The sequence below is a fragment of the Papio anubis genome, chromosome 9, assembly GCF_008728515.1.
Source record: "Papio anubis isolate 15944 chromosome 9, Panubis1.0, whole genome shotgun sequence".
Lineage (NCBI taxonomy): Eukaryota > Metazoa > Chordata > Mammalia > Primates > Cercopithecidae > Papio > Papio anubis.
The window spans coordinates 26,355,568-26,416,515 of NC_044984.1; the positions used below are offsets into that span (position 1 = coordinate 26,355,568).

A 60,948-nucleotide genomic window follows, 5' to 3' on the forward strand; every position below is an offset into this window, starting at 1 on the left:
CACTTGAGCTTAATGCCACTTTTCTTTCTGTTTTCCCCCAACTGCATAAAAGCAAAACCAAATAAACAAACCTGAGAACTGAGCTAGAATCAATGCCTTTCTCGGCATTGTGTCAGGAGAAGAAAACTTAAACTGGGGCCAGCAGACCCTTAAGCTCCTTAAGCCAGGCTCTGGGACCCTTGGGATTACATTTTTAAAATCCTCTCTCCAGTTCCAAACAAAAGTAAACAAGGGAACCTTTTATAGTGTGGTTCAAGGTGAGGCAGTAAACAAATGAGCTTTAAGCAGAATAATCAGCTTAATATGTACTAGCTGGAGGTTAACATTTGCATTGAGAAAGGTCTTATGGTCTTTTTGATAATTCATTCGGAGTTCACTCTAACATCTTCTACCCTCATTCTCCAACCACATGATTCTCTCAACCTCTCAATCTCCCACTCCCACACGTAGTCTACCACTTGGCCAAATAATGAGAGACGAATGGAATTGTCAAACCGGAATCAAAGGGATAAAAGACGAAGGGACTTTGAAAGAGGAGAAAGAGAAGGCAAGCAGAGGGAAACTGTCCATCCACTGCAGACTCAAGTGTTTGTTGGCTCAAAAAGTTGAGGACTAAAGCCACCCTAGGTCTCAGCCACCCTGCAGGCTTTGTGTGGGTGAGAAAACTTGACCTGATTATACGGTCCTAAGTGTGCTAGACTGGCTAAACCAAAGACTGTTGTATAATAAATCATGCCACCCCTGCACCCGCTTCCATGATCACAGAGAACATAATGCTGGCGTTATTAGATAAGCTGCAAAAGTCATCAAGATGCTTCTTTGAACTACCACACCCAAACCAAATACTGGCTCTGATCTTTGGATAAATAACATTTGGATGAACAAACATTTCATACTTTCGTTATCTTTATCTGTGTAAGGGACAAAATCTGTCACCCGCTGTGTACTTCTGAAAAAATTATAGGAACAAGTTGACATACTCTCTCAATGATACAGAATTCTCTGCAAAAATTAAATTATAAAATTAATTGTGAGAAACACAGGAAACTGCTTATGGAGGGTTCAGAGTAAGAGACTGACAGAAGGGAGTAATGAGGCTTCTCCTCCATTTCCTTCTTGGAAACTTTTTCTACACAGAGAATATGTGGTTGAAAATCTATTGTGCCTTGGATTGAGTTAAAGATAACACCCAAGGATTTATACAGATTTAGCTCTCATCTGGTCCCTTGAAGTGGGGGTGGGGGGAGTTAAAATATCCACTATAAATCCATTGAATAATGCACTGATAACCCAAATTGTGTCCCACTCCCCTCTTGGCACATTGGACTTCTGTTTCTCTGACTGGGTATTTCCATTTGTCCTATAATACAATGACAAGCTCTTACAATGCCAGTTTTCCCCCACTGGAGAACCAAAAGGAGGGGCTGAGCCCATTTCTTGGGCTTTCATCCCTGGCTACATGGGTCCAGATCTCTAGCCAAGCCCTTCCTGTAGGACTGTTCAAAGACTCGAGCAGGCAGCCCTGCCTTTGCTGCCTCCCTTTATTCGTTCTCACCTCCGTCCATTCATCGGCCAGATTTAGCTCATGACCTCTACTCCAATCATAATGGTCTCCTCTTAAGTCAATCTTATCAAATGCTGTGAGGAATGAATTCTGTGGGCCACATGCAGGAACACAGCGTTCTTCCCGGCTCAGCTCTGCTCCTCTCTCAGGGGAGAGGTCTGTGGAGCCTCTGGCTGCTTGCCCTGTTCTGAGGGTCACACCTGGTCACTGAAACATATTCTCCTCAAGGCTGTTGACCTTCCTTTCTTGATTCAGGCCTTCCAATCTGTACCTTGGGAAGGAGGCAGGCACCCTATTTCTCTGGCCCTCCTCCCTCCCTGCCCACCCCTACCAACTAGGCTGGGCTGCCTGACAAGCACCACGTGACCTCGCCTGTTTCTTCTGATGCCCAGTTTCCACTGGACCTCTGTGTCCTCATTACAAATGAATTTTATCAACTAGCTGGGGCTGCTTCTCACCTAGTTCGTTAGAATCTAGCACTAGTAAGTCTAGCAGTGTTCCTTCAGTGCAAACGGTGTGATGAAGGTGAATGTAAGTTAACATTGATTTTACCCTCAGCGGCTCCTGGGAAGCCGTACTTCAGGACTGGTAAATCAGCACGAGGAGGATCGCAGCCCACAGTCCCCACAGAGGGAGTGGTGCTGCCAATCTTTATCTAAACCAGGAACAGAGAATCACTCAATTACCCAGGTGATGTTAGAAAGAATGCTCGTTGGTCAAGGACTGTTCCTGGAGTTTTTCTAAGTAACTATTCCTATAGCTATTTAGAAACTGACTTTCAAGAATATTTGCCTGTCTGATAAAATTAAGTGATAAAAATTCTATATTAAGGTAAAATGGGCTGAATCTTTTTAGGTGGTGTTTTCTTGGTCTTTTTGTGTGATTGGCTTCATACAGTGAGTACTGCAAAGGGGTGTCCAGGAACGAGGCTGTCCTCACAGGGAAAGGGTTGCTGCCCTGAATAATTCCTTGGGAGGAGTGAAAGAGAAATTTTAGAAACTTTACGAGACACTGGTTTATTCCAAAGAATTCTAGACTTTGATAAACTTTACAAATTGCCAAGCCGAGGCTCTCATTCACCTTTTCTCATGTAAATAATAGAACGATACAAATATATCTGTCATTTATTTTACTACTATAGATAGTTGTTTGCCATTTACTATTCGTTCTCTGTCCAAAATTTCAGATTGCAGTTGATTCTCGTTATACGTGGTAGTTCTGTTCTGTAGTCACTGTGAGCCCTGAATTAGCAAATGCAAACTGTTGCTCCCAGGGGAAATACAGGGTTAGGCTCTTTCTAGCCTCTAGTCACATTTTTTTCTTTTATAACGTTATCTTTTGGAGCCTCAGCCTGACATTCGGGGGAGAGGGAGACCCTGGGCTGGATAGCACTCCCCGTTGGGGTTATTACGGTCATCCATTTCTGTCTCTTCTTTCTCCCAACCTCCCCCTGCTGGTCCCTTCTCTAGTCATATTTTTTTTCAAATGATCAATACGTAGCCTTGTTTTATGTGTGTTTCTATTTAAAGACACTGTGCTCAATGTTTACTGTTGATGCATTAATATCCAGTTCACAGCCGACAGCACTATAACATATGCCTGAACAAGGTTTATCTAACACGTGTATTTTCTCCACAAAGCACCTCACAGCCTTCCTGGGCTTAGGAACACTGGGCAGTGCCTCAGCACTACACTTGGAGTCCACTTTAAATGAAAACATGCATTGTATGACTCAAACTTTTTGCCACTCTGCACATGTCTGCCTCAACAGCATGAAGCATATTTATTTGGGGGTTGCAAATAAATTGTACTTAGTAGGTGGATTAGCAAATATGCAATCTGTGAATAATAAGGATTAGTGAGGAATAATGAGAACTGGGCATATTCTTGGTTCCATGGCCACTCCTGTCCCAACTACCTTCATTCTTGGCTTCTCTTCTAGAATCCTCCTAGGCCTGTCTTCCTGAAGTGAAATCCATGATAGGAACCTGTTATTACCACTCTTCAAGTCACCTTCATCTACCCCTCTCTGCAGGGAATATCTGTGAACTGGCAGGAGTGGGATGCATTAAATTCAATCATATTTAAGAGATCATAGCTGATAGGACACTGTTCCAAGGATATTTACAATTTTGTAAGGGCCTGTTCTTTAATCATACTGAGGAATGAAGCTTTATCAGAAGGATTGCAGAGTCATAGGGTGGGTACTACGGAAAGTGGGGGTAAAGAAGGCTCACTTCTTTTTTTGTATAAATTGAGTTTGTATAAATTTTGTATGAATTGTACAAGTGCAACTTTGTTATATGCATACATTGTGTAATGGTCAAGCTTTTAGGGTATCCATTAACGAATAGCATACATTGTACCCATTAAATAATTTCTCATCATCCACTCCCCTCCCACTCCTTCACCCTCCTGAGTCTCCATGGTCTATCTTTCCACATTCTATCACATTTTTAATCCAGTCATCCACTGATGGACACTTAGGTTTATTCTGTATTTTTGCTATTGTGAATAGTGCTGTGATAGACATATGAGTCCGGGTATCTTTTTGTTTTTGTTGAAACAGAGTCTTGTTCCATTGCCCAGACTGGAGTGCAGTGGCATAATCATGGCTTACTGCAACCCTGACCTCTTGGGCTTAAGCATTCTTCCCATCTCAGTCTCCCAAGTAACTGAGACTATAGGTATGCACCACCACACTCAGCTAATGTTTTAGTTTTTGTAGAATAGGATCTGACTATGTTCCCCAGGCTGGTCTTGAACCGCTGTGCTCAAGCAGTCCTCCCACCTCAGATTCCCAAAGTGCTGGGATTACAGATAAGAGCCACTATGCCTAGCCAGGTATGTTTTTGATATATTGATTTTCTTTCCTTTGGGGAGATGTCCAGTAGTGGGTTTGCTGGATTGTATGGTGGTTCTCTTTTTAGAAGAAAGTTCATTTCTGATATCACATCACTAAGGAACCACCTACTATGGGAATTGGAGCTTTCTTCCTAGGCCCATGGTTGTAAAAATGTCCCATGAAGTCTATGGTTCTGGAGTTCTGTTTGATGCCAACAATCTCAGAGCATTAGAGCCCATGGCCCGCTCCTCCTGGGGTCTCACTGAGCATTTCAAGTTGCTGTCCCAATGGCCAAAGGGAGACATACCTGTAGATTGGCTGCAAGTTCTTAAGCAGGTAAAATTCTGGAGTCAAGCATCCATCATATCATACAAGATCCCTGGCCATGAGAGTACCTCCTCCAGGAATCGGCTGGATGGGAAGACATGTTCCGTGTCAGCCCTCCAAATGTGGTCCAGAGAATTCCTTGTGGCTTGGGTACGCTTCCTATTGTTCAAAGTTTTGTCATTATGAAAAGACCGTTCTAACCAGAGCCTGCTGAGATAAAAGCTGCTGCCCCATCCTGTGCTGGGGCATGTGAGTGCTATTTCAGTGGCTGTGTCCACAGCTCTGAAAATCTATACCTTGGATGAAAGCCCAGCTAGAGAATGGAACGTTCCCTTATATATATTCTCTGAAAAACTGTCACATATGCTCAGACATGAAAGAACAGAAAGGCTGATCCTGGCAGCTCCCCACGCTGCAGAATTTCAAAAATGCCTGCGGCCTCACCAGAATGAACTGACTGAACAAAAGGAAGTGGAACGAGTGAAAGGAGACAGAAGGCTGGCCGATACGGTTGCCTCTCCTCCCTCCATCCCCAGCCTCCCTCCCTCCAGATGTTTTTGCTGAGCTTCTGTCAGCCTTACTGGCTTACCCTTTAGTCCCTGCCCCAGGGAGCTGAATTCAAGCAAGTACAGCAAATGTTACACAAATCAAGAAAAAAGACTGCCTTTTCCTGTTAACTAACTTTAGTTTTAGTTTATTTTTAAAGCAACACATTGTTTTCCTAATTATAAGACTTGCCAAACTTATAGCAAAAGAAAAGAAAAGAAAAGAAAACTGCAGGTAAGCAACAAGAACAAGTGTCAAAAATCAAGTATAATCTCATCATCCAGATATAACCATTGTTGACATTTTTGTTTCTTTTAGCCTTTTTCTATAAATCTTTTCTTTGTGGGGGAGGGGGACAAGGTCTCACTCTGTCGCCCAGGCTGGAGTGTAGTGGCACAATCATGGCTCATTACAGCCTCAACCTCCCTGGCTCAAGTGATCCTCCCACCTCAGCTTCCCAAGTAGCTGGGTCCACAGTCATGTACCACCATGTCCAGCTTATTATTAAATTTTTTGTAGAGACGGGCTGCACTATATTGCCCAGCCTGCTCTCAAACTCCTGGGCTCAAGTGATTTTCCCATTTCATCCTCCCACAGTACTGAGATTACAGGTGTGAGCCACCATGCCTGGCCCTCTCTGTGAATCAGTATGAATAAATATGTTTCCAATGGGATTACGTCATGAATATTGTTTTGTATACTGCTTTTTCCCCTCACTTGGCAATATATTCCAATTATATCTTCAGAGCACCATTTTTTTTTTTTGAAAAGGACAATTCATTCAATTATTTATAGGATGATAATGGGCGATAGGGTTGGAGTTTTAAAATGTTTCCATGTGAACCTTTTGCAATTCTCTTTACCTGCCTTTTCTGTGGTATTAAACACATTGCTTAATTCCTATTGTCTATATTTTGGATTGGCAAATTTCTTTTTCTTTTTATTATTATACTTTAAGTTCTGGGATACATGTGCAAACATGCAGTTTTGTTACACAGGCATACATGTGCCACGGTGGTTTGCTGCACCCATCAACCCATCATCTACATTAGGTATTTCTTCTAATGCTATCCCTCCCCTAGCCCGCCAGCCCCCAAGAGGCCCCAGTGTGTGATGTTCCCCTCCCCGTGTCCATGTGTTCTCATTGTTCAACTCCACTTATGAGTGAGAACATGTGGTGTTTGGTTTTCTGTTCTTGTGTTAGTTTGCTGAGAATAATGGTTTCCAGTTTCATCCATGTCCCTGCAAAGGACATGAACTCATCCTTTTTATGGCTGCATAGTACTCCATGGCAGACCACCATTTTTAATAGCTGCATGGACTTCTATTATCATAATTCTTTTAATCAATTCCTATTGTTGAACTTTTACATTATTTCCAGGAATTAAGTTGAAAATACATAGAAAGTATTTAACATCCAGGAGGGCATGGACCCGCCACTCAGGATGACCAGGCTGTCAGACCAGAGCTGGGTTCTGGAGTCCCCAGACTGTTCCAGGCATTAACCTTGGTGTTTGAATGGCAGGGCCTAATTTCACAGGAGGATCCAGGAGGCAGGCATGTGGGGGCATTTTGGAGAAGCACTCCAAGCAGCATCTATGTATCATTCATAATGAAAGATTTTTAATATTTTAATAGTCCAATGGGCATATTGATACAAGCTTTCTGACTATCAAAATATTTAGTACTATTACAAATAGAATAGCTATGAATATCTTTATAGAGAGGTATCTTCACAAAGATCTGATTATCCCTAGAAGCACATTTTCTGGGTCAAAAGATAAGATACATTTATAGGGCTTTTAGTATAAAATCACAAATTGCTTTCAGAAGAACATAGTTTATAAGTTTACCAAGCTTATTATCTTTTTGATCAACTTTACCATTAAAACCTGTGCGCTGTGGAGTAGGTTTTATGCAACTCAGTTTCTCTTGCCCCACCAAATCTACTTGTAGGTATCTAGCCCCAAAAACAAAACAACAAAGTCTTGTATGTGCAAAAAGAAGCACCAACAAGGATATTCATTGTAGCCTTGTATGTAATAGGAGTAACAGCCCCCCAAAATTGAAAAGAAATAGCATATTCAGGAATAGGAGAAATCAATGGCTTATATACTTTAGGAAAATTTATGTTATGAAATGTTATGCAATAATTAAAAAGAATGAGGAAGATGTATAAGACTAACTTGGAACGTTCCATGACATATTAAGAAATAAAAAGTTTTAGGACAGAACATGCAGCATGATCACAGTAATGTTATATACAAAGAAGTATTGGAGGCCAGGTGCAGTGGCTCACACCTGTAATCCCAGCATTTTGGGAGGCCGAGGTGGGTGGATCCCAAACTCCTGAGGTTGGGAGTTTGAGACCAGGCTAGCCAACATGGCAAAAACCCATCTCTACTAAAAATATAAAATTAGCCAGGCACGGTGGTGCATGAGCCAAGATTGCGCCATTGCACTCCAGCCTGGGTAACAAGAGTGAAACTCCATCTCAAAAAAACAAAATAACAAAGAAGTATTGGATATATAAAATATATTATATGAATATAGCTCTGCATCAACACATGGATAAATGTCCTTGGGAAGAGTACACATCAAGATATCGATACCTCTGGGGTGAGAAGTGGAATTATAAGGCAAGTAAAGCGTTTCGTCATTTTTAAAGTCTGTATATTTTTATACTGTTTGAATTCTTATAATGCAAAACTGTTCTTAGTGTGCAACCCGGTCGGCGGAGGGGAAGGAATGGGGTCTTGCTATGTTGCCTAAGCTGGACTCAAACTCCTGGGCTCAAGCAATCCTCCCACCTCAGTCTCCTGAGTAGCTGGGACTATGGGTGTGCCCCACTCCACCTGACTACTAAGTGGTTTTTAATAATTATTTAAAGTATAAAGTAAAAGGATTAAAATCAGTTTCTTCCTTTTTGTTTTCTCTTCCTTTTTATTTTTCCTGAGAGAAGAATCATTTTTTGCCCCAAACTTTTAAGTGAAACTCCACTGAGGTATAAAACCTACTATAAGTGCCAGTCTAGAGCTGGGGTTCCCAACCCCCAGGCTGCGGACTGGTGCCCTGTTAGGTACCAGATAGGACCTATTAGGAACTGGGCCACACAGCAGGAGGTGAGCAGCAGGCAGGTGAGCATTGCTGCTGAGCTCAGCCTCCTGTCAGATCCGCAGAGGCGTTAGTCTCATAGCAGCACAAACCCTACTGTGAATTGCGCATGTGAGGGATCTAGGTTGTGCTCCTTATGAGAATCTAATTAATGCCTGATGATCTGAGTTAGAACAGTTTCATCCCAAAACCAGCTCTCCCACTGTCTGTGGAAAAATTGTCCTTCACAAAACTGGCCCCTGGTGCCAAAAATGTTGGGGACCGCTGGTCTAGAGGGCAGAGGTTGGTGACTCCGATCAGTTTCTCGTCCTGTTGGTGGCAGGCCTAACAACCCTCCCCTGACCTGGCTCCCCAGGCCACACAAATTACAAACCAGCTTTGAAAGCCTGAGATCTGTGCAATCCCCAGAGCCTCACATGTGATTTAACATTTTGCTGTCACTGTCTTGACATTCTTAATAATTTTTGAAGAAGAGACCCTACATGTTCACTTCTCATTGGGGCTCCCAAATTATGTAGCCAGCCATGGTAGATTAGACACTCTCTGAGTTCTCTTTGTCCCACTCACAAAGTCTTTTGCACATATTAACTCATTTAATTCTCAAAATAGTCTCACGTGCTCGTTGTCATTACATAGTCTCTTATGAGTTTTCACAGTATCAGAGCCACTCGCCACCCAACCCACGAATGGGGTCTTGGAAGTCCCAGCCTCTGCCTGAGAAGCATTCTGAGCAGCTGTCAGCATCTGGGTCTTGAAATCACAGCTTTGAATGACTGAAGGTTTCAGGCAACGTGTGGGCTCAAGTCTTTGCAGTCAAAAGCATTCAGTGCTAGGCACACCAATAGCACTTTCATTGCACAGTGTTTCTTTCAAAGCATCTTCCTGCTTTCTGTACAAAGTCACTGAGACTACAGGTGAAGTCAGAATCTACATAAGACATAATAATTTAAAACTTCGTAACAAGTGCTTCTGGTTAAAAATAAAATGTAATATCTTTTTGTTATCTCATCTTAGGGGAGGTAGGATGGTTGATGTTTTAGTTGAAAAAAGAATGTGAGAAAATCTGTATTCTCTCTCATTCTTTTTTGTTTTGCACCAGCATAAAGATTAAAATTTTCTTCTCATTCCTCACATATTTGCAGCTTCCTCAATGTCTCCGTTTTTCTCATCTGCTGTCAGCTATATTGTTAAATGTCTGAGAAAAAGTTTTGTAGGCAGAAAAGACTAATTGCATCTGCTTGTGCTTAAATTAATATGCAATTATTTAAATTACAAATTTAAAAACCTAGTGTTTAATCTAAATTTAGCTTAGACACATTTGTACTCTATTTGTAAATTTATTTTTATTAAAAATAAAGGAAGCATTACTTTCACACATTCTTTGATTAGTGAGTGTTCAATTAATGAATAAATTAAACAGATTAAATTCCCCAAACAATTAACCTCATTTACCAACTGGTTAATTAAACTTCCTGAAAGAGTTTAAATAAAATTTATACATTTCATAGATTTTCCTCTCAAACATTTCAAATGCCTGAAGGGACTTATAAGCATAGTAAAATTTTTCTAAGCACTTACGCAATTCTTATAAATGAAATAAATCAACTTATAAATAGGGCAAATAAAGGTTTTTTGAAAGTTCAAATAATGTCTACAAACAATTAAATTTAATATTATCTACATTAGATTTTTGTGAGTGATAGATACCCCTAATTAACATGGCTTAAATATAAGGTTTTATTCTTCTATATAAAACTTCCTGGCCTGGCACAGTGGCTCACCCCTCTAATCCCAGCACTTTGGGAGGCCAAGGTGGGCGGATCACCTGAGGTCAGGAGTTCGAGACCAGCCTGGCCAGCATGGTGAAACCCCGTCTCTACTAAAAGTACAAAAATTAGCTGGGCATGATGGTGTGCACCTGTAGTCCCAGCTACTTGGGAGGCTGAGGCAGGAGAATCACTTGAACTCGGGAGGCAGAGGTTGCAGTGAGCTGAGATTGCATCTGCACTCCAGCCTGGGTGACAGTGAGATTCTGTCTCAAAAAACAAACAAACAAACAAAAATCCTGATTTGAATGGTAGACTGGATAAAGAATATGTGATATTTATGTACCACAGACTACTACACAGCCATAACAAAGAACGAGACCATTCCTTTGCAGCAACTTGGATGGAGCTGAAAGAGTTGGAGCTGGAGGCCATTATCCTATGCAAACTAACATAGAAACAGACAACCAAATACCACATGTTCTCACTTACAAGTGAGAGCTAAACATTGAGTACATATGGATACAAACGGGAACAACAGACACTGGGAACGACTTCAGGGTGCAGTATGGGAAGAAGGTGGAGATCAAAAACTACCTATCAGGTACTATGCTTATTACCTGGGTGGCAGAATAGCCTGTACACACAACCTCTGTGACACACCATTTACCTAGAGAGCAAATCTGCACAGGTACCCCAGAACCAAACATAAAAGTTTAAATAAATAAATAAATAAATATTCATGATTTGGACAGGGACCATGATTCTTTCAGCTGTCTGCTCTCCTATCCCAGCGGGGTATCATTTAGGGTGTGGGCTTCCTCACTGCCCAAAATAGCTGCTGAAGCCATCACACTCACACCCTCACATCCCCACCAGTGAGGAGGAGAAGGGGGACAAAGGGCATGCCTCTCAGTTTAAGTTGCACATGACACTTCCACCTAACTCACATTGTCCAGAATTTAGTCACCTGGAAATGAAAAAGAGGCAGGAAAATGTGGTTTTTCTTCTCTGCAGGCACGTATTGAGCTAAAACCTCAGGAGTCTGTTACGACAGCAAAAGGGGAGAATACATATTGGCAAGTGAGTAGCATAAACTTATCACAAGTTTGCATCTGCCTTTAAATTAAATATCACAAATCTAAAATTAATTTTAACTATTTTAAAATTAGATCTAAATCATATGTAACGTGTATTACCACTTCCCAGCTGGGTGACTTTTCTGTGAGACCATCTTTATCTGTAAAATGGAGACAATGATACCAACCACATGAGACTATTTTGAGAATTAAATGAGTTAATATATACAAGGTGTTCAGGACAGTTATTGGTACTTAATAAATAGAGTTGACCCTTGCACAATGCCGGGGTTAGGGGCACCAACCCCACACACACAGTCAAAAATCCATGTATGACTTTTGACTCCCCGAAACTTAACTGCTAATAGCCTACTGTAGACCAGAAGCCTTATCAATTACATAATCAGTAAATTAACACAGATTTTGTATGGTATTTTTATTATATACCATATTTTTACAATAAAGTAAGCTAGTGAAAAGAAAATGTTATAAAGAAAATCATAAGGAAGAGAAAACATATTTGCTATGCATTCAGTGGAAGTGAATCATAAAGGTGATTCATGAAGGCCTTCATCCTTGTCATCGTCACGTTGAGTAAACTGAGGAGGATGAGAAGCCGGGGGTTGGTCGTGCTGTCTCAGGGGTGGCAGAGGCAGAAGAGGTAGAGGACGTGGAAGCGAAGACAGGAGAGGCAGGCACACTCGGGGTACATTTTATTTTCAAAAACCCTCATATAAGTGGACTCTCGCAGTTCAAACCCATGTTGTTCAAGGTTCGACTATTCTACAAAAGCCTTAGCTCTGTTACGCAAAGGAAAAGAAATGAGAGTCAGGGGCTTGTCTTGGAAAACCCACACCAGTGCCCAGAAACCACTGCTTCCTTTTCCAACAGCCCAGAAACCAGGTCCTGACATCAATTTCAAGCCAGGTTTTAGAAAGGAAGACACGGTTTCTGTGCAAGGGCATGATAGACCAAGTCAGTCCTGGCACAGAAATCCTCGCTAACTCCTTCCTGCCAATGGGCTTGTCTGCCTTCCTGTCTTTTTCCCTTTTCTTTCCTCCTTTCTGAAACCCAGGAACCACCCCCCCATGTTCATGTGCCTGATATAAAATGGTGTAGTATTTGCATATAACCTATGCACATCCTCCTATGTATACTTTAAATCAGTTCTAGATTACTTCTAATACCTAAGATAATGTAAATGCTCTGTAAATATTGTATGGTTTTTAAACTTTTATTATTTTATTGTCATATTGTTATTTTAGATTTTTTAAGATTTTTTTAGCTTTTAGGTTCAGGAATGCATGTGCATGTTTGTTATGCAGGTAAATTGCATGTCACAGGGTTTGGTGTACAGATTATTTCATCACTGAGGTAATAAGCATAGTACTCAATAGGTAGTTTTTCAATCCTCACCCTCCTCCAACCTCCACCTTCAAGTCGGCCCCAGTGTCTGTTCCTTCCTTTGTGTTCATGTGTACTCAATGTTTAGCTCCCACTTACAAGTAAGAGCATGCAGTATTTGGTTTTGTTTGTGTGTTAGTTCGCTTAGAATAATGTTTAAAATATTTTGGATCCCGCAGCTAAGGAGAGTTGGCTGTATAGATATGACGATGAATATTTATTTATATAACTGTGGCTTCCACCATTACCTTCTATTCTGTTTAATTGGTTAAAACATTCATTGAATTACAATTACTTTTATACAGTACAATTTGTCAGACAAACTTTCTTTTCATCAACTTCTATATAAATTTAAATCCCTTACCTTGGCATTTCAGAAAGCTCCCATTCCCTGGAAAGCTTTCTTCCCTGTTCTTCGTTAATCAGAACAATATTTGATTCAGGTCCCTTTTACTGCGTGAAACTCTTAGAAAGTATTAGAAAAGCCACGCTACCCTTCTGTAGGCATTGTTTCCATAATTCTTTCTCTACAATCCTGTAGCGCTTACGCATGCCATTACTTGCAATCAACGTGTACTAACTGCTGTTGTTATTTATCTTTATCTAAACTGAAGTTAAAGACTGTTTGGACATCCTTTTATTCCCTGCCTTACTTAGCACAAAGCCTTAGATTTGCAACTGAGGAATATTGGATAATAGAGATGAGGTTGCTATTACCACCACATAAGGGGGCTTCACAATGATATTTTTTCCTAGATATCTATGAAGTCCTGTAGGCACTGCCTGCCCTAATCTCGTTCATTCGACGTGCTAACAATTTCTATAGCTCTAGCTCCCACATCACTCTTGCTTAGAGTCTAACGGGAGAGTTTCAGCTTCCAAGAACTTCCTTTACTATCACAGGAAATGACACAGTTGCTCGCCCTCCCCCTTACTGCCTTTCTTTCTCTTTCTTTGAACTCAATTTCCTTAAAAACAGTGATTTTATCATTTTACTAAAGGGCTAGAAGCCAGGGACTTCCCAGATGTAGAATGAATAATACTCCCTTTCTCCTGGAGGTCAAAATCTTCGCCGCCTGAGGTTTTATGTATTTGACTCCTCCAGACCGTCACTTCTCTTTTTAATGCCTACTGTGTTCCAGGAGCTTTATGTACAATTAAGCCACTGCATACCTACAGTAAGCTGCAAGGTAGCTATTGTTTGCCTGTTTTGCTGATGAGAGAAGGGAAGCTCGGAGGCATTCAGTAGCGTGCAGATATCTGTCTGTCCTGGCACAGTTTAGAGAGACGCACATTCAAACCAGAGTAGCCTACTTAACTACTAGTTTCACAACAATAATTGAGAGTAAATTAAAATATTACAAACCCCTCCAGGGAAAGGTGCTCATTAAAAGGTTTAGATTTCTGTGAGAATATAAATCAACACATATTTACTTCCCTCTAAGTTTATTTCCTGAAATCTCTGGGCTTATGGTTTTCTCTGGGATCCCACACCCTTCTTAAGTGTTGTGTCTGAGGATTCGTTGGGCAGGGGGTGGCCTGATGGCTGGCAGGTGGGACAAGCTGGGACTACACCATCCCTCCTACTGGAGTGGAGCAGATGTTGGGGTTAGACCCAGCTGCCGGCCTGGGAGGAAGTCTGTTTCTGCAGCACCAAGAGGTTACAACACTGGATGAGAAGAGGTGGTTCAGGAAAGCTGTCAAGGTCAAGGTCATGAGATCCAAGATGCAACTATGGGGATGCCCTGTGATTGTGGGTGCTGCTGTTTGTGATTCTTCCTGTAGGCTGGGAACTTCACTTACGTTCTCTATAATCTTTATTTATTTATTTACTTATTGAGACAGAGTCTGGCTTGCGTTACCCAGGCTGGAGTGCAGTGGCGATCTCGGCTCACTGCAACCTCCACCTCCCGGGTTCAAGCGATTCTCCTGCCTCAGCTTCCGGAGTAGCTGGGATTACGGGTGCTTGCCATGACGTCCAGCTAATTTTTGTGTGTTTTTAGTAGAGACGGGGTTTCACCATGTTGGCCACGCTGATCTCAAACTCCTGACCTCAAGTGATCTGCCCACCTCAGCCTCTCAAAGTGCTGGGATTACAGGCATCAGCCACCATGCCGGGCTTCTCCATAATCTTTAAAAAGGGTTTCCCAAAGCACAATCCATGAAACACACTGCTTTGAGCACAGAAAAGGCTCTGGGGTCAAATAAGTGTAAGAAACAAATGCACTGTTCCCACCCCATCAGGGATATTAGATGACTGAAGGCTCTCAAACTGTGAAAATAAGCAAAAAACAACAAAAATCCCTTGCAATCAACAAGCCATACCACAGGCAGTTAAAATATGAATATGTAATGAGTAATGTGTCATGAGAAATTCTTAGAAATCTTTATTAAAAAGAGAGAGAGAAGATGGCAGCTCAAATACAGAGTGAAGAAATTATTTTTTCCTAAAAGAGAGAAAACAGAAGCAGGTTTGCATACAGAAGCAAAGCAACAGTACAGAGGCAGAGCCTGAGGATGTCAGAAGTATACTTATACATCTGTTTCCTCAAAGAAATTGGGAGCTCCCAGCAGAATGCCAGCACAGGCACTCAAAAAGGAGTTTTGAAATTGCAAACAGCATTTAGAATTAATGGAACAGAATCCCCAAAAAACAACAAGGGTCTGAATGAAGGGAGCCTTAGGAAAGAGAGTGGACATGTGCTTTCTCTGAGATAGAAGAGGAGTGGGAGATGATGAGGGAAAACACGGGAATATTTTGAATGGAAAAGAGGCTACACACAGGAGTTGTCAGTGGAAAGAAGATTCTCATCAGCTGACCTTGATCAGTGCAGTAAGGCAGAGGCAAGGTCACCGCCCACAGAGGGAGCTGGCAGAGTGGGAAGGAGCTGAGGAAGACAAAAACCAGCTGTTGGGGCCCATATATTTTGGAGTCAACCAGAGACACAGAAGAGGCCAGGCGTGGTGACTCATCTCTATAATCCTGGCTCTTTGGGAGGCCGAGGCAGGAGGATTGCTTGAGCCTAGGAGTTCGAGACAAGCCTGGGCAACATGGTGAGAACCTGTCTCTACAAAAAACAAAAAGATACAAAAGTTAGCCAGGTGTGGTGGTGCATGCCTGTAGTCCCAGCTACTAGGGAGGCTGAGGTGGGAGGATGACTTGAGCCCAGGAGGTTGAACCTGCAATGAGCCATGATTGTGCCACTGAACTCCAAGCTGGGCAACAAAATGAGACCCTGTCTGGGGTGGGGGGGCGGGGGGAAGGAAAGAAAGAGAGAGAGAAGAGTTTGGCTGAGTAACTGTGGGAACCCAGTGTATGCAGTGTATTCTATACGGTGGTGCTTTAGGGCATGGCCCCTGGAGCCTGACTAACTGGATTTGGGTTTAAGTGCAAGATTCCGTCCTTTTCAAAAGGTGGTAAGAATTTAATTAGGTCATATATGTAAAACACTTGGAAGACTGCCTGGCATATTTGTAATCACTCAGCAAGTAGTAGCTATTACTATTATTATTTTGTGATGGAACTAGTCGTGAGAATTTTGTGATTTTTTTTCCTAAAGAAATGTAAGGTCGCCCAGAACAACCAAAGGTAGGAGCATAGTCATGGTGTAAGGAGGGGACTGAAGGCTGGATCCTAGCCCAGCAGGCACTGGGGGAGGGCTGTTGATGGAGTCTGGTTCCTAACTAGGTAGGGCATGCAGTACAGACCATAAGAAGAAAGGTGACACATCTGAACTTGAGCTTTTGGCTGAAGAAATACTCAGGGTGATAATGAGACCTAAAATATTGCCATAAAAAAAAATCATGCCTACCATGTATGCATTCATTCCATTCCTTTGACAAAATTTTTTGAGCACCTACTGTGTGTCAGCCACTCTACCTGAAACTCCTTCCTCACGTGGTGCCTTTAACTTCTCAACAAGCCAGTTAGGTAGATCTTAGTAAACCAATCTTTCAGACAAAGAGATTAAATTTTGACCCAAACCAAAAAGCTAATAAATGGCAAAACGAGGTTTCAAACACTGATGTGATTCTAAAGTTGATGTTTTTAAGAACTGTGCTGTATTTTATCTCCATGGTGCTAAATGTTTTTGATAGGTGAAGGGGACTGTCTTAAGAGCAGGGGCTTAGGAATTGTAAGGTCAGACTGTTAGGTCCTTTCCATGGGTGCCGAGTTCACTAAGAATAATGAGAGATGATGTGGTAGAGAGGGAAATATGAACCTGGCAGTGAGGTCCTGGGAGAAGGTGAAGGTATGTTGTAAAAGTGTGATAATAAGAGGAAGTATGGACTTCAAAGGAGACGAGGTCACAGAGGTATAAAGTAGGAGCATCCCTGGTTTGCAAGAAGATCAAATGCTTAGGCACAGTGCAGTGGCTCACGCCTGTAATCCTAGCATTTTGGGAGGCCAAGATGGGTGGATCCTCGAGGTCAGGAGTTCAAGACCAGCCCGGCCAACATGGTAGAACCCCATCTCTACTAAAAACACAAAAATTAGCCAAGCATGCATGTAATTCCAGCTACTCAGGAGGCTGAGGCAGGAGAATCACTTGAACCCTGGAAGTGGAGGTTGCAGTGAGCTGAGATTGTGACTCTGCACTCCAGCCTGGGAGACAGAGCGAGAGTCTGACTCAAAAAAAAAAAAAAAAGAAGAAGAAGATCAAATGCTTGCTCATTACTGCTGAGTGGGGAATGAGTAGAAGAAGACATGTCCTTCATTGTCGGACTTTGAGCCTCTGTGGGAAAGCCAGATGTTCGGTTCAGGTGAGAGATGAAAGGAGCAGATGTGGCAGAAGAAGCTGAGGTTGGAAGAACATCCCAGAACACCATATAAGAGGCCAGGAGATGGGTGGACAGAGGGCTGGGGTGGAAGAAGGACTTAGTTTCCAGAGTTAGCAAGAAAAGTGAGGAGGCTGAGACGCAGGCTAGAAGGGCAAGGTAGAAGCCAGTCAGGAGAGCACTGCATGCCTAGAATCTTGTGATGGGAGTTACAGGCTCTGCATTCCAAGTGAAATGTCATAAAGGGAAAGAAAGTCCAACTGCACACTTACCTGCCTTGGTGTTTACCACTCAGATGGCTTCCTGTCTGCCTTTGGAGCAGAGGAAAGGAGGCTCTGGCACCACTGAAACAAGAAAACTTGACGGTTGCTAGTCTGTTCCATTGGACTCATAGATGTTTGGGATTACCAAATTGGCAAGAGCACAGCTATCTCCAGGTATATGCTATTTCACAGTGTACCATCTCATTATGACCTTGTCAGGAGCCTGTAGTGACATCAGATCCCTGATTATTAGTACCGTGGCTTTGACAAATTTCTGAGATCCCAAATTGTCCAGGTAGCAGGAACTGAAGAGGGTGATCTGGGTGGTCAGGCCTGAAGAAATCCCCTCATAATGTAAGTTAGCGATTTCATCAACTGTCTTTTAAAATAGTTGATTGTTCCTTGTAACTGAAACTTATGCTTCTCTGAATGTGTAATTTAAAGGTTTTTATAGGATATGGGGGAAGGAGAAGATAATTCACTCCAGTTGTACCAAACAATCCTAGAAAGCCAATGGGGTAAACATACAGGAATGAAGACATAGGGCATGGGGAGAAGAGGGAGTCTATTTTAAAAGGTCTAGAGTATGAGTAACTCTCAACTTTCCTATGTGTATGAATTACCTGAAATCTTGCTAAAAGGCAGACATTGGTTCAATGAGTCTGGGTAGGAGGACCTAGTAGCTGTATGTTTGGCAAGCTCCCAGGAAGCGCTGAGGCTGCTGGCCTACAGACCACACTTTGAGCACTAAGGACTTGCACTATGTAACTAGTCAAACGTTAGCTTCAAAAGATGGATTGTTTGTGAGGTAAGATGGCTGTCAGCCAACCCATTAAGACATACTAGGCATAGACTTGATGTGTAATAGTAGGATGATTGCAAAACTTAGAGTCAGAATTTGCAGCTTTTCATGCTGATTCTACCATTTTCTAGCAATAAAACTTTGGACAAGTCCCAGGTCATCTCTGTGTTTCAGTTTCTTCCTCTGATAAAATAGAGGTGACAAGATGTGCCATGGTTGGCTAACCACAGGGTAATTGTGAGGGTCAGAGGAAACAACTTAGTGAAAGTGCCTTATGAACTGAAAGTGCTGCATGTGTGTAAGCATTATTTTTATTACTGTGTTATTTGAAGTGAAACCTTACTAATGCTCCTATTTCCACTGCTTTTATTTTAATAGATAAATCGATAACATTGGCAAGTGTTTGCTATTTACCTGATGCCATGTTAAGCACAAGTTTACTCCTCGCATCTCTAATAATATTGGTATTACTATTGTTAGCCCCATTCTACAGAGGAAAAAGTGAGGCCCCCACACAATAAGATAAGGCCCAGCTGTGAAGTGTTGATGCTAGATTATGAGCTCAGGTTGACTCTCCAAAATTTAAGCTCTTATTTACTGCATTCAACTGATGGATTGTAGCAAACACCCAACATCATAGAAGAAGGTGATAGTCTAGACCAGAGGTTGGCATGCTTCTTCTGTAAAGGGCAAGATAGTAAACATTTAGCCTTTCTATGCCAAATCATTTCTCTTGCAGCCATTCAGTCCTCTCATTGCAGTGCAAACGCAGTCATAGACAATTTGTAAAGGAATGGGTGCGGCTGTGTTGCAATAAAATGTCATTTCTAGAAACAGGTGGCAGGCTGGATTTGGCCTGCAGGCCATAGTTTGATGATCATTGCTCTAGAAAATTCTGAGTTGTCCAATATGGTAGTCATTGGGCACGTGTGGCTGTAAATTCAGTTCCTCAGTTGCACTGGCCACATTTCAAGTACTCAATAGAAACGTGTGGCTAGTAACTACTGTATTGAACAGTGTAGAGAACGTTTTCATCAACACAGAAAGTTCTATTGGAGAGCCCTGATCTAGATCATCTTTGGAGGTGGGAGGTGGGGAAAATCTTTTTATCAGTAGCTGTGAGGACGTGGAAGCTCTGAGTCCTGGCTTTACTTCTTATATCTGATTGTAAGTAAAACACATCATCTCCCATAGGCTCCATTAATACACACATAAAATGGGAATAATACCCTCTGTTCAATGTTGTTGTGGGAACTGAATGAGAAAATATGTGAAAGGCACTTCGTAATCTGTTAGGGGCTGCACAGACATAAGCCATTGTTAGGATTCTAATTGTTATGTGAAATGTGAGAGAATGTATGGAGGCAGAATTTGGGTAGGTGCCTGAATTGACAGACCATGTTTTCTTTGAAATCACTCTTGGGGGAGCCATTGAGATGATAGAGCATTATCAGAATAAGGAAATGTTATTATTTTTATGGTTCTATTTTTTGGACCAGAAAAACAGTAAACAAGGCAGATCTCAGTGTCTGTTCACTTTTCAGAGCTTGGAATTGCCTTTGTAATGCTTAACAACCTCAGGAAACGGACAAAACTGTCCAGATAGGGGCTGTGATGAAATTGGCAGGCCATAGTGACCTTCCTGAGGGAGATCAAAGGTTTATTTTTTATCACATTCAAAGTTAAAAAGCATGGCGCCATCACACGTCAAAGATTCTAGTTCTTTCCTGATGCTTCTCTTTCACAGGGGCCCCCTTTATACCACACAGGTCAAGAACAAAGCTCAATTCTGCCACAGAATGATCAACCAAGCCATTGTTTGTGCAAATGGTTTTAACATCTCTGTGATTCCCAGGGCATCCCTTCTCCCTGGTTCTTCCTCCCTGTTGCTTGTCCCTGCCATAAATCACCCTTATAGAAAAAGGCCTTCTCTTCCCATGAGTCTGTCATCCCCTCTTTTCCCTCAGGGTGCTGGGAGCCAGGCCACCCTCTAGTTCTAGGCCAATCTACTGTTACCACTCACTTGAATATACAGAAGAGAAGGTTTCTTCTTGTTTGGCCTGGACACACCCTTCTGATTTCTGCCTATAACTAGGAGTTACGTTTTGCATCTATCCTTTCCCTATAGTTTTTTCTATGAGCCTCGCAGAGCCTATCTCACACATCTCTACCTTCTTTCCTGTTTCCTTTCCCTGTTATTTTTCACACTACTTAAGTACTCCAACAATTCACTCCTCTGCTCTTCAGTGAACACTCACCTATCAGACTGGAATGAAGGTGCCTGTTCCTACACACAGCTGATACTGGTGTATATTAGTTAGACCTTTAGGAAAGCAATTTGGGAATATTTGTCTAAATCATTAAAAATCGGGTCAAATCCCTTTGGACCAGTAATTCCACCTCTAAGGAAGTATCTTAACTAATTAGACACGCACTGAAAATTACTAAACGAAGATAATCATTATTGCATTATTTATACTACTAAGCAATTAGAAATAACCTAGTTGTCAACAATGGGAAAAGAATAAAATGAACCCCAAATTTAGAAGCAGAAATAAAATGTACTAAAATGTTAACAGTGGTTAAGTCTGGATGTCTCTGGGGTTATCTCTGGTTATCTCTGAAGTACCAATGATTTTACTTTCTTCTTTTGCCCTTTTTACTTTTTACAATATGCATATTATTATATAATCAGAAAGAGATTATAAAAATGAAAGTTCCCATTCTTCCAGGCTGATTATTATATATTCCACTATAGTATTCTCCTTCGAGCATTCAAAATGCACATTTACCAGCCAAGGCACCTCTCTAGAGGTGTGTCCTTGGAGACAGCCATGCAGGATTTTCTCATATATTCTTGAGAAGAGAAATCTAAGAGCTTGCTTGGGGTCCCTTAAAATGAACAGCCAGTTTGGGAGGGGAGGAATTAAAGCCAAATGCCCTGAGGAGGAAGTCAGCCTGGTGTCAGCGAAGAGGATGAAGAAGATGTGGTTCCCAATTCTGCCATAAAATCCCTCTTGTCGTTATTGTCCTTACAGTGCCGAAGAAATGGCTCTTACACCCACAAATCTAAATAACGAGATGTCTCTGCAGATGAAGATGGACTTCCAGGAACAAGAGTTGACTGAGAAAAACAATGGCTTTTTCCAAAAGCTCAATGTGACTAAAAGTGTAATGCAGGAGTAAGTCAGAACTGAGCTTGCAGAAGCAGTTTCTAGGGTCCCAACTGCAGACATCCTTGGGCCAGTGGTATGCAAATGATGGGATTTCCAGGTTCAGGGTCTAGGTTGATAGTCTTCCCTATAATTTATCTAAATTTAAACTCATGAATATTTACTCTAGTAGGCCTTATGAGAAGCTAAAGGGGCCCGCAATCATAAACTGGGTAGATACCCATTAAAAAAAAAAGTCGTTTAGACTCTAATCTCAATTTGGGAAAACATGTGGATCGTTTTGTGGCTTCATTATCTTCACCTGCTAAAGATCTAAGCATTTAAAATACTTTCTGGCATAGAGGGAGCACAAACAGTGGTATAAACACATATTTACATTTGCCAGTACATGTTAAAAAATGCATACTAATTTAGCTATGATTAACAACCTTTTTAACTAGAAAAACATTCTTAAGGTAAAAGATTTTCCAAAAATCCCTCATGTGGCAAGAAAGCTAGTATGATATAAAAGATGTTCTTAAATGCATTTATAATTTATTGAAGATAGTAGCATATGCATTTGTAAACTTTGGGCAGTTTTTCATTTAATTTTTTTTCATATAAGCAATATTTATTCATTCTATATAAATCTATATAGATTCCAGGATCCCTTTCTAAGCAGGATAGATGTGAAGTGACTCAATACCCCCTCAACCCTGAGAACACCTCCAGCCTCAGGGTTCAAATCCCATGGACTTGGAACTACTTTTACAGACACATATCACACATTTATTGTGACCCATTCGCAAGCGTACGAGAGAGAACACATAGGCTCTCCAGCAAAATATGAATAAGTATGGTATTAATTAATTAAGCAAAATATTAAACACTGTGATAGGGAATGGGCAAAGACTATCAACACACTTATTTTAGAAAAGGAAATACAAATGAGTTTTATACATATAGGCAAAGATACTCAACCTCACACATAAAATGAGACTAACACTAAATGAGATACCAGTTTAAACATACCAAGTTGGCAAAGATCAAAAACTTTAATAGCACATGGATTTTTAGACAAGGAGTTAGAAACAGGCACATTTTTGCTTGAAGTGAAAATTGATTCAACCTCTTGAAAGCATACTTTGTGAAAAATCTATCAAAATTTAGAATATACATATCTATTGACCTAGAAGTTTTACTTTCTGGGTTTTCCAATAGATGCGCTGTACACATACACAACAACAACATATAGATGTGTAAGGATATTCATTCCAGCATTGTTTGTGATAGCAAATGATTGGAAACATTCTACATATAGGTTAATAAAAAACTGATCGGAAAATTATTATACAGCCCCGCAATGGAATACTATATTGCCATTTTAAAAACGAAGCAGCTCCGCATGTACTAATATGAAATAGACTCCAAAATAGGTTATTAAATAAGAAATTCAAAGTACTTTGATGTATACACAGAATGGAGTATATAAATATCCTCCCACGTATATTTTAAAGGGTCTATTCTGTACAATATATATACATGCAGACATGCAGACATAAACGTCTCTGCTTATTTATGCCTAGAATCTCTGTTGAAAATAAAGAAGCTAGTAAACATTGTGGGGAGGACAGCTGGGGGGTGGAGGTCAAGAGGGCGCTGTAGACCTACTCCTCTCCGCCATTTGAACCATATAATGTATTTAAACTCCACTTTTTAAAACAGGATATTAATTTACTTATTTGTTGATTTTGCACATTCATTTATACACATATATGCACAGAGCTGCAATTAGTTTGAATTTGGAATCTCACTGTTAATTTATGGATTCAGCCAATTGTTATTTATCCAGCCCCTCTATTTCTACTTGTGAGATATACCACGCAAGGTGTTACTCACACAGAATAGAACTCAGTACGGGGATAGCAGATGCTCCCTGGGGCTGGGAAAGATCTCAGTGTTCTCCATGTAGAAAGGAGTAGGGCAGGCCCAAGCTCTGGCCCAAAGGCATAATAACAGCCTCTGTTTGGATTATGTGGCTTGCAGTTTGCTAAAGGAAATTATCAAAGTGGACTACATCTTAGACCGATCAGATGACGAGGACGACATTTCCTCCGAAAACCCTCAAACTGACTTCCTTCACAAGGTAGACACTGAAAAACGGGTAAGAGAGTCACTTAAATGACACAGTAGGTTGAAGAGAACTTCACACCACATATCTCAAAGTGGTAAGAAAATATCTGAGAGTTTCCTTCTAACTGGTGCAGAACTTCAAAGTTTGAAATCAGGAGGGAGGCAGGGGATGGCATTATTCCCACTGGATACTGCTGTTACCACATGAAGGACTTACTAGCCTTCCCATGCAAAAAAAAAAAAAAAAGTGAATTATATGTTATTTTTATCCTTGGGAATTTATGAAATAACTGTGACATTTCTCACCTTCGAGCAAATCACCATATGACCAAATCACCATATGACCATACCCCCTGCTCACAGATTATCTTCCAGTAGAATTCAGCTATTCACCCTTAATGCAGCCTCCAGGAGAGAATCCTTCTTCTTCAAGCTTCTGGGGCTCCAGGCCGTCAATGGCTTGTAGCTACGTAACTCCTCGTCTCCTGTCTTCATCCTCACATGGTCTTCTCTGTGTCTGTGTCTTCTCCTCTTCTGTCTCTCATTAGGATGTTTGTCATTGGATTTAGGAACCCATTCAAGTAATCCGAGATGATCTTATCTCAAGATTCTTAGTTACATCTGCAAAGACTCTTTTTCCAAATAAGATAATATGCATGGGGTCCTAGTTCTGTATTAGGACATGGGCATTCCTTGTTTGGGGTCACCACTTAATTCTCTACACTCTATGACCTTGGGTAAGTCACTAAATACAAATGGCCACATGAAAATGAAAATAAATAACGCATATGAAACTAATTTGTAAAGAGTTACATGAATGTTAGTTATTTCTATTGACTTGACCAGTAGTTTACACAGACATTTCAAAAAGAGACTGATCTATTCTCCCTCCTCCAAACTTTTCTCCTTCCAGTTTAAAAATAGTTCTACTGAAACACAGGAAATTCAGATCAAACTTCTTCAGAGGACAGAAGAAACATTTCATAAATAGTTACTAAAGAAGTGTTCCAGGATAAATTATTGCTGATTTTTGCATGCAGAGACTTGAAATAGCAGAACATGTCTTGGGATGCTTTTTGAGAACAAGGCAAAGAATACAGAAACAAAAAAGTAAATGTTATTGATCAAACTCATAGAGTAGGGTTTTTCCCCCAAACTCTTTGATATGAAACAACTTAAGGTCAACTGAGAATTATGCAATGATTAACCATATTCCTACACCTGTGTTTAAAAATCTTTCACATTTCTCACATTGGCTTTATCTTTATGTATATAAATAGATGAAACTTTCTGAACCATTTAAAAGTAGGTCAAAGACAGCATGATACTTCATTCCTGTTTACTTCAGAAAGCATCTCTAAAAATAAAACTTTCTCTTACAAAATACTGTTATCACATCTGGGGAAATCAGCATTAATATAGTAATCTCAATTCTCTCAATGTTCTAATTTCTTTAATTGTCCCCCAAATGTCTTTTACAGCCATATTTTTAAACCAGCATCCCAAAAAGATCTATGCAATATGTTTGGTTTTCATATCTCCTTAGACTCTTAATATGGAATAGTCCTGCCACTTTTTCTTTTTTATGACATTGATTTTTTTTATAAGACCAGAACAATCATCTAATTTGAGTGGAGTTTTGGAATCCATGGTCAGAAAGAATTCGATTACTCATCAGAACTGAAAAGAGCTCTCCCTGTACACACCGATTCTCTCCATGCCCCTGCCTCAGCCTTCCTCTGTAGACAGAGCAGAAGGGCATGTCTGCTTAGCTTACAGATGCATCAGAAAGCTCCAGTCTCAGAGAGGACTATGTGGTTGACCCCAGAGAAGGGGGATTGGGTAGGGCTGGAAGAACCACCACATCTTGTAGTAACCTTTTGTTCTGCTTTGCTTCCATCATCATCTTTACCAGGGTATATTGGAGCTGGAGGCTAAGCATGACCAGGACCTGGGTAAACAGGATGAGCAAGAAACAGATGTGGATGAGTACCCTCAAGCATCTACATCTCTGCAGTTTTCAAAGAAGAACCTCCTTGAATTGTAAGTCTTGACACATTGCAAGACAGAGCATTTAATAATGAGCATTTAATAATGTGTGGAGGGGAAAATGGAATTTAAGTAGAGAACTTAGGGAAAGTCTGGAAGATTTAAAATCCATACATGTCTTGAACCATAAAGCACTCCTGTGCATAGGTAACTACCTACATGATCTAGCAATAATGTGGAGTAAGGACATTTTAGGGATATAGACAGAGCATGGGAAAAAAGAAAGAGCAAACTCTTCTTTGAGACCTGAAATTAATATATATTTAAACCTTCTCAGATAATTTTCTAGATAGGAAAACCATAATTATCATTAAGAGTATGTTGTTAAGCCTTTGTGGGTCTTTTCCCTATTGTATACCTCTCCTCCCCCACCATGATGTAACCACTATCTTAATATCAATATTTAACATTCATTCCACACAGTGAAATTAAAAATATATCTTTTTTATTAAATGTAAAATATGCTTTGTTTTATCGAGTCTTTAAAGATCTGTTAAAGTGGATATCAAATGAATACCAAAACTTATTTTCTTGAGGCCTGTGTGCCCACCTGGCCCATTCTGGCCCAAGATGAACTTGCTATTCAAAGGAAGAACATTTCAGGCTATGGGAGTTTTTTCCCATTTCCTGCTTTGAAACTGATCACCATAACATTTCTGCAGGTGCCCGAAGGGCATGTTCCTCAAGCTAAACTACTGGAATGCAAAGATAGGTCTCCAGGTGAAAGAACTTAGAGCTGATTACATAGACAGAATGGACAAAATTGACAATATTATTTTTAAAAAATGTAACAGAAAACACAGTGAAGAGGTAATTGTAGGGTGTTGGGGTTGATCATAAAATAGCAGAAAGTTTCATAGCTTTAAAAACTTAAGAAACTTTGGACTTAAGATGATAAAGTCTTTAGGACAAGAAGTCTTATGATTAGAAGCCAATGACACAAAATCTCAAAACTTAAATGCAAGTTATCTGAATCTTTGTTCTCTCATCTCTCAAGGATCTCTGTCCTACATTGTTTCTTTGAGTCTGTGTTAGTAGTTATCAAAGGAAGGCCTTTAGGTCTCCAGTCATTCTTAAGGGATTATTCAGTATTGTCTAAGTCAGCCAGCATGTCATAGAGAAAAATGTGAAGTATATTTGCTAACGTGTCTCTGAACTTAAGTGAAAAATTTTAAGATTAAACAAAAAGGATACAATTAATTGTTATTTATCTAGACACTGGTATAAAGAGAATGAGCTTTGGAGGCAAAGAAACCCAGGTTTGTTTCCTGATACTGACATTTTTGGGGTAAATTAACCAACCTTTTTAAAGCCTCAACTTTCTTCTTCTGTAAAAGGGAACTAAAAACAGCCACTTCACTGATTTATTGTGGGGAGTCAGTAAAATTCTGTATGTAAAGAACTTAACACAAGGCTTGGTGTATAACAAACTATTAATGAATGGAAGCTATTCTTAGAAATAAATACCTCTGGCCTTCTGAACTTTCCTACCACATTCCAAACTGTTTCCTACCGCAGGGCTACTCTTCTCCTAACTGTTTCCTTATCTTTCATTTGAACTCTCTTTACAGAGGCCTTCTTTTGACCATCTTGTCCAAAATGGGTCTTTTTTTCCTTCCAAAGCATTTATAATATTCTTGTTAGAAAGGATTCTGTGGTTTTATTGATTCAACACCATAAATTACATGTTAGAAATTAAGGTATAATTACATACAGTAAAATTATATTTTTAGCATACAGTTCTGCAAGTTTTGAAAAATGCATACAGTTGTGCATTCACCACAGTGAAGATATATCTTTTATCACTGCAAATCCCTCATGCTCTACTCTAGTTAACCACGCTCCTCAGGCCAAGCTGCTAGCAACCACTGATCTCTTCTCTATTCTATTATTTTGCCTTTTCCAAAATGTCACATAAATGGAATCATACAGTATGTAGTCTTTGAGTGTACTTCTTTCTCTTGGAATAATGCATCTGAGTGTTATCCATGCCATTGGATGTATCAGTAGTTTTATTTTTATTGCTAGATAGTGTTTCATTATATAAATATACCACATTTTACCCATTCACCAATGGAAGAACATGTAAGATTTTGGGCAATTAAAAATAAAGATTCCATAAAACATTTATGTATAGGTTTTTGTGAGAGCATACATTTTTATTTTCCTTGGGTAAACAATCAGGAATGGGAATGCTGGGTTGTATCATAAGTGTATTATTTATATTTGTAAGAAACCACTGAATGGTTTCAAAAAGGCTGTGCCATTTTGCATGTCTTCCAACAGTGTATGAGAGTTCCACTTGCTCTACATCCTCACTAGCACTTGATATTATCAGCTTCTTTTTTACTGTAACCATTTATAGGTGTATGGTGGTACCTCATACCACCATACTTTGCAATTTGCATTTAGCTAATAACTAGTAATATTGAGTATCTTTTCATGTGCTTATTTGCCATAGGTATACCTTCTTGGATGAAGTATCTGTTTATCTTTTGCTCATTTTAAAAATGGGGTTGCTTGGTTATTTGTTACTTATGGGTTGGTTGGTTCCTGCTTTTCTAGTTCCTTGAGGTACACTGTTGGATTGTTTATTTGAAATCTTTCTACTTTTTGGATGTAGGTGTTTATTGCTGTAAACTTCCCTCTTTGTCTGGCTTTTGATGTCTCTGATAAATTGTGGTAGGTTGTTTGTTTTCATTTGTCTCAAGCAATTTTAATTTATTCCCTATTTCTTCCTAGACCCAGTGGTCATTCAGGAGCATGTTGTTTAATTTCCATACATTTCTATATTTTCCAAAGTTCCTCTTGGTATTGATTTCTAGTTTTATTCCAGTGTAATCTGAGAAGATACTTGATATGATTTCAATGTTTTAAAATTTGTTAAAACTTGTATTGTGTCCTAACATATGGTCTATCCCAGAGAATGTTCCACTTGCTGATGAGAATAAGGTATATTCTGCAGCTGTTGCATTAAATATTCTGTAAATGTCTGTTAGATCAATTTAGTCCAAAGTGCAGTTTAAATCCAATGTTTCTTTGCTAATTTTTTTGCCTAGATGTTATGTCCAATGCTGTGATTCTGGCATTAAAGTGCCCAACTGTTATTGTATTGAAGTCTGTCTCTCCCTTTAGATCTAGTAATACTTGCTTTATATATCTGGGTGCTCCAGTGTTGGATGCATATATATTTAGAATTGTTACATCCTCTTGTTAAATTGATCCTTTTATCATTATATAATACCCTCCTTTGTCTCTTTTTATAGTTTTTGACGTAAAGTCTATTCTAAGTATAGCCACTCCTGCTTGCTTTTGATCTCTATTTGCATGAAATATTTTTTCAATTTCTTCAATGTGTCTTTAGAGTGAAGTGAGTTTCTTTTAGGCAGCATATAGTTGGGTCATTTAAAAAATCCATTCAACCACTCTATATCTTTTAAGTGGATAATTTAATCCATTTATATTCAAGGTTATTATTGATAAGTAAGGACTTATTCCTGTCATTTTGTTAATTGTTTTCTGGTTGTTTTGTATATCCTTATTTGTTTCTCTCTTATTGTTTATAATTGCAGTTTGATGGTTTTCTGTAGTGGTAATGTTTGACTTTTTTCTCTTTCTCATGTGTATATCTATTCTATCAGTGAATTTTATACTTTTTGAGTTTTCATATTTGTAGACTTTGTTCTTTCACTTCCAGATGTAGGATTTCTTCAAGCATTTTGTGTGGTGATGAATTATCTCAGTTTTTGCTGATCTGGGAACAACTTTATTTCTCTTCCATTTTTTGAAAGATGGTTTTGCTGGGTATGGTATTCTTGGCTGTCAGTTTTTTTTTTTTTTTCACTCAGCACTTTGAATATATCATCCCATTCTCTCCTTGCCTGTAAGGTTTCTGCTGAGAAACCTGCTGTTAGTCTGATGGAGATTCCCTTATATGTGACTTGACACTTTTGCTGTTTTTAGAATTCTCTCTTTGTCTTTGATTTTGGCAGTTTGCATGTAATGAGCCTTGGGGATGACTTTTTTGATACAAATCTATTTGGGGTTCTTTATGTTTTCTGTATTTGAATGTCTATCTCTTGCAAGACTTTGGAAGTTTTTAGCTATTATTTCATTAAAATTTTTTTTAATGCCATAATATCTAAATATTTGGTTTCCTTATGGTGTCTCATATGTCAGGCAGGGCTTTCTTCCTTCTTTTTTATTCTTTTCTTTTTTTTTTTTTTTTTTTTTGGCTGATTGGTTTATTTCAAAACACTTGTCTTTAAAGTTTAGAAAGTTTTCTTCTGCTTGATCTGGTCTATTATTTAAGCTCTTTATTGTACTTTTATTTCATTCATTGAATTCTTCAGTCTCAGAATTTGTTTGATTCAGATCATGAATTGTTTTCTTGACTTCTTTGTATTGTTTACCTGTGTTCTCTTATATCTCACTGACTTTCTTTAGTATCAATATTTTGAATTCTTTTTCAGGCATTTCATAGTTTCCCTTTTCATTAGGATGCTACTGGAGAATTACTGCACTCCTTTGAAGATGTCATGTTTCCTTCCTTTTTCATGTTTCTTTGGTTCTTACATTGATATGTATGCATCTGGTGCAATAGTCAAATCTTCCAATTTTATGCATTGGCTTTCATAGGGAAAGATTAGTTTTTCCTAAAACCCTATTTATAGCATTAGTTGGGTAGGGTGCTTTGGCTTTGATTATTGGTGGGTGGGCATACTAGTGTAACCTCTACATGATTTCTTTGGTTGTAATCAGCATCAGTGGTATCTGTAAGTTCCTCAGTGGCTTAGGCCATGCTTATTTGTGGAGGCTGTGGCAAACTTTACTGGGGACAGTTACCCTAGGCAGATTGGTCCTCAAGTGCCAGTGGTGGTGGCAGCAGGGTGGGAGTGCCCATCCTTAGGTCCCCATGCAGCATATACGTGCACCAGTGGTGGTGAGTCTGGGTGGGTCAGATCTTTGGCTTCTAGGCAGCTTGGTTGATTGCCGGCAGTGGCAGCAGTGGCTGAGAAGGTGGGTTCTCATGTCCCTGGGCAGTGTGTGTGGCACTGACTGTGGCAATAGTGGCAGCAAGCCAATCCTTGGATTCCCAGGTAGCATGTGCAGGGTGCCAGCAGTGATGGCAGTGAGCTGGGTGGGCCAGTCCTTAGGCCCCTAAGAGTCATGAATGGGTAGATACCAGTGATGATGGCAGCTGTAGGCTGGGCAGGCTGGTCCCTAAGCCCCCATGAAACACACATAGGTGCAGGCAGCAGGAAGGGTAGGCCTATCACCAGGCCCTTGAACAATGTACATAGACAGTGGCAGTGGGCAGGGCCCATCCTCAGGCCCACAGAAGGGAAGTGTTGGCACTAGCCATGACAGGCAAGGCAGGTTGATCCTGAGGTTCCCAAATAATGTATGGCAGGCACTGGTGCTGGCAACATGGGGAGCGGGCCTGTCCTCAGACTCCTCAATGATGTGCACAAGCCCCCAGTGCTATTGATGGTGGCAGTGGCAGGGTGGACCTGTCCTCAGGCCCTCAGATGGCATGAATGGCTGACAATAGTGGCAGGCAGAGTGAGTTGATTACCAAGGCTCCTGGATGGCATGCTTAGGCAGCAGTGGGGGTGGGTTGAACAGGACTGTTGTCAGGCCCCTTGATAGTGTATGTGGGTGTCAATGGCTGTGGGTGGAGCAAGTCAGTCCCCAGGCCCCTAGACAGTGCAGCAATGGAATACTAGCAGTGATGCTGGTAAGTGGGATGGGCCTGTCATCAGGTCCCCTGATAGTGTGCATGGGCTGGCAGAGGCAGGCCTGGTTGGCTGATACCTAGGCCCCTGGATAGTGTACTCTGGTGCCAACAGTGATAGCAGTGGGTGGGGTAGGCTGCTCCTCAGGCCCCTGGGTGGTATGTACAGGTGCCAGTAGTGGCTAGTGGGTGGACCTGTCATCTGGCCCCAGGATGGTGCACAGGTGGGCCAGTCCCCAGGCCCCCTGAAGGTATGTGCAGCTGCAAGGCAGCCCTGCTGCTGGAGGTTCCAGGGTTGCTGTCTGTATTTGTCAGGGTTCTCTAGAGGGACAGCACCAATAGGATATATCTATATCTATAGTTGCATTAGTTTATTAGGGAGAATTGGCTCATATGATGACACGGTGATATGGTTTTATTGTGTCCCCGCCCAAATCTCATCTTGAATTGTAGCTCCCATAATTCCCATGTGTTGTGGGAGGGACCCTGTAGGAGGTAACTGAATCATGGGAGCGGGTATTTCCTGTGCTGTTCTTGTGACAGTGAATAAGTCTCATGAGATCTGATGGTTTTATAAAAGGGGGTTCCCCTACACAAGCCCTCTCTTCCCTGCCACCATGTAAGATGTCCCTTTGCTCTTCCTTCATCTTTCACCATGATTGTGAGGCTTCCCCAGCCACATGGAACTGTGAGTCCATTAAAAGGTCTTTCCTTCATAAATTGCCCAGTCTCACGTATGTCTTTACTAGCAGCGTGAGAACAGACTAATACACACGGTGAAGTACCACGACAGGCTGTCTGGAAGCTGGGGAAAGAGAGAAGCTGGAGAAAGAGAGAAGCATGGCTCAGTCCAAGTCCAAAAGCCTCAAAACCAGGGAAGCCAACAGCATAGCCCTTAGTCTGTGGCTGCAGGCCCAGGAGCCACTGGAAAGCAACTAGTGCAAGTTCCACAGTCCAAAGGCCAAAGAACCTGGAGGCTGATATCTAAGGGCAGAAGGAGAGGAAGCAAGTGTCCAGCATGGCACAGGAAGAGAGAGTGAGCAGACTCAGCAAGCAAGCTGCTTCTTCCCCCTTTTCTACCTGCCTTGTTCTAGCAGCCAAGTGGATAGTGTCCACCCACACTGAGGGTGGGTCTTCCTCTCCCAGTCCACTGACTCAAATGTCAGTCTCCTCTGGCAACACCCTCACAGACACATCCAGGAACAATGGTCCCTCAGGCCCCTGGGTGGCAGGCACAGGTGCCAATAGTGGCTAGTGGAGTGGACTTCCCAGCCATCTAAGCATCCCTCAATCCGGTCAAGTTGACATCTAGTATTAACTATCACAAGTCAACCCCTTGTCAACTTGGCACCCATATGGTTTGGATGTCTGTCCCCACCCAATCTCATTTTGAAATGTGGTCTCCTATGTTGGAGGTGGGCCTAGTGGGAGGTGTTCAAGTCATGAGGCAGATCCCTCATGAATGGTTTGGTGTTGTCCTCATGATGAGATCTGGTTGTTTAAAGGAATGTGGCACCTCTCCCCTCTCTCTCTCTCTTGCTCCTGCTCTCACCATGTGATACACTGGCTCCCTTTTGTCTTCCACCATGATTGTAAGCTTCCTGATGTCCTCACCAGGAGCCAAGCAGATATTGGTGCCATGCCTGTACAGCTTACAGAACCATGGGCCAAAATAGACCACCTTTCTTTATAAATTACCTAGTCTCAGGTATTTCCTTATAGCAATGCAAGAACAGACTAACACACTGTCAGTGGCAGAGACTCCAGGCAGGTGGCTCTCAGGCTCTGGGAAACACAAACTTTGGCTCCCTTTGTCCTTGGGGCAGCCTTCCTTGTGCACTGCACACCCTGTTCCCTGGGTGTAATACACTGCTTGAGCTACAGTACTGGGGACCTGGCTACATGCTGGGTTCAGTTGGCATTGTGATAGTGAATACTGCAGCTGTCTGGGTTCATGTAGAGGGATGTCAGCAGGGCTTCCAGGATGTGGAGATGCAGAGGCTATTGGGCCCCAGGCAGGAGGTAGTCTGGCGGCTGCTGGGCTCTCAAAATGGTGCTGTGCTGCAGCTGCTTTGGTCTCAGTGGCTGTGTAAGGCTCCTGGCAAACTCTTTCTCTGAAACAGTCATCACATGGACTCCAGACAGCTCCCTATACTGGTCTCAGGGCCTGCAAAGGCCGAGGAACTCTCCTGTGGCTAGGATTGCAGAAGTTGAGTGTGGACCACTGGGGATCTCTTACCTTTTCCCTCTAATGGAGAATTCCTCCTGGAGGGGTATTGCCCTACAATTTTGTTTTCTTGTAATGTCTAGTTTTAGTATCAGAATAATACTTGCCATATAAAAAACCATTAGGATTTTCCCCCGACTTGTTTGATTTTCTGGCTAAGTTTGTGTAGAAGTGGCATAATTTCTTCCTTAAATGTGGGATTGAATTCACCAGGGAAACTGTATTGCCTGGAAATTTCTTTGTGGTAAGGTTTTTAATTAAAAATTTAATTTATGAATGTTATTTTGTATATATTAATTTCTTTAATAGATGTAATAGGGCTACTCAGGATATATTGCTAAAGGTAATAAGTTGATCATACCTTTCAAACAATGTCCCCAATTTATCAAAGTTGTCAAATATATTGACATAAAGTTATTCATAACGTTCCCTTGTTACATAATATCTTTAGCATCTGTATTGATGTCCCCTCACTTACTCCTGAAATTGAATATTTGTGTCTTCTCTTCTTTTTGTTGTATCAGTCTGGATAGAGATCTATACATTTTTTGGTTTTCTAAAAGACCTAGCTTTTGATTTCATTGGGTTTTATGCTATCATTTTTCTGGTTTTTTGAAAATTTTCATTTGATTCTGCTTTTTAAAAAATTGTTTCCTTTCTTCTGCTAACTTTAGGCTTATGTTGCTATCTTCTTTCTAATTTCATGAGATGAACTTTGGGTCACTGATTTGAGATCTCTTGTCTTTTTCTATTATAATAATCAGTTAGTGCTCTGCACTTCGCTCTAAGCACTGTTTCCACTGCATCAAACTGATTTTTATATATTGTGTTTTCATTTTCAGTCAGCTCAAAATACATTCTAATGTCCCTTTTGATGTCTTCTTTGACCTATGGATTATTTTTATATATGTAAATATATTTTAATGTTTTGTATTTTGAGATGGAGTCTCGCTCTGTTGCCCAAGCTGGAGTGCAATAGCCTGATCTTGGCTCACTGCAGTCTCCACCTCCCGGATTCAAGCGTTTCTCCTGCTCAGCCTCTTGAGCAGCTGGGATTACAGGTGTTCGCCACCGTGCCTGGCTAATTTTTGTATTTTTGGTAGAGGTGGGGTTCCGCCATGTTGGCCAGGCTGGTCTTGAACTCCTAACCTCAGGTGATCTGCCCACATTGGCCTCCCAAAGTGCTTGGATGACAGACATGAGCCACCGCGCCCAGCCAACCTGTGGATTATTTAAAGTATATTTTAGTTTCCAGGTATGTAGAGATCTTCCAGATACCGTTCTCTTACTGACTTCTCAGATAAGTCTGTTGTGACCAAAGAACAAATTTTATGTTATTTGACTCGTTTTAATTTTTTTCTTTTTTGAGACAAAGTCTCACTCTGTTGCCCAGGCTGGAGTGCAGTGGCGCAATCACAGCTCACTGCCCAACCTCCCAGGCTCAAGCAATCCTTCCACCTCTGCCTCCCTGGTAATTGGGACTATAGGTGCACACCACCAGGCCCAGCTAATTTTTGTATTTTTTGTAGAGACGAAGTTTCACCATGTTGCCCAGGCTAATCTTGGGCTTCTGGCCTCAAGTAATCCTCTCTTCTTGGCCTCCCAAAGTGCTGGGATTACTGGTGTTAACCACTGTGCCCAGCCAACTCCTTCTAAATTTATGGAGACCTGTTCTATGGCTCAGAATATGGTCTATCTTGGTAAATGATATGTGTGCAATACAATAGTAGAATTTGTATTCTACTATTGTGTGAGTAGAGTAGTCTACAAATATCAGTCAAGTCAGGTTGGTTGATAGTGTTATCAGATCTTCCATGTACTTATGGATTTTCTCTCTACTTCTATAGATTATCAATAGAGGAGTGCTGAAATCTCCAGCTATAACTGTAGATATGTCTATTTCTGCTTGCAGAGCTATCAGTTTTTGCTTCATGTACTTTGAGGCTCTGGTTTTAGTTGCGTGAATGTTAGGACTATTATGTCTTTTTGAAGAACTGATCCCTTTATCATTATAAATGATTTCTTCATCCTTTTCTTTATTTTGTTTTTTTCTTTTTTGAGACAGTTTTGCTCTGTCACCCAGGCTAGCGTGCAGTGGTGTGATCATAGTTCACCGCAGCCTTGAACTCCTGGGCTCAAGTGGTCCTCCCACCTAAAACTTCCTGAGTAGCTGGGACCACAGGTGTGCACCACCATGCCCAGCTAATTTTTAAAACTTGTGGGTAGGTAAAAACAAGGTCTCGCTATGTTGCCCGGGCTGGTCTCCAACTCCTGGCCTCAAGCAATCCCCCTTACATGAGCCTCCTAAAGTGGTGAGATTATAGGTGTGAGCCACTGTGCCCATCCTTTTTCATCATTTTTTAAAAATAGTTAATTTGGCTTAAATAGAATGATTCTTAAACTATCGCTATCTGCCTTCAAGTAATATTTTCTCTCCTACATATGCTGTACTTCTATGTGTATTCTCCTAGCCTTTGCACTACTGTTGGCATACATCTTACTTCTGTATTGAATATAAGCCCATGATACGTCAGGGGTTTTTGTTGTGTTTCGTTTTTTTGCTTTAAACAATTAACTGTTGTTTAAGGTGATTTTTTAAAGTAACAAAAAATTGTTTATATTTACACACATATTTACTATTACCAGTGCTCTTCATTCATTTGTACGGATACAATCTATATCTGGCATCATTTTCCTTTTGTTGAAGGGCTTTTTAAAACTAATTTTTGTAGCCAGGCATGGTGGCTCACACCAGTAATCCCAGCAGTTTGGGAGGTCAAGGTAGGTGGATCACCTGGGGTCAGGAGTTTGAGACCATCTGGCCAACATGGTGAAACCCCGTGTCTACTAAAAATACAAAAATTAGCTGGGCGCCCGTAATCCCCGCTAGTCAGGAGGTTGAGGCAGGAAGATTGCTTGAACCCAGGAGGCAGAGGTTGCAGTGAGCCGAGATCGCTCCACTGCACTCCAGCCCAGGCGACAGTGCAAGACTCCATCTCAAAAACAAAAAACAAAAACCCAAAACTATTTTCTGTGATTCAATTCTACTGGGGATGTGTTCTTTTAGCTTTTTATGTCTGAAAAAAAGCCTTCATTTTGTAAAGATAGTTTTGCAGAGTATATAATTATATACTGACAGTTTTTTCTCAGTACTTTAAAGATGCTGTTGAAATCTGGTTTGCGTTGTGCCTGACAAGAAGTTGGCTGTCATTCTTCTGTATTTTTCTACAAATAAAATCTTCCTTGCCCTATTCCCAGCTGTTTTCAAATTTTTTTAAAAATCTGGCCAACATGGTAAAACCCCATCTCTACTAAAAATACAAAAATTAGCTGGGCGTGATAGCATGTGCCTGTAGTCCCAGCTACTCGGGAGGCTGAGGCAGGAGAATTGCTTGAATCCAGGAGGTGGAGGTTGCAGTGAGCCAAGATCGCACCATTGCACTCCAGCCTGGCGACAGAGCAAGACTGTCTCTCTCTCTCTCTCTCCCCCCCCCCCCATATATATATATACATATAGTTTTTAATCATTTTTGTATGATCAACCTTTATGTAGTTTTCTTAATTTTTCTTTTGTTAAAGTACGTTGTGCCTTATGGCTCTGCAAATTTGTAGTTTAAATTTGGAAAATTTGAGCCATTATTTCTTTAAATATTTTTTCTGTTCCCTCTTCTCACCATCAAGTGTTTTAATTCCATGTGTTCTAGGCCACGTTAGGTTGTCTCATAACCCATAACTCACTGATTTTCTGGGCTTTTTTTTCTTTAACTCTTTTCTTCCTGTGTTTCATTTCAAAGACTTTCTATCACTATATCTTAAAATTCACTAATATTTTGGTTCTGTGGTATCTGATATAACATTAATCCCTTTGAGTGTATTTTTCATCTCAGACATTGTAGTTTATGTCTGTAGAAGTTTGATCTGCGTCTTTTTTCTATTTTTCGTATCTCTCCTAAATGTACTCATGTTTTTCTCTACCTTCTTGGACAATAAAATATAGATATAATAACTTTTAAAATAACTTTATCTACTAATTCTATCGTCTGATCATTTCTAATACTGCCTCTATTTATTTTTTTGTTTTATTTTTTTAATTTAATTAATTAATTTATTTATTTATTGAGATAGAGTCTCACTCTGTCACCCAGGCTGGAGTGCAGTGACGTGATCTTGGCTCACTGCAACCTCTGCTTCCTGGGTTCAAGCAATTCTTGGCTTTCCAAGTAGCTGAGATTATAGGCACGTGCCACCATACCTGGCCAATTTTTTTAGTATTTTTAGTAGAGATGGGGTTTTACCATGTTGGCCAGGCTGGTCTCGAACTCCTGACCTCAGGTGATCCCCCAACAGCCTCCCAAAGTGCTGGGATTACAGGTGTGAGCCACTGCACCCAATCTTTTATAAGCATATAGACCGTTGCTTTCTGCTTCTTTGCATGCCTAGTAATTCTTCATTGAATGCCAGACATTGTCAATTGTACCTCATTTGGTTTTGAGTATTCTGGAGACACTTGTGTGTACACTTAAATTCTGAGCTTTGTTCTGGAACACAGTTAAGTTACTTAGAAGTGGTTTGATCCTTTGGAGGCTTGCTTTTAATCGTTGTAGGGCAGGACCAACGCAGCCTTTAGTCGAGGACTAATATGGCTCCACTATTGAAACAATACCTTCTGAGTAGTCTATCTGACGGCTTGTATATTACAAGAGTTTTCCACTCTGCCAATTATTCTCAGCACTGCTTGATCTTTAGAGATTGTTCTGCCCACTTCAATCTGCTCTGATTTCCCTCCCATTTCAAGTAGTTTTATCACACCTGTGTGCTAATCAGTGCCTCAGCTGAAGGCCCAAGTGGGGCTTTCTCAAGTGGGAAGATCTCTGGAGCTTTTTCTCTGTGCAGCTCTCTCCTCTTCAGCACTCTGCTGGGCAAATCTAATCCCTGTGGCCTCCCTGAGCTTCTAACTTCATCTTCTCAGCTCGTGGAGACCACCAGCCTTCTCCTGCATCCCCTTTCTCTGACTTGAAGTCCAGAAACTCTTTCCAGGAGTAATCTGAAGTAACTATAGAGCCCATCTCACTTGTTTCCCACCTGAGGGATCCGTGTCCTGCACTGTCTGTTGTTCAATGTCTGAAAACCATTGTCTCATATATTCCTTTCAAGTTTAAAATTGCTTAAAATGGGAGGCTAAATCCAATCCCTGTTACTCCAAGTTGATTGAAAGCTGAAGTACCCAAAACATTAATAACATTCTAATTTTCAATGGATTTCCTTATCTGCCTGCAAACCCACATTACATCGTGTCTCCAAAAGGGCAAAGACCTTGCTTATATTATTCTCTATGGTAATCACCAGCATTCAGCATAATACCTGGCACACAGTAAATGCTGAACAAATACCTTCTGAATTAATGTTGTAAAGTATTTGTGCCAGAGAGCTTTACAGTTTGCAGAGACCTGTAGACCAAAAACTAGAAGGTGAATATGAAACTAGTCTCCTTTTTTCTTTTACAACCCTCTTTACCTATGCTTCCGTTTGTATTTTTAACTTTTTATTTTGAAACAATTATAGATTCATAGGAGGTTTCAAACATATATATATATACAAGAACCCTTAGTTTCAGCATTCCTGAATGGTAACATCTTGTCTAACTTGAGTGTACCATTGAAACCAAGAAATTGACATTGGTACAATCCAGAGAGCTTATTCAGACTTCACCATTTATACATGCACTCATCCGTATGTGTATAGTTCTATGCAATTTTATGAGAAGTGTAGCCTTGCATAACCATGACAATCAGATCCTCAGCTGAATCATTGCATAAGACGCACTTATGTTACCCCTTTATACACACATTTCCTCCCACCCATCCCTAACCCCTGGCAACCACAAATCTGTTCCATGTGTCTATAATTACGCTATTTCATGAATGCTACATAAGTGAAATCATGCAGTTTGTCCTTCTGAGATTGGCTTTTTTTTTTTTTTTCACTCAGCATAATTTTTTTGAGGTTTATCCAAATTGTCGCATGTATTGATCTTTCCTTCCTTTTCATTGCTGAGTAGTCTTCCGTGATATGAGTCTATGCAGTGTGTTTAACCATTCATCCACTAAAGGACAAATGTGTAATTTCCAGTTTGAGGCTATTATGAATAAAGCTACTTTGAACATACATGTACTATGGGAAATAAGTCTTCATTTCTCTGGGATGATTACCCAAGGATGAAATTGCTGGGACGTATGGTAAGTCAGTTTTAAGTTTTGACAGGAACTGCCAAACAATTTTCCAGAGTGGCTGAAACCTTTTGTATTTCCACCACCAATTTATGAGTGATCTAGTTTCTCCACATCCTCACTAGCATTTGGTGTTATCACTATTCTTCCTTTCTTTTTTTTTTCCTTTCCTTTTTTTTTTTTTTTTTTTTGTTTTTATTACTTCTTTTTTTTTTTTTTTCCTTTCCTTTTTTTTTTTTTTGCCATTGTGATAAGTACGTAGTGCTATATCATTGTAGTGCTGGTTTGCATTTCTCTAATGGCTAATGAGTGTTGACCATCCTTTTGTGTGTTTATTTGCTATCTATGTAGCCTCTTGGTGAAATTTCTATGCATGCCTTTTGCTCATTTTCTAATTGGATAGGTTTTTTTTTTTAACGTTGAGTTTTTTTGAGATTTTTATATAGTCTAGATACAAGGCCTTTGCCAGATATGTGTTAAGCAAATATTTTTCGCAGTGTGTAATTTGTCTTTTCATCCATTTAACAGGGTCTTTGGCCAAAGTAAAGGTTTTAATTTTGATGAGGTTCAATGATCAATTTTCCCTCTTACAGATTATACAATTGATGTTAAGCCTAAGAACTCTTTTCCTAATCTTATGTCCCCCAAATTTTCTGGGTTTTTTTTCTAGAAATTTTATAAACTTACATTTTAATTCTTTTAATTTTCAGCTCCTGTGTCCAGTTAGGCCTCATATCTCTTTAATATTACCTAGATTACTTAGAGTACTTTTTACTTTTTTGAATTTCATTTACTTCCCATTGCAATACAAGCATTACCCAAGCATCCTTTTATATGGGAAAGGTATTTCATTTTTGAAAGATCAAAATTACCTCCTCTCTTGGGTGATTTTTCTTAATCTGCAGGACTTAGTCTCTTGGTCTGTTTGCAGCTTATTAAAAGACATGCTGACCCTGAAGGGTCAAATTGACAAGCTGGAGGACCGGGGCCTTGACCTTGATCAAGGGACAAACACTGAGGTAAGCTAGAGACTTGGCAAAGACTGAGAGGCTGGGGATTTCTGTCACTTCTTCCCCTACCACCCTTCTATTGTTAATAGGCAATAACAAGAAGTAAGACTCATAAGCAGGAGTGCTCTCTGCTGGTCACTTCTGAGCACCCTTTTCCTGAGTAACACCACTTTTCTCTGATGACACAAAAAGCCTAGACTTTTCTACTTTACCTAGAAACTCGGTTACCAAGAAACTCTATCTTGATGCCACCTTAAGATGAGTGCCGGCCGGGCGCGGTGGCTCAAGCCTGTAATCCCAGCACTTTGGGAGGCCGAGACGGGCGGATCACGAGGTCAGGAGTTCGAGACCATCCTGGCTAACACGGTGAAACCCCGTCTCTACTAAAAAATACAAAAAACTAGCCGGGCGAGGTGGCGGGCGCCTGTAGTCCCGGCTACTCGGGAGGCTGAGGCAGGAGAATGGCGTAAAAACCCGGGAGGCGGAGCTTGCAGTGAGCTGAGATCCGGCCACTGCACTCCACCCTGGGCGACACAGCGGGACTCCGTCTCAAAAAAAAAAAAAAAAAAAAAGATGAGTGCCTTAATGGAGAATTGATTTTCTTAGTCTTTGTATGTCAGCACCGAACAGCACAGAGAATACATCCAGGAAATAAAGATTTGTCAAGAACTGCATCCTTAGAGTGCAAGGAATCTACCTGTGTTTGTCTTGGATCCTCCATGAAGAATTCTTGTGTTGGTTTTCACAATCTCTGAAGTTTTCCTGATGTTGTGTCTCCTCACATTTCTTAAAGACTCTTCTCAAATAAAGGTTTAATTTTCCATTTTCTTTCTTTTTTTTCTTGAGACAGAGTCTCACTGTATTGCCCAGGCTGGAGTGCCATGGCATTATCTCGGCTCATTGCAATCTCTGTCTCCCAGGTTCAAGCAATTCTCATGCCTCAGCCTCCTGAGTAGCTGGGATTATGGGCGTGTGTCACCATGTCCAGCTAATTTTTGTAATTTTAGTAGAGATGGGGTTTCATCATGTTGGCCAGGCTGATCTTGAACTCCTGGTCTCAAGGAATCTGCCCGCCTCAGCCTCCCAAAGTGCTGGGATTACAGGCGTGAGCCACCCCACCCAGCCTAATGTTCCATTTTCTTATTAGTAATGGAATATTAGAGCTGAAAGGTAGAGATCAACCTGTGACACAAGTTAGATTTCAGAGTCCTGTCTGATAGTTTTTCCGCTGTGAAGAAAGGCCCCTGAAAAAGAAAAAAGTCTGTGTCTAACGCCCTCTTTTAACTGAAATTGCCAGCTTCAATTTTAACTCAAGCCCAAGAGTTTAAATTCAATAGATTTTGGAAGCAGTAAAGGAGAAAAGTCTCTTTTATTAAAGGAAGGTATTATTTATTTGGACCTCTAACATATTAAAAGTCACTTACAGATCAGTGCAGATCTATTTCCTGGGAGAAAAATTACTTTTAACTGATAGAGTCCAACATTTTGAGTCACAATCTTATTTTGCTTGAGTTGAAAGAGGTTTCTTTTTACTATCTTTGGGCTTTGGAAATTGCAAACTATAAAAAAGGGAAGAGGACAAAGGCCAAGAAATATTCTGCTTTAGAGAATTTCCTCCAAAATCCAGCTGTATTACAAAAATGTAGATTTCAGTAGCAGGTGAGGGGAGGGAGGGAGGAGTATCAAAAGACTGAGGAGAAAGAGAAACACGCACATAAATGAAAATGAGATATTTTTAAAGGGAGGAGCTTAGAATAATATGCAAAAGGAAAGCATCACACATATATATGGAAATTCTCTGTGCTGGGGATACACCGTTTTGTATACACATCAAAAACAACAAAAAAGCAAGCACAAGCTTTAAAACTAGAAACAATCCAAATATCCGCCAGTTGCCATATGGATAAGCTGCAGTACGTGTACATGATGGATACTACTCAGCAATAAAAATGACCAAACTTCCGATTGACTCAACAACATGAATGAATCACACGCATTATGCTAAGTGAAGGAAGCCAGATTCAGAAGACTGCTTATGTACTTTGTGCTTCTGTTTATGTAACTCTGAAAAAGGCAAAATTGTAGGAACAGAAAATGGATTAGCAGTTAGTTACCCAGGTTTAGTGGAGGAAGGGGGACGGAGATTGACAAAGGGGTATAAGGAAATTTAGGGACTGATGGAAATAGTCTGTATCTTCTTATAGTGGTTATTACACAACAGAATGCATTTATCAAAATTCATAGAACTGTATACTTTAAAAAGTGAGTTTTACTGTATGTAAGTTATATCTCAATAAATATGTCTTTAAAAAAATGGCACAAGTTCTGTCTCAAGAAGCCTACAGTCTGATGGAAAAGGCTACATAAAAACAAATGTGGTAATATATCTAAAGGTGCAACTTTAAATATAATTGTTGGCTGAGTGTGGTGACTCACACCTGTAACCCCAGCGCTTTGGGAGGCCAAGGGAGGAGGATCACTTGAGGCCTGGAGTTTGAGACCAACCACGGCAACATAGCAAGACCCCTATCTCTACAAAATATTTAAAAATTTAGCCAGTCATGGTGGTTCATGCCTGTAGTCCCAGCTACTCGGGAGGCTAAAGTGGGAGGATCACCTCCTGAACTCAGGAGGTCAAGGCTGCAGTGAGCCGTGATCAGTGAGCCACTGCACTCCAGCCTGGGCAACAGAGTGAGACACTGCCTCAACAAACAAAGCAACCAATAAAAAACAAAAACAACAAAATAAATAAGTAAATTGTTACAGAAGCAAAGTTAGTAGCAATGGCTGTAGGCTTACTCTGGTGAAGGGAAAAGTGAAGATTGTTAGAAATAGGTACAGGAACAGCAGATAAAATGTAAGAAAATTAAAAGAGGAATAAGTTAATAAAATTAAAATCATATCACACATATTGGCTCACTTATTCTTCATAAAGAAATGGAATAACTAAGAAAGGCATGAAAAGGGAAGGAGGGAAAATTGGTAAACTTATTTTTTGAAAAAGCAAAACAGAAACAAAAGCATTTGAAAGAACTTCAAGCTACAGAAAGGGCTTTGAGGTGGCCTTTGGGTGTTATTTGGCCTAATATTGCCCAAGCCATGAAACTTTCTAAAATCTCCATGTGAATTTCTGGACTTCCGTTCGGAGACTGACCTTGTCCCAGTTATCTTTGATAAAAGCTGTATGAAGATGTTTACTCTGTAAATAAACTAGGATATCAAATAAAAGGTGATTGTCACAGCACAGCTCCTCTCTAAATAATTAAACCACCCAATTCAGGGATTGGTGATAATAAACGTGTTAAAAAAATAGGTATACTGTACATTCTCTAATTCACCTCTAATCTGCTTGAGGATAAATATTCTTGTTACTTGTATCTAACTAGCATGATGCCTAGCTCAATGGCCATTTACATAGGATGTGGTTATTATACATATATATAATGTATCATATATATATATATCTCTTTTTTTTTTTTTGAGATAGTCTCATTCTGTTGCCCATGCTGGAAGACAGTGGTGCCATCTTGGCTCACTGCAACCTCTGCCTCCTGGGTTCAAGTGATTCTCATGCTTCAGTCTCCCCAGTAGCTGGGACTACAGGGACACACCACCACAGCTGGCTAACTTTTTTGTATTTTTTTGTAGAGTTGGGGTTTCACCATGTTGGCCAGGCTGGTCTCAAACTCCTGACCTGAAGCGATTCACCCACCTCGGCCTCCCAAGTGCTGGGATGATGGGCATGAGCCACTGTGACTGGTGGCATGCTTATTTTAACAATTAAAACATTATGAAATGATTTCATATAAAAATGAAAAATAACCCTCCTCCCTTAAAGGCAAACACAATGAACATTTTAGTATATTTATGTTCTTCCAAATGTTTATACATATATTTACACATTGTTGTTTTGATGGGATCGTATTATATATATATTGTTTTGCACCTGCTTTGGCACTTAGCATTTTTTCTTCAACAATTTTCTATACTAGTAGATGTCATTTTACTTTTTTTCACTCCTAATAATGCAAGGCTTGATATTTGAATTTTTTTCACTCCTAATAATGCAGGGCTTGATATTTGAATTTATTAATTTTATTTTGTTGGATATTTGGGACTTTATAATCAATGTTTGCCATTACAAACTATGCCTCAGAAATCCATGCCTTTGTTGCTCTTGCAAGTACTTCTTTAAGCATCTATTTCTGAGGCTGGGCACAGTGGCTCACACCTGTAATCCTAGCACTTTGGGAGGCCAAGACGCATTGATTGCTTGAGCCCGGGTGTTCAAGACCAGCCTGGGCAACATGGTGAAACCCTGTCTTTACTTTTCAAAAGAAGACATACATGCGGCCAAGAAACATATGAGAAAAGGCTCAATATCACTGATTATTAGAGAAATGCAAATCAAAACCACAATGAGATATCATCTCCCACACTGGTCAGAATGACTGTTATTAAAAAGTCAAAAGAAAAACAGATGTTGGCTGGGTTGTGGAGAGAAGGGAACACTTATACACTGTTGGTGGGAGTGTATTTAGTTCAACCATTGTAGAAAGCAGCATGACGATTCCTCAAAGAGCTCAAAGCAGAACTACCAGTCGACCCAGCAATCCCATTATTGTGTATATATCCAGAGGAATAAAAATCATTCTACCATAAAGACACATGAATGTGAATGTTCATTGAAGCACTATTCACAATAGCAAAGACAGAATCAACCTAAATGCCCATTAATGACAGATTGGATAAAGAAAATGTGATACATATATACCATGGAATACTGTGCATCCATAAAAAAGAATGAGATCATGTCTTTTGTGGGAACATGGACGGAGCTGGAGGCTGTCATCCTCAGCAAACTAACTCAGGAACAGAATATCAAATACCACATTTTCTCACTTATAAGTGGGAGCCAAATGATGAGAACTTATGAACACAAAGAAGGAAACAGACACTGGGGTCTACTTGAGGGTGGAGGGTAGGAGGAAAGAGAAGAGCAGAAAGGGTAACTATTGGTTACTGGGCTTAATTCCTGGGTGATGAAATAATCTGTACAGCAGACCCCCATGACATAAGTTTACCTATGTAACGAACCTTCACATGCACCCCTAAACCTAAAATAAAAGTTAGAAAAAGAGAGAAAGAGGCCGGGCGTGGTGGCTCACACCTGTAATCTCAGCACTTTGGGAGGCCGAGGCGGGTGGATCACGAAGTCAGGAGATCGAGACCATCCTGGCTAACGTGGTGAAACACCATCTCTACTAAAAAATACAAAAAAATAGCCGGGCTTGGTGACAGGCACCCGTAGTCCCAGCTACTCCGGAGCCTGAGGCAGGAGAATGGTGTGACCCCGGGAGGCAGAGCTCGCAGTGAGCCGAGATCGCACCACTGCACTCCAGCCTGGATGATGGAGCCAGACTCTGTCTCAAAAAAAAAAAAAAAAAAGAGAAACCTCATCTTACAAAAAATAAAAAACGAGCTGGGCATGGTGGCACATGCCTATAGTCTCAGCTACTCAGGAGACTGAAGTGGGAAGATCACCTGAGCCTGGGGAGGTGGAGGCTGCAGTGAGCCATGATCACACCACTGCACTCCAGCCTGGATGACAGAGCGAGACCTTGTCTCAAAAAAGAAAAAATTAATTTCTATTAAGTGTCATCTTTAGAACTCATTTTTCTTGAATCCTAGTATACTCTTTTTCCTGCTATACCTCTGCTTTTCAGGGTATCCTGAACATCTCTTAGTGGATGATTAATTTAAAACCTTTAAAAGCATTCTTTACTTGTGACATGTACAATTGGCATTCATCTCTTAGAAGGTGATGGTTTGCTTTGAGTTCGTGTCTTGTGCTTACTGACAGAAACCAGCCAAAACCATCTGTTATCTCTACCTGGCAACCTACAGGAGACATGGAAAGAGAAGAAGAACCAGATCTTTTTGTGGACAGCTCTTTTGCAAAGCCATTGGGCCTGAATATTCAATCTGACATGATGAGGACCTAGATTCACAAATTCTAAAGTTTTAAATACTTAAAAGAAATATTTTCTCAGAAACATAACTATGTTTCTTCAACTTGTGTCCTGGTGGAAGTTTTTTAAGGAGCAAGGAAAGAGTAATGAAGAGAGAGAAGCATGATTTATTATTAAGTGCTGTTGTGTAAATGCATACTTCTAAAATATTGAAAATAATCTTGTTAATCTTATGGTTATACCACTTACAATCTGCAATTTCTGATTACACCATGAATTTGCTCTAAGAGGAAGAAGTTTACAGAGTAAAAGTAAACTTCAATGAACCACTTTATAAGGTTTGTCAAAATAAGTGAGATTTTGTTTTACAAATCAGAAAAATACAAGTTTCACTTTACCCAGAATTGTGGATTGTCTTTTTAGGTGAATGCTTGTAATGAAGTTTATGAATTAAAGAAGAAAGTCATGGAAAGTCTGGAGGTAAGATTTCAGTTGCACAATTCGAACAATGATAAAATCAGATAATTTATATCTAAATACAGGGGTCATTATTTGCCTAGAATGTGACAGTGCACCACATACTAGTCTCTTTCTTTTTAAATTTATTTTATTTTATTTATTATTATTATTATTATTTTACTTTAAGTTCTGGGATACATATGCAGAACATGCAGATTTGTTACACAGGTATACATGTGCCATGGTGGTTTGCTGCATCATCAACCCGTCATCTACATTAGGTATTTCTCCTAATGCTATCCCTCCCCTTGCCCTGCACCCCTCGACAGGCCCCGGTGTATGGTATTCCCCTCCCTGTGCCCATGTATTCTCATTGTTCAACTCCCACTTATGAGTGAGAGCATGTGGTGTTTGGTTTTCTGTTCCTGTGTTAGTTTGCTGAGAATGATGGTTTCCAGTCTCAAGGCCTTCTTCCTCCCCTTTGGCCTTCTGTTTGGGCCAACAGAACATTCACAATTCCAGTGTACTCCCAAGCTTTCACACCCCTGTGCTCCTCCTACTTCTCATCCTGCCGTCTGGTGCTTGCCCTTCGTGTCTACATATTACCCGTTCTTCAAGGCTCAACTCACAGGTCATCTGTTCATCAAGACCTCTCCTAATTTCCATTACCTCAAAAAATAACTCCATCTTTGAACTCCTCCCACAAGATCTTACACATTGAGGTAAATGTGATTGGGCAAATGAGGTAACACAAGAATGAACGTATCAACCTGTCAGCTGCTCTGAGACCGACTCATCCCACCTATCTCGAGTAGATCTCCCCATCACCAAACCTCAGACACTCTCTGTTCCCACACCCTATTTGTTTTCTCTTTAGCATGTATCCTAACATGTAATATAGAATGTATGTATGTGTTTAGCTGTTTATCACTTGCCCCCAGCCCCGGTAATAGATTGCATTCTTTGTCTATTTTGTTAACACTGTATCCGAGAACCTGTTAGCAGTAGTCACCCAATAAATATGCTTTGCATAGATGAATGAATTGAGTAGAGGAATTCAGTACAAGGACATCTTCCTACATTGATAATCTAGTGGTTAAAGATTAGCAGGTGGGTTTCATTTAGTTTTCTACCGTGGTGCTACTTTACACTGTGAATGTGTAAGTCTCCTTCTATTCAAGATGCACCTGCCAATGATCTGTTCATGGGACCTACGTGTGATTTCTAATGTGAGCCCCCAAGGTGATCCAGAGGAAAGCACTCTGCATTATCTATAGTAAGACTTGGAGACATTTAGAATTTTCTTTGAGGTACTTGATGGGTCTTTTTTTTTCAGGACCTTTGCAAGAACGTGAAACTGCTGAGTGCAAAGCTGAGGATGTATCAAATGGAGGGAGAGGACACCGACTCTCACAGTTCTGAAGAAACAGATATGGAAGAGATGGAGACCCTGCTTCCTCAGGCCCCAGCATCCTTTTTAGTGCAGAACTCTCCTCCTCCCAATACAGTGTGGTAAGTCAGAGCAAGGGGCCATTCAGGGCTGGATGACGGCCCCAAAATGTATGGATTATGCTAGGATTGATTTTGTTCAAGTGTTGACTAAAATGTTTTGTTTTATTTTCTTTTTGTAAATTATCTATGTTATTTAAAAGTCATAGGATTTTTCTTATTTAGATAAAGATCTATTGGATTTGATATATAGATTGCTTTCTTATTGCTTTAGATAAATCTAAAGATTTAGCTTTAGATAAATATATCTAAATATAGAAGATAGATCTTCATAATCAAAGCTATATGACCAAAGACCTCTTGTGGGTGGCTATTAATGTTAATTACGTTTTTAGTTAGTCTGTTCCTTTTTGCCTGAAAACTCTTTCGAACAACATTAAGTCAATACTTTAATTTTAAATTTCCTTCCATGATGGCTGCAAATACAGAGAAGCTTCTCTATATATCTCTATAGAGATATAGAGACTTATCTCTGTATAGAGAGATATAGATTTATTTCTATCTACATATCTGTAGATAGATCTATAAAATCTATATCTATCTAAAATCTTAAAAGATGGTATCTATACCCGATGAGGCAGCCGCCTCCACCAAAAGAACATAACTGATAAGAAATTTGAAAAGTTTTGTTTGCTGGGCAGGATGTCTTACCCTTGGACAGTATTGGAAACACACTACCAGCAAATTCTGGCTCTTTGGATCCTGTTCAGGAGATGCCACACCATCATTTATACCCTGAGAAGTAATTTCCTCTAAGGAAACATTTTTGATTCTTTATCTCCAACCACCAACCCAGGTAGAATCTCAGCTCTGTCTTCTATCAAGTCCTTTGCCCATTTTAAAGAATTGGGTTATTCTTTTTTTTGCTGTTGAGTTGTAAAAGTTTATGTGCACACCTTGCACATAATCCTGTCAGAGAGCCCATGGCATGTTATTGAAATTAAATTGTTTCACATCTGTCTTCTCCTAATACTCCAAGGGATACACAAAAGCACGAATCTTGTCTTCGTAGTTTGGGGACTTGATGTATACAAGATGCTCATAATGCTCAAAGAGATGCATGCAGGCCACCTCATGTTGACCATCATAGGAGAGAGCCTGTGCTGCCTCTTTGAATTTACAGGATATGCTGTGCTCAGGTTAAACCATGTAGGACATTGGGGGACCCAGTTTGACATGCATATTGCTCACCTGCAAGATAAATTTCCAGCTTATCTAACAGTTTCACCTCCTGTTGGAAATCTTCAGGCCTTTTATAAGGAATCTAAGAGGTTTGCTACTGAGGAGGAATTTAAGAAATGAGCATATCAGTGTGACATTCTGTTCCAGAGTAAAAACCCAGTTATTATAAAAACTTGAAAGTTTATCTGTGATATCTCCTGCCAATAGTTTAGTAAAATCTATGATGCTCTGGACATCTCTTTAATAGATAAAGAGTAATCCTTCTATCAAGATAGGATGAATGATGTAAAGGAATTTGATGATAGATGATTTGTCCAAGTGGATGATGGCAGAAAGTTTGTGTTGGTCCCAGGATGTACCATTAACCATGGTAAAATCAGATGGAGGCTGGGTGTGGTGGCTCATGCCTATAATCCAAGCACTTTGGCAGACTGAGACAGGTGGATCACTTGAGCCCCAGGAGTTTGAGACCAGCCTGGGCAGCATGGTGAAAACTTGTATCCACAAAAAAAAAAAATCAGTGACGTATGCCTGTACTTTTACCTACTGGGGCAGCTGAGGTGGGACTATCACCTGAGCCCAGGGAAGTTGAGGCTGTGGTGAGCCTCGAGATCGTGCCACTGCACTCCAGCTTGGGCAACAGAGTGAGACCTGGTCTCAAAAAAAAAAAAAAAAAAATTCAGATGGCGGTTATAACTATGATGCATCTGATCTGGCTGCTCTTAAGAAAAACTGTTTGAGGAAAAAGCAGATATGGCAGATATGGTTATCTCTGGGTGAACAGTGGACAATCTCTGCACTTCCAAAAAATATTTGCTGCTGCTCAAAAGATTGGTTGGTATGACCCTAAAGTAACTCAAGTCTCCTATGCTGGATCTGATGTGTTGCTAGGGGAAGACTAGAAGTTTGATATAGTTCAGATGAAAGAGTTCATCTCATAGACCTGGAATAAGAACTAAAGTGATCCATGAACAAATTGAAAGAAAAAGTAAGAGACAAGGTCTTAACTGCAGAGGAATTGAAGGCTGCTTAGACATCTGTTGCTTATGGCTATATCAAGTAAACTGAACTTTCCCATAACCAGTTGAGTGACAATATCTTCTCATTTGACAAAATGCTAGATGATAGAGGAAATACAGCTGCTTACTTTTTGCATGTTCACTAGAATCTGGCCACTATCGATGAACAGATGCTCTAAAAAGCTGCTTGACAGACCAAGATTATTTTGCACCATGAGAAGGAATGGAAACTAGGCCGGTGCATTTTATGGCTCCCTGAGATACTACAAAAAATTTTAGATGACTTACTTCTGCACACTCTTGTGGTTCTATATATGAGCAGTCAACGACTTTCACAGAGTTCTATGATAGCTGTTATTGTGTGGAGAAACATTGACAAGACTGGAGAGGTATTTAAGGTGAACATGTGGTGTATGCTGCTGTGTGAAGCAGTAGATGCTGTCATGGCCAAGGGGTTCAATATCCTAGGACTAAAACCTGTCCAAAGGCTATAATCCTGCTTAGGTTGGAACAGTGTATGTTTTTACCACAGTGGTCACTAGCATCGTTTGCTTTTTTTTTTATATAAAACCATGATATGAACACAAGAACGTTTGCCAACTGTGAAAAAAAAATAACTCTTACAACTCAACAACAAAAAGATAAACAACCCAGTTTGAAAAACAGGCAAATGACTTGGATACACATTTCTTCAAAGAAGACACACAAATGGTCAACAAGCACATGAAAAGATGTTCAGCATCATTGGTCATTAAAAAAACGTAAATCAAAACCACAATGAACCACAGTGGGATACCACTTAACATCCAGTAAGATGACTACAGTAAAAAAGACAGACCATAACTAGCATTGGAGAAGATGTGGAGAAATTGGAACCCTCGTATATCACTGGTGTGATTGTGAAATGGTGCAACCACTTTTGAAAACAATTTGGCAGTTTCTTTTTTTTTTTTTAATTTATTTATTATTATTATACTTTAAGTTGTAGGGTACATGTGCATAACGTGCAGGTTTGTTACATATGTATACTTGTGCCATGTTGGTGTGCTGCACCCATCAACTCGTCATTTACATCAGGTATAACTCCCAATGCAATCCCTCCCCCCTCCCCCCTCCCCACGACAGGCCCCAGTGTGTGATGTTCCCCTTCCTGAGTCCAGGTGATCTCATTGTTCAGTTCCCACCTATGAGTGAGAACATGCGGTGTTTGGTTTTCTGTTCTTGTGATAGTTTGCTAAGAATGATGGTTTTCCAGCTGCATCCATGTCCCTACAAAGGACACAAACTCATCCTTTTTTATGGCTGCATAGTATTCCATGGTGTATATGTGCCACATTTTCTTAATCCAATCTGTCACTGATGGACATTTGGGTTGATTCCAAGTCTTTGCTATTGTGAATAGTGCCGCAATAAACATAAGTGTGCATGTGTCTTTATAGCAGCATAATTTATAATCCTTTGGGTATATACCCAGTAATGGGATGGCTGGGTCATATGGTACATCTAGTTCTAGATCCTTGAGGAATCGCAATTTGGCAGTTTCTAAAACAGTTAAATACAGAATTACCATATGATTCCACAATTCTACTCTTGGGTGTATACTCAAAAGAATTGAAGATGTATGTCCACACAAAAACCTGTACACAAATGTTCATGGCAGCATTATTCATAATAGCCAAAAAGTAGAAACAATCCAAATGTCCGTTAATTGATGAATGGAAAAACAAAATATGGTGTAGCCACACAACGAAGTATTATTCAGCTGCAAAAAAGAATGATGTACTGATACATACCACAACATGATCTTAGAAAACATTATGCTCAGTGAAAGACAGCCAGACACAGAGGGATATCCAAATGATTCCATTTATGTGCATGTTCAAAGTAGGAAAATCCATATAGATTCAAAGTAGATTCACGGTTGCCAGGCACAGAGTGTTGGGGAATAGGGAGGTGGTGACTGCTCCAGGGAATGGGGTTTCTTTTGGAGGTGACAAAAATTTCCTGGCATTAGATAGTGGTGATGGCTACACAGCCTTGTGAATAAACCAAAAGCCTCTGGATTGTACAATGTATAGGGTGAATTTTATAGTATGTGACTAATAACTCAAAACCAACCAACCAGACAAATAAGTAAATAGGTGAATGCCTTTCACTTACTGCTTTATTGTGTTATATGGGAGGATTATAATCAGGTTGAATTGCTCATCTTTTTCTCACATGATTACATTCTAGTTAAGATTGCCCGAAATTTTGCCCAATCTCTTGTTAGAGAACTGGAAACATGTTGGTTTAACTACAGCATATTTGTACACTAACATTTTGAGGAATTTTGCCTTATGGATTAATTCAATCATTATGAATCGATTTTTGCTGGTTTTAGCTTCACAAGGTGGCCTTTTATTGATAATGTCCCCAGTCCTTCAGTTTCCTTTATGGTCATCCGCTATGTACTGACCATAAATAATGTGGAAATATTGGAAAAGATCAAAGGTTTTACACTTAGCAAGGTTTGAAAATTAAATAAATAGTATTCAAAAGTTAAAGGAATATTTTTTTCTTTACCAAAGATGTGTAAAATAAATAAAATTATTAGTGACACATTTTTTTGGTTCTGTACAGGTGATATGAAAAACCTTATTTTAATTTAGTTACCTATGATTTTTTTCCAAAGAAAAATGTCTGGGCCTTTTAAAATGAATATCATGCTGAGTAATACAAAATTTAAATTTTTAAAAATTATATTGATTTGTAAATAAAAATCAAATGATTCATTACTGCCCAGAAATAAATACAAATTTAACTATACCAAGAGTATTTACTGTAGGACAGAAAAAACTAGATGAGTAGACTCTAAACATAAGGAAAAAATTAAACTAAAAACTAAGACAAAATAAAAAGAATGAAAGAATAAATGGAAGAAAGGAGAAAAGATAAAAAAATATATCTGGTTATATTTGGGTGATGAGATTATAGTTTCTTCATTTCTCTGTTTTCCAAATTATCTTTGCTTTAGAAAATTTGTTTTACTTTCCAAAAACTTAATGTCAAAATGTGTTTCTTTGAAAATGCCATAGTTTAGTATTTCCAAAGATGACTGGTTTTTTAATTTAGGAAGAACAGTGTTTATTTACTAGGTATGTCTTTGTAGTGAGTTGTTTTTCTTTTCATAAGAAAGAACAAATTGCCTTTGGTGCTCCTTGAAGGCAGGACACATCTGCTTCCTATTACCAGCTCTCTAAGCCCTTCCTAACAGAGTATCTTAAGAATATTGGCTCTTTAATAAATGTGTGAAGCGAAAGCAATTATGTGTATAACTGCCAAGTGATAGCCAGTGGGTATAATAGCAAGAAACTTGGCTCTGGTTTATAAAACCACTGAGTTAGGTCACAAAATCGATCCATAGCTAGCTTTATGCTCTAGATTTTCTCTTCTGATGTATTATAGATGGTAATTATCTCAGGTCATTGAATTATCTATGCCATTTCTTCTTTGTGTTCTTCTAGATTTTCTACCCTAATATATTACATTTATAACTATAAAATAATCATGGAAGGACTTAGAATCATATAAATAAAATATATCATAGGTGTAACCCAGAAGGAGGGGTCCTCAAAGATTTTAAAAAAACTTCTATTACTTTACAAATAAAAGTCTGGTGCCAGGACAAAAAGAGCTCTGAATTCCCTTTATCACATTATACTTTGTGTCCTGTGGATAATCTAACTGCCTGTGCCTTTATCTGCTCAAAAAGAGACATCATATACCTCATGAGCGAGGTAAAGATTGCAATAACCTGCTAGGATGTGAGAAGGACATTTCAAATGAAAGAACCCCACGATATCCAGGGGTTTTATTGTTTCATGGCTATAGGATCTTGAAATTCCAATGCCAGACCTAGCATGGACATAAATAAGTGCTCCTCCATTCCAAGTTGCTGCTTTTACAAATGTAAACCGAAGTCATGGGAAAATTACTTAGTTGAAGTTTTAAAGCTACCTGGGTGGAGATGCCAGGAGCCTATCAATGTGATTATTTTCAGAATTTGGTTAACACAGATGTTTTCTCTCTTTGTAGGAAATGTGCACTGAGGATTTTCATCATGTTTTATGTCCTCACTGTCACTGGACTTTTATGTTACATACTATTTTTTGGTGCTACATTTCTCTTTGAAAGGGTGCTTCTGAGAATGCTTGGGTGCCCCACCACATGGGACCTACGGGAGATGATAGAGCCTTTCTTGAATTCAGAAGTGGAAGCCTTGCTACCCTCCTAAAGATACAGAAGATACTGTCACCCTACTGGCTTTCTCCCCAGTAAAGATTGTGGCTGTTCCTGTATTGTGGTGGCTAACTTATTTTTTAGAAAATACTGTACAAGGTGTTTGTAAAGAACATTGTAATTACACAGAAATTGATTGATTCTGGAAAAAAAATGAAAACAGCTTATCTTTACCCTTATGAGTCACAATGCCTTCTTGAATCATTCCACAGTTCGTTGAAAACATTTTCTTCAAACTACTAGCCTTCCTTCTCCCCCAACATGGGGTACATTGAGACGCCAAAGTATCTCCCGTGGTTATCTTCTCCATTTTGACCTCTGATGTCTCAAAAAAGAAAGCATAAAATTCTTTCCCCTCCACTGTAGCCGATTTTACTTCAATTGATTTGGAGCCCTATTTTGGAGATAGTTGGCATTTCTTGGATTTTCTCCTTAACATTTATTTCTACTTTTGATAATAGCACCCAAAGTTTGCTTTGAAAGAACTATCCCCAGCGGACCTAATTATAGGCGGTCTTTCAGTCAGTGTCCCCTATCTTCTTATTAATAAGAACTGGAAATATGTTGCATCAGACACTCTCTATAAGTGAGAATTTTAAGAAGAATCACACAAAAGAAGGAAATGATTGGAACTTCGATTTTGTAAACCACTCCATATCTTTTTCTACTTAAATTAGCCAGACTGGTTCTGCTGCTTACAATCAAAGAAAGTCTAACTGATACAGTAGAGAATTTTGAATGTCAGACTAGAGTGTTTTATCCCTAACTTTGTAGGTAATGGGAAAATGTTTATTTTTAATATAAAAAATAGTTATAATTAAAATGTGCAAAAGTAATATTAAATAGAACCATAAAGAATAAATTAGAGTAGGAGGGCAGATGGAGTGCAAGAGTGGTTAAAAAGCCATTCAGTGGTACAGGTGGGCCAAAGAGGAAATGCAAAGACCGTGAATGAAGCAGACATTATGAGGTTGAATTTTATGGTATTTGGTTGTGTAATGGACGAGGAGAGGAGTTGGAAGGCTGGTGGCCAAGAGATATGGAATACGGTCCCAGTTCTCCTCATATTTGACTGGATCTTGAGGATTAATAATATTTTCATGGCAGAGATGACAAAAAGGCATTTCAGAGAAAAGAAAAACCATGAGTAAAATTTAGAAGCTGGGAATATAAGACAGAGTTAGGAAAGCTGGTACAGCATAGAGCTCACCATACCAGTTTGTACAGTCTTTAGAAACAAACATTATGCCTCATTCATGTTTCTGGTCTCTGGAATAGTGATTCACAAATGCTGGCCCATTGATTGGATGCACCAGAATCTCTTGGGGAGCTTTCTACACTAGAGACTTCCCCCATTCCCAGATATTTGGATTCAGTAGAGCTAATGCAGGATCCAGGAACTTTATTTATTTATTTGAGACAGAGTTTCACTCTTGTCATCCAGGCTGGAGTGCAGTGGCGTGATCTCAGCTCATTGCAACCTCCGCCTCCCAGGTTCAAGTGATTTTCCTGCCTCAGCCTCCAGAGTAGCTGGGATTACAGGCGCACACCACCATGCCCAGCTAATTTTGTATTTTTAGGAGAAACAGGGTTTCACCATGTTGGCCAGACTGGTCTCGAACTCCTGACCTCAGGTGATCTGCCCTCCTCGGCCTCCCAAAGGGCTGGGATTACAGGCGTGAGCCACCATGCCCAGCCCAGGAACTTTATTTTTAAAAATAAAAATTCAAATTGGGTAACCAATGCCTTGATACACTGTAGGAAAATGCAGGGCACATAGTTTGTATGGACTTGATAAATACCCGTTGAAGTAAATTAAACTATGTGGTTCTTATCTTTGCAGCCTCCCTATCACCTCGCCTCAGTGCTATATTCAGTATTTATCTGTTCAATAATTTCAATCACAGCCATTTTTCCAATGCCCCCATCTTCCCACACCCTTGAAATAATTTTCAACCCCTTTACTATCTTATTTTTATGTTCCAGCAATCACTGGGCCATGCCAATTTCTTCTACAGATATTTTTCTTAGATCAGCCCTGTTGTTTGCATTTATATTGTTACCATTTTTAATAGGTCTTGCCATAGAGATGGATCACTGTTGGCTCAATCCAGCCTGTTGTTTCCACTTCCACGGATTGCCATTATGTACACAGCTGCTGAAAAGAACGGACTCCAATCCTCACTTTTATCTTGATACTCTGTAGCCAGAAAACTAGGCATATTGGTTGCCAGAAATATGCAATTTGTTTTCAAGTGGTTCTCAAACTGTGATATTTAACAGAATTCTAAAAAGAGGCATTTAATTATACATTTGTCTCCGCATCACCTCCAGAAGTTCTGATTTTAAATCTGGAATGAATCTCTGATATCCTGTATTTTAATAGATTCCCCTAACGATTCTTATGACTCAAAGTTTAAGAACACCATGCTCTATGGGCAAAAGATACCTGGGATTACAGATTAGCTGAGATCCCATACAAGGTTAATCAAGGTTCTTTGGGAGCAGGGTAAAAGGGTGAGCATGAAAGAAGTTCCAGGACACACAGAAAGGCAAAAAGCCAAAAGCTCTGGGAGCAATGACTAATATATTCAAAAGGTCTCGTGATAGGGACTATGCTGACAGATCTTAAAAAGTCACAGTTATCTTGTTTAGAGATACAAGGACTATTCAGACAAATTTATAGATAGAACTTGGTGTATGGTTTTTATAATCATCAGGTAAGTTCCCATAACTAGAAACAGTACTGGCTGATTTACCTATAAATCCCAAAAAGAAGTAGTGAGTTTAATAAAGCTCAAAATCTTGTGATAGTCACATAACACTAATGACAAAGTAAGTTAGAGAACTAGATTGTTTTAAAGAATAAATTAATATTTTCTAACTTCCAAGACATATTCAATTAAGATTTTGACTAAGATGGAATACTTTTCCCTGGGGGATGAATATCTTTGAAGTAGGCATGGTAATGTTTTCACATCAATTTGTTTTCAATTCGTCAGCATCTCAAGCTGGAAAGCTGGAAGTCACAGTACTCTATTGAGAGAGAGAAACATTTAGTGAAGTACTGAAATATTAAGAGGGTATGAATGTCTATATGTGGTAATTCAGCTAACTGCTTTTGGTTGGTCAGGTCGAGTTTTATTTCAGATATTTTAATGCCATATTCAATTGAGCCAACTGCTGTACTCTAAACCGTTTGCTAAAAATGTCTGAATCACTGCATAAATATGGTTTTGGTTTTGGACTAAGAGGAGAGAACACGAGTTTCACAAAATCTCCATTTTTCATGTTTTTAGGTGAAGACAGCTATGCTGTAGTGAAAGGAGCTTTTAACTTGGATTTAAAGTTGGGTTCAAGACATGATCCACTGTCAACTGTGTTTGGATGGGATCAGCTAATCTCTCTCCCTAAAAGGGGATCCAAGCCACCATTCCCCATCTGCTGAGAGTTCATAGCTAAGACCCTACCTTGGACTTGGCCTTAGTCAAAGACAGTTGTCTCACCTAAGGTTCCTCTCCTTCCCTAAGGGTAGTCTGCATCCAATGCCTAACCCAGGGTACCTTTTCAGAGGGCCATCCTAGCCACAGAGCTCCTGGTGGGGTCAGCTGAGGCCTCTAGTGCAATCATATCACATTTCATCTCCATCTGCCCAATTGTGCTTCTACCGTCCCCTCCACAGGTGTCCACCATGTGAGTGTCCCCCAGTAAACCTATATGCAAGTCTTTGTCTCAGAGTCCTTTTCCCAGGGAACATTACCTGAGACACTTGTGGAAATAAAGACCAGTCAAATGAGAAGAAGCAGAGGCTGTTTATTCAGAGCTTGCAATAGCAAAGGAGTCCATCAGTTGCATTTTGGCGGAGACTCAAAGGTAGGCAGAGGAGTGGTAAAGCTTTAGAGTGGAAAAAAGGGAAGGTTGGATACGCCCTGATTGGGACATCCCAGGTGATTGATTACAGGGTGCATATTTGACTTACTCTAGTTGATCCTATGTTGGAAGCAGGGACAAAAATTAGGGGAGCTGCCAGTTATTCCTCACGATTTTGTTTACACCTATGTAAATTGAGAAAAATAATACCTGCCTCATGAGATTGCTGGATTAAAGAACTTGATGTTTAATAGGTTTTGAGTATTATTATTATTATTACCATGAATAATATTTTTAAACATGTGAGATTGCCTTAATTAAGAACTTTGAGTTTGACCTAATAGTGAAGAAATGAATTTGAATACACTTTCTGATATAGCTTAAAGTGAAAATAAGTGAACCACAAACCATGAAGTCTTGCTTGACTCCTTCCTTTTTCATATTCCACTCTCAGTCTGTCAGGAAATCTTGTTACTTAAAACACATGCAGAATTCAACTGCTTCTCACCACCTCCCTGATACCAACTGCCTTTGCATGTCACCATTGTTGCAAAAGCCAACCAACTTTCTCTTCGTTCTCCTGATTCCACCCTTGCCCACATATAATTCAGCAGTCAGAGTGACACTGTTTTATAATGCAGGTCAAATCATGTGACCTTTCTGCTCCAAACCCCTTCAGTGGTTTTCCACTTCTGTCAAAGTAAATGCCAAAGTCCTTTCAACTACCTGTATTTGGCCACTGCCTTCTGTTAGCTCTGTAACCTCATCCTATTCTATTTGTCCTCTCAACCACACTTCTCAAGTTCCACTGTTCATCTTGCTGTTCCTGGAACACATCAGGCACACTCTGGCCTCCAGGGCTTTGCCCGGGCCAGCCCCTCTGCCTGGAAGTCTCTTCTCCATGGCTTACTCCCACAAGTGCCTTCAAATCTTGGCTCAAAGGTTATCTTCTTGGCTCTAATAAAAAAGACAAATAATAGTAAGTGTTGGTGAGGATGTGTAGAAATTAGAATCCTATTGTATTGCTGGTGGGAATGTAAATAATAGAGCCACTTTGGAAAACACTTACTCAAAAAATTAAATATAGAGTTACCATATACCTTCAGCAATTCCACGCCTAGGTGTATATCCAAAAGAATTGAAAATATATATCCACATAAAAACTTGTATGTGAATGTTCATAGAGCAGCATTCATAATAGTCAAAAAGTACAAACAATTCAAATATCCATCAACTGATGAATAGATAAACAAAATATGGTGAACTGATACAATAGAGTTATTATTCAACCACAAAAAAGAACAAAGTATTGATACATGCTACAACATGGGTGACCTTGGAAAACATTATGTAAAGTGAAAGAAACCAGACACAAAGGTCTACATATTGAGTGATTCCATTTATATAAATGTCTAGAATATGCAAATCCATAGAGACAAGGCAGATTAATGGCTGTCAGAGGTCGGGAGGAGTGACTACAAATTGGTTTGGAGTTTCTTTTTGGAATAATGAACATATTCTGAAATTTGATGCTGTTGATGGTTGTACAACATTGTGACTATACTAAAAATCACAGAATTATACACTTTAAAATGGTGAATTTTTAAATGTCATCTTCTTAATAAGGCCCGT

At 39.9% G+C, this 60,948-nt stretch overlaps 1 protein-coding gene and 1 pseudogene across 1 annotated transcript; both read left to right on the top strand.

Moving 5' to 3' along the window:
* The first annotated feature begins 17,774 nt into the window (after positions 1-17,774).
* SMCO2 (single-pass membrane protein with coiled-coil domains 2) lies at positions 17,775-55,505 on the top strand. The gene is given in 10 exon segments (XM_017945761.1): positions 17,775-17,861; positions 21,528-21,671; positions 23,688-23,787; positions 25,690-25,817; positions 26,486-26,605; positions 26,607-26,633; positions 40,946-41,033; positions 47,420-47,476; positions 48,792-48,967; positions 55,243-55,505. Coding segments are annotated over 9 exon segments (1,029 nt in total). The 5' UTR covers positions 17,775-17,861; positions 21,528-21,537; the 3' UTR covers positions 55,442-55,505.
* Positions 48,977-52,120, top strand: LOC103875690 (annotated as a pseudogene).
* Positions 55,506-60,948: the final 5,443 nt, after the last annotated feature.